This window comes from Choristoneura fumiferana, chromosome 7 (assembly GCF_025370935.1).
Source record: "Choristoneura fumiferana chromosome 7, NRCan_CFum_1, whole genome shotgun sequence".
NCBI classification, from domain to species: domain Eukaryota; kingdom Metazoa; phylum Arthropoda; class Insecta; order Lepidoptera; family Tortricidae; genus Choristoneura; species Choristoneura fumiferana.
In genome coordinates, this window is record NC_133478.1 from 9,909,301 (window position 1) to 9,981,389 (window position 72,089).

At 38.1% G+C, this 72,089-nt stretch overlaps 5 protein-coding genes across 11 annotated transcripts in view; 2 read left to right on the forward strand and 3 right to left on the reverse strand.

The window, feature by feature from the left end:
- Positions 1 to 6,940: 6,940 nt before the first annotated feature.
- LOC141429671 (uncharacterized) lies at positions 6,941 to 21,956 on the forward strand. Its single transcript, XM_074090101.1, has 3 exons — positions 6,941 to 8,181; positions 14,093 to 14,224; positions 19,875 to 21,956. The coding sequence occupies exons 1-3, from the start codon at positions 7,135 to 7,137 to the stop codon at positions 19,947 to 19,949; spliced, it is 1,254 nt and encodes a 417-aa protein (XP_073946202.1). The 5' UTR covers positions 6,941 to 7,134; the 3' UTR covers positions 19,950 to 21,956.
- A 141-nt stretch (positions 21,957 to 22,097) lies between these two features.
- Positions 22,098 to 39,229, reverse strand: LOC141429679 (uncharacterized). The gene is given in 26 exon segments (XM_074090109.1): positions 22,098 to 23,270; positions 24,102 to 24,152; positions 24,654 to 24,709; positions 24,895 to 24,973; positions 25,499 to 25,570; positions 25,573 to 25,623; positions 25,626 to 25,676; positions 25,789 to 26,505; positions 26,507 to 26,581; positions 27,079 to 27,146; positions 27,225 to 27,324; positions 28,003 to 28,092; positions 28,308 to 28,403; positions 29,001 to 29,684; positions 29,904 to 30,033; positions 31,473 to 31,619; positions 32,641 to 32,811; positions 33,220 to 33,336; positions 33,585 to 33,700; positions 34,195 to 34,307; positions 35,345 to 35,581; positions 36,059 to 36,189; positions 36,283 to 36,659; positions 37,865 to 37,981; positions 38,069 to 38,362; positions 38,456 to 39,229. Coding segments are annotated over 26 exon segments (4,731 nt in total). The 5' UTR covers positions 38,906 to 39,229; the 3' UTR covers positions 22,098 to 23,129.
- Positions 39,230 to 39,396: 167 nt separating this feature from the next.
- On the forward strand, positions 39,397 to 46,104 carry LOC141429672 (serine/threonine-protein phosphatase PP1-beta catalytic subunit). 3 transcript variants are annotated; one of them, XM_074090103.1, is made up of 8 exons: positions 39,397 to 39,661; positions 40,077 to 40,142; positions 42,061 to 42,192; positions 43,777 to 43,992; positions 44,130 to 44,321; positions 44,401 to 44,552; positions 44,629 to 44,763; positions 44,846 to 44,944. In XM_074090103.1, exons 1-8 carry the CDS (start codon positions 39,613 to 39,615, stop codon positions 44,888 to 44,890), a joined length of 987 nt encoding a protein of 328 aa, XP_073946204.1. In that variant the 5' UTR covers positions 39,397 to 39,612; the 3' UTR covers positions 44,891 to 44,944. The 3 variants fall into 3 exon arrangements, with proteins under 3 accessions (XP_073946204.1, XP_073946203.1, XP_073946205.1); XM_074090102.1 differs by lacking the exon at positions 44,846 to 44,944 and adding an exon at positions 44,951 to 46,104 and having other exon boundaries at positions 39,402 to 39,661; XM_074090104.1 differs by lacking the exons at positions 40,077 to 40,142; positions 44,846 to 44,944 and adding an exon at positions 44,951 to 46,104 and having other exon boundaries at positions 39,409 to 39,661.
- On the reverse strand, positions 46,087 to 49,322 carry LOC141429674 (uncharacterized). Its single transcript, XM_074090106.1, has 3 exons — positions 48,986 to 49,322; positions 48,702 to 48,911; positions 46,087 to 46,890 (listed from the first exon to the last, which is right to left on the reverse strand). The coding sequence occupies exons 1-3, from the start codon at positions 49,093 to 49,095 to the stop codon at positions 46,557 to 46,559; spliced, it is 654 nt and encodes a 217-aa protein (XP_073946207.1). The 5' UTR covers positions 49,096 to 49,322; the 3' UTR covers positions 46,087 to 46,556.
- A 9,364-nt stretch (positions 49,323 to 58,686) lies between these two features.
- The window catches only part of Mf (myofilin), a 14,214-nt gene continuing 811 nt past the window's right edge, over positions 58,687 to 72,089 (reverse strand). Inside the window, exons 2-7 of one of the 5 annotated variants that reach the window (XM_074090111.1) lie at positions 70,307 to 70,424; positions 68,753 to 68,983; positions 66,272 to 66,526; positions 64,788 to 64,952; positions 64,020 to 64,250; positions 58,687 to 59,042 (exon numbers count right to left, since the gene is read on the reverse strand). In XM_074090111.1, coding sequence (XP_073946212.1) covers positions 59,029 to 59,042; positions 64,020 to 64,250; positions 64,788 to 64,952; positions 66,272 to 66,526; positions 68,753 to 68,983; positions 70,307 to 70,397 — 987 coding nt within the window. In that variant the 5' untranslated portion in view covers positions 70,398 to 70,424 and the 3' untranslated portion in view covers positions 58,687 to 59,028. Of the gene's footprint in view, positions 59,043 to 59,333; positions 63,846 to 64,019; positions 64,251 to 64,787; positions 64,953 to 66,271; positions 66,527 to 67,491; positions 67,768 to 68,752; positions 68,984 to 70,306; positions 70,425 to 72,089 lie in introns of those variants that run through there. The other 4 variants (XM_074090110.1, XM_074090112.1, XM_074090113.1 and 1 more) reach the window with 4 other exon arrangements.

Consider the following 72,089-nt stretch of genomic DNA (forward strand, 5'->3'; position numbering starts at 1 on the left):
GTATGTTTAAATTTGTAAAAGTAAATATTTTCCACGAAAGATCAAAATATTACATCTGGCAACGACTCAGTCAAATACGTAACTCCTGTCAAAATTATAAAAAATATGGCACTAACAGAAATAGAATAGCCCTACAGCACTTGGCGTACATTAAATTTGCTTCAGTAGGTATGAACACAATATGTAAAAAAAGATGTGTTTTCGTTAGAACAAATTCGTAGCACGTGTTTAAACAAATGAGGACATGGTAAAGAGGAATGTTCGAGGATAGTGCTAAAATGTGTAGGCACCTCAAGTCAGATAATGTTACAACAACATAATAAATGACAGGGACCCCATACAACATACATACATCTCTGTAATTTTTGATACGTAATTTTTATTTTTATTAAGCCGTGGTGGTCTAGTGGTTTGACCTATCGCCTCTCAAGCAGAGGGTCGTGGGTTCGAACCCCGGCTCGCACCTCTGAGTTTTTCGAAATTCATGTGCGGAATTACATTTGAAATTTACCACGAGCTTTGCGGTGAAGGAAAACATCGTGAGGAAACCTGCACAAACCTGCGAAGCGATTCAATGGTGCGTGCGAAGTTCCCAATCCGCACAGGGCCCGCGTGGGAACTATGGCCCAAGCCCTCTTGTTCTGAGAGGAGACCTGTGCCCAGCAGTGGGACGTGTATAGGCTGGGATGATGAATTTTTATTTTTAGCTGTTAGCTTCCATTGTCAAGATATTTTATTTTAAAAAAAAACGACTTCTGCTAAGTTTCTTACGGCACTTATTCTTGACAATAATGGTCTTTCTGAAAGTGCTGGTGGTATAAATATGACATGTTGAAGAGCCCTTTGCAGCCTAACAGACCTTTTGATTTTGATTTGATTCAAATGCTTGCCTTGATTGCCTTGTGTCGTCAACACCTCCGAACCATCAGTCCAAGCATGTTTTCCTCAACGGTTCACGGCGATGATTGGTTCGCGACGCGGAAGGGTGCTGCGCTGGCGCCGTGCCCGCGCAGACGCAGCGTGGCATTGGGCCAGCCAGGGTCAGGAGCGGCCGATGCACCCGCTACCGTCACTAATGATCAGCTCTATGCGGGAATTATTTACATTGCCCTGAAGACGTGCTAAATTTGAACGGAGCGTTTGCGTGAGCTGGGCCATTCAATCCAAGCGAAATCAATGAATCTAAATAAAAGATTAATTCGAATAAGCTACAATCTTTTTACCTTGATCCTTCGCACACATGCGCGACAGCTATTTCTGTATGACGGGTCTATATTGGAATCCATACATATAAGAAGTTCCCAATATACATTATGCATTGGGCCCGCGTGGGAACTACATTCCAAGCTCTTTTATTCTGATAGGAGGCCTGTGCCCTGCAGTGGGACGTATATAGGCCGAAATGGTGATGATGACATATTAAAAGTCCTGATGTAATATTAGCCATAATGATAATTTGCCTTGACCTCTTTTTCTTCTTCTGTGATTGTTTATAATAAACCTAACATTTCAAAGTTCTTTAAGTATATTAGGTACGTTAAGTTTCTTTTTACCGCGATATTCCTACGTGCCTATCTTTGCAAGGTGGCTGGCAAGAACTGGATGAGAGTGGCCGAGGATCGTGCTCAGTGGCGTGCAATTGTAGAGGCCTATGTCCAGCAGTGGACTAACATAGGCCGATGATGACGATGATGATGATTTCTACGGGATCGGAATACAATCCCAAAATTTAGAAATTCTGAAGGGAATTTAGTAAAGTCTCGGGTTTTTAATTAAACTGCTGGATAAATGGTTTGCTAGGTAGATAAAGCTCTACCAAAGTCAAATCGAAGTCATACAACATTAGGGCGTATTCTACAAAGCACAAGGCAGCCAAAATTGAGACTGGACTATCACTTATGCAGATAAGATAACCAAAGGGGGCTTATCTAAAGTCCCCAAGGTTCGGGGAAATGATAAGACATTATATTTAGAAAGCGCTGACTTAAAAAAATGGATATAAAAACTCGGACCGTTCTTTAGCGCGGCGGGGTATGGACCTTCTGCTTTGTTTACGCTTCGTTTTGACGCACAACAATATTCGCTGAGAAATAAATAGTAATTTTGTTCGCTCGGTCGACAAAGACATGTCTGTCGGAGGCAGGCGCGGGCAAGACACGTTTAGCACCCAAACACGTGTCTGACAAAATATTTATTTAGGCTAACTCGTTAAACTCGCTGACAGGATGTGCTTTGAACCCTCAAGGTTGTAAAGGATATTTCAAATACGCAGTGTCGAATACTAAGTGTTACCACAGAATAACAAAGTATACTAACAAAGTCGTAACGTACCCTCAGTTCCACTAATTATGTTATGTACTCGTATCTAATCAAGAAACCAGTTTCCTCTCAAAATTAAGTGGGCACCTTAGTTTTTTGCCACTTGAATACATTAAGCGGCAAGAGCACAGTTGGGAGCAATCTGAACGAGCGTTCTGCCAAAATTAATCCGAAATATATCCGTAAGCTGGTTGTGTCAGGTTTCTTTTAATAATACATAAACGGACTTTATGTGCTAAGGTTTAAGGTTGAAAACATGACGTCAGTATCCTACAACTAAAAAATTCCTTGAATGTTGCCTACATGTTCCGGCCCAGTGTAGCTGCAAGTTGACAATTAACCAACCTTACCATAGAATGTATGTACTTGACGTGCAATTTATCGTGACAAGTTAAGCGATACTCGTATCTCGCTGAGCAAGCTAGAGTAACTGTTAAAGTAACCTTATCTATGTTCAAACAGCTTTTGCAAATCGGTTTTCAGTAGCACACTAGCACACGACGAAAACCACGATAACTTACTCTTGTGTCGTACATAAAATTGCGTAGAGTTAGAAGTCATGCATGATTCACGTTTAGATCGATTTTCTTCTGGCTATTTGTAGGTTTTGTAAGGACTTAGGGTCCTTAATATCTGAAAGAGTCCTAAATATTATACTATTTAAAGGAAACACTTTCACTAACACTTTCATTTCATTCTTTTAAACCTTCACGAGAACATCGATCTGGATCGTCGTCGGAGTCGTCGTTTGATCTAAGGTATCATTCGATCGACTGCCCAAATTCTGTTTTGTGATTTCTGATTTGAACATCAAAATATGACCATACATCATGTAGGCAGCTAGTCATATCTTACAGTGCTCTGTTGTCCCTCTCAGACCAGTGGTTACCGCAGGGCAGTACTAAATTTGTCGAAATCGGTCCGAAGCGAGCTCAGCGTGCGTTTGTCGTGTGCGTTTATTTACGCGATGCCCTGCGGCGCTGGCGGGGTTCCAGAAACCCACGGAAATAGCAGCTCTCGATGTCATTGTACTAGAGCCACAGCCCTATAGCGCTTGCTACTGTCCACCCTTTATCCTGGGGCCAAAATTGTAACGCTATTAATTAAAACAACAGCGTTTTGTATGTAGGTATGTACCACGACACACACACAATTCTCTTCTTCCATATGCATAAATAGGAGTAGGTAGTCAGTACTTATATTGATGTCGAAATGTTGCATTAGTTCCTAGAGAAGTATAAGTAATTAATGTATGTATTACTTATTAAAACTTAACTCCAGTCGAGTTGCGCAAATTGTTGATAAAATGCAATCTTAATAATAATTCTATGAGTGCGATCAAAATGGCAGGATTATCATCTTTAAACAGGCCAGAGTACGCCGCTTACAAGCCCTCAAGACAAAAACGAAAACAGCAAAAGGTGAACCTATTACGACGCCCCTCTAAATTAGAACGTAGATCACAAAAAACCGAAGACGATTCGCTCCGCGCTCGCCCAACCCTTTTATTTTGCTTGGCCACTTTTTACTTATTTTTTCTAAAAATATCGCATTCACGAATGAATTTCGAAAGGAAACGTGATTCCGTCCAAGGTCAAGTAAATTAGTATTCGTGTGGTGTGTTCGCTGTTTGACCGGACGCAAAAACTCGTTGCGGGCTCTGCTGGACGGGTCCCAGCGACTTTTTCTAATCTCGATTAGTATGTGCTGCGGCCGGCGGCCTGAGTTAACACCTCGCTATTACACAACTTACGCAATTTAATTGGCACACACACCTCCGTAATTACGTGAGAAGGATCATTAATTTTATGATAAGTGTCTCGGGGTATAACCCACATTTAAATCAGTAACAATGCCAAACGTGAAAAAAGCCGGCTAAGAGCGTGTCGGACACGCCCAAGATAGGGTTCCGTAGCCATTACAAAAAATCAAGTAATATTTTTCTAAGGATTTCGTATTGTATACGGAATCTTCTAAGTTTAGGTAGTTCAGGTATATTTTATACCTTAGGCTGCTATTTACTCTTAAACTACTACTAATTCTCAAGCTGTCTTAGCCGTTATAATTTTCCTTGTAAATTTGATATATTTACTACCATCCTGATTTTTTTATAAATTTTCCACCCAACAGTTTAGATTTTGGAGGGGGGGGACGCTCGACTTTAATGAAAATTTGCACTTTAAAGTTGAATATTGCGCAAACACTGAATCGAAAAATAGTTAAGGCAACCCCCAATGGTTTTAAAATACCTATCTAACGATACCCCACACCATAGGGTTAGTCAAGAAAAATAACCACCCCCACTTTACGTCTATGGGAGGTAACCTAAAAATTTATTTATTGTTTTTTATTTTACCACTGTCGGCGTGACTGGTATGTATATTCATACCAAATTACAGCTTTCTAGTACTAACAGTCCCTGAGCATAGCCGCGGACAGACAGACAGACAGACGGACAGACATGGCGAAACTATAAGGGTTCCTAGTAGACTGCGGAACCCTAAAAACGTGTATTGTTCAGCTCTGTTCGTACATTTGCAAGATTAAAAATACTTATGCAGAAAAATAAACAGCTGTTTGCGTTTGCTTAAGCATCAACAACATATTTAGAGCTACATGGAGCTACTAACTATAGTTTGTTTCCAGTAAAGAATAATGAAAGAAAGAAGACATTTATTCACATTCGCAAAGACACAAATACTTACAAAAAAAAAAAGAATAGACAACAAAAATAAAAGAAAACAAAAAAACAAATCCATTCCGGCAATCCATAAATCTTGTTCATTTTTGAAAAGTCTGTAAAATCATTATTAAGGTAGGTACCTATCACTCGCAAATTAGAGATGAGAGACTATTTTATTCCAGTCATTGGAGTATCCCGTCTGGTGATAGGAAACTCAAAATAATGGGAGATTCGATTATTATTAATAAGCCTCAGTCGTTAGAAAAGGACTTTTTAAATAAAACTTAAGAACTTTACTTAATTTGAAAAGCCTCGGGCCTGAGTTGTGCAACATAATATTCATTTATCTTACTTACCAGTGTGTACTAGTGTTTAAGTCGTGAATAATCTCAATCGTTAATGTAGGATGACCGATATACCTACCTATCCAATGGTTGTTTGTTTTAACGACATCATTAGTTGTAATTAATTAAACTGTGACCTAATTGCGTGAGGATCTGTTGCCCGCCCATTGCTACGTCAACTTGCATATTTTTACAGATTTTTACAGATACAGTATAAACTCCATTTTAGCTGGTGATTAATATTTTTCAACTCCTGATCACCGATTAAAAATCATCGTGTTTTATGTAGGTGCTAAGTAAGTCGGGAAATATTTCGAGAAACATGAGTCATATACTTGTTAGTGTAAACCACAGTGGAGTTCTTGCTCGAAGCACAGATATAGTGAATGAATTCGTAAAAAGTTATTTTACCTACTATAGTAAAGTCTAGACAGGCACAATGAGCAACGCAAATAACGAGTAAGTAAATAGGTAGGTACACACTAGACTTGTCAGAAACACCCTTACAAAACTAAATCTTATTGTAAAGCAAGACCACTGGCCCTCGTGTAGTCACGTATTCCTCGTATAATGAGGTATATTCTTAAGTTTCTTAGTAGGAAACAACTTTTAGACTTGTACAGGTAATTATAAAATACCAATTTTTATTGTTAAGACTTACAAACTACGAGTAACTGACACTTAGGTACAAAAGTCTACAGTCATTTAAGTAAGTAGATGTGTTGTGTTCCTAAATATAAATAAATAGATAAGTATTCCTTTTAAATTCAACTTTTTTGTGTCTAGTTCATTGCATGTTATTGTGGCTCTTTGGATACGTGCATCATATTTGAAGTCAATTAAACCATTTGTAAAAAGATGTTCATCAAGTTATTTTCAAGTTTTTTGTAGGTACATCTCACAACGATTCCATTATGCCCAAACACGGTTAGTTACATTGTTTTACGAGTATAACGGAGTTCCCCTTTTTTAAAGTCGGTTAAAAATCGATAAGTGTACAGCAAAAGTGACTGAATCTCGTTTGAAGCGCGTTAACTGTGCGTCGTCTGCTACGCTTTAAAACACCCCATGTGCATCGGCCTTAAAACAGTTTAATATGTATAATTTTTATAAGTATTTTGTGCGTTAATTTATAAGTTATCTTATACTTACATAAGATTAAATTTTACTACAATATCAACTGTTTCTTAAAAGGTAAAATAAGCTTCTAAAATAGAGCCTAAAAATCATAAAATCCGGAGCAGTACCGAAATTATTTGACCCATTTCGTTCGCATCCCATAACGTCATTATTGTAAACCCAAACTAAATTTTCCATCTCATTTGACGCCCGGGCACACTATAAAACTTTTCCCTTGTAAGTTACGGATGGTTAATCCTTAGGTATATACGGCAAGAAGTTGTACGGTTGCAAGTAGGTACGGAGCAATTTAGTGTTGGTAAAGGTAAGATAGTTAACGAGTATTACGAGTACGGTATTGTTATTGTTATGGTCGGAGGTGTACCGTGCGATGTGCCAGCCGGCTTCCCGTCATAACCTCAAAGCGGGGTGCGCGGCGCGAAGGGCGCGCCGCTCAATGTTGTGGCGCCTGCGCCCGCCCACGCGCGGCTCCTCGGCGACGCACAAAGCACACGGCACCGCGATGCCTGGCGTCAAACCCTCTCCACGTTGACACGCGCCCGACCGCCACTCACTGCCATCGACAGCCGAGACAAAATATGTGATAGAAGTGCATGTGACATAACATAACCGTAGTGTTTCTTTTCACATTACTTAACTTCCGCTAACATGTACAAGACGGTGCGACATGGCGAGAACAGCCTGCAATACACCATCCTTCCGCAAACGGAAGAGGTGCTCAACAACAGCGGCCTCAAAGGCAAAGGCCGGGACTACAGCCCTTCGATCCATGTTCGCCATTCTCGGAAAAGGTCTTCGGTGAAATACATTTTACTCGTGGTATTTGGTATAATAGTAGCTCTGGCGCTCGCGTCCGTTCCGCTTTATGTTATGAACGGGTCCCTGTACACTCGGAGGAGTCAGAAGGAACACAATGACGTGATCGCGTCCTCTCCACTCACGCCAGCTGGGAGGGATGTAGTAAAATCGCGCAAAAAGGATCTTAAGACGTCACCGGAAATAGTTTCAACATTAATAGCAAAACTTGAAATGTCGACATCAACAACGTCACCCTCAACTGCATCTACAACAGTTCCGACGACTGTGACTAGTGAAAGGGCGACTACGCCTCCTTGGACTATTCCTGCTTTGAGATCGTGGAAGGGCTCATCGTCTTCCACGACTATTCCTCCTATGCCAACAGAAGATAATGATAAGATTCCTCTTATAGGCACTCCGTCTGGCAGCATTCGCCTTCTCGATCAGTACATGTCAATGAAACCATGGGAAAAAGATAATTTATCGAAAGCAACAGTAACTCCGAAATCAGTTACGCTTCAGAATATCTATAGATATTACTCGCGTTCATTCGTTCCGTCAGTGAAAGCTGCAACAGATACCGTGAAGGTGTCTGAGAATCTGCTCGTAACAACAAAAGCTACGACGCCACATCCCTTAGTGACGACAGAGTTCGCGACGACCAGTGAAAACTCGAGAATGAGTGACTTAAAAGACACACTGCTGTACGTGGACGATGATGAGGAGTTTAAGGATGCGCTGAAGGTGGATGAGGTGTTCTCCCTACCGCCGCTGAAGCCAGATCCGGTAGTACCAGGAGGTAACACCGACGAAGTGACAGTGGCTAAAGCTAGCGACAGTTCTTGGTACGGAGCGCGGTGGCCGTTCGTTGATACGTCATCCTACTTCCAATGGACGGTGAGTACGATTGCAATATTTCCTTTCTTACATAATCTGCTCGTTCTGATATCTGATCGAAACGAGCACCAAGCTTGACAATACGTTCCGACCTAAAACCCGATACCGATTTGCGTTAATAGCTAGATCTGGCTAGATAGTAAAATAAATTATGAAAGCGGATATGCAAATATCACGGTTACCATACCAGTTAATAGAGTACTTACACTACCGTAAATTGCGGTTGCGTCGTAATTTTCGTGTCTACAACAAAGCAAAACAAAACAAAGAAAAAGTAAACTCCTGAGTCTACTCCTCTTGTTTTCTGTTAAAAAAGGTTTATTTTATTAAGTAATTATAAAACGGTTCTTACAATAGATGCACGAATAATGCCTGAGTATTGAATGATATTGAGGACACTCGAAGTCGTTAGTATGCGACTGTAGAGGAGGAGATATACTATTGCATAACACGTTTACTTTTAGTAATTTTTAACACCCATTTTCTTTTAACCGGCTCAAAACAGCACGTAATTCATCTTCCTTTATCTAACAATGCCTTACACAGTTACGGGCTGGATTAAAATTTAAAACGTGCTATAAACCTTTTACTACGTGCACACCTATAGCGTGTCTGGAATGAGCCTCCGCTCATTTTCCCTGAAGCAGGTCATAAATTAGGCACCCTATGTAGAGACGGGCATATTGCTCTACGCTGCGAGCTCCGGGAGTTAATTTGAGAGTTTAAAACCTCAGAGCACACTTAGCCGCGTCATTACAATGGCGTGAGTGCGAAATGTTGCTTGACACGTATAATATCTGTTCGTTTAGGTATTATTATCTCCGAGCGTGTTGCAAATATGGAAACCCGTACGCTGAGCTGAAATGTCATGAAGCTCGCACAATAGCCCCCTTTGAGTATTGTTTCGTAAGAGCTAGGTTCCCTCAGGCGTTTCTCTTGTGGCTAGTGCAGCCTTGGTATTTTGTGTCTCACTTTATAACGGTACTAACACAAGTAAAATACCTACACAATAGAACTACTTGCTTATTTCTTCCCGGTAAGTGTAGTTTGAAGGATGATACCTTACAGCAGAATTTGATTTTCATTTTATTTGTTTCGCTAGCCATTACTCGTAATAAAATATGTAGGTTACCATCAGCCATATTTGTCTACCACCCTAAAGTTGATAATCGTGTGCGTTTCATTTTTATTGGCATTATTGTTTTCAATAATGCCAATAGATGTGTCTGTCAACTTGAAAGTTCGACTTTAGCAACATATTCATTTGATTGGAACATGTTCAAAAATTGATGGACCATTTATTTTGCTGACCGTACCTAGGCCCAAAACTTAGTCCAAGTTACCACCGGTTTTTACATTAAAGCGTAAGATGAGGTTACTTCTAAAACTTTTAGGTATCGCCTAGCAACTTTTTAACGCGGTAAAATTCAAAAAGTATGTACCTACCGTCTGATATCTTACCCCGTAGGTACCTTGCTTATTTATTCACGACACGACCGTATAGATTAAAGTGGTAAGGGTAGTCAAGTCAACAAAGTATCTTGAACTTCGTAGAGCATGTGTTAAAATAGAACAGTACCTAACAGTACACAGAACATTCTTCGTTAAATACGAGTACTAAGTAGATAGATACATATTGAATAAAAATATCACAGCGTATGAAGTGTACACCGTAATGCAAGTAATCTTAAAACTCAAATAGGTTACTTTCTTACAATTAGTTAAAGAAAAGGCAAACAGACTGCCCTAAAGCGGTAGCACCCACCGGTTGGGTATAGTATATCGAACTAATTGCTTATTGATTGGACTGCCAATGCAATGAGGGTCTTTGTCTGCAATACTTTTTAAGGAATTAATTCCAGACGATAGAGAAATATAACTCAAATATACTGAGCGGCAAAAAATCTACCCTCAAATGTATGCACAATAGGTAATTTTGTATGAAGAGTGGGCCAAATTTTGTGCCCTGTGTATTAATTAGAGACCTACGTTAGAGCACTGTTTATGATTGTTGTTGTGTTGACAGCAAACAGTCTTTTACAAACCTTTGCTTAAGCTACCTGATTTATTTTTAACAGTACAGGGAGTTACCTCTAGCTTATTATTTCTATATGAGTTAGGAAAATAAACTATTTTATTTAAACGAATAAATATTTCTCGTAAATTTACAAAACCATAGGACACTTGAATCTTCCTAAAGCCCAGCCTTAAATTATCAAAACCATGGCATCAACCTTTCAACAAGGAGATTTTTGAAGCAGTGACGATTATTATTTTATAATTAAGGTTCTTACTTATTATAGTAAGTATGTGAATGTATTTTTCACTTTATCTATATTCGTTATTTTACACAAATATCTATTAAGCCAACGCTAGTTAATCCAGTCACAAATACAATAAGAAATTACGATAAAAACGCGACCCGAGTTAAAGGGAACGCAGTGAAGCGAGGCGTCGTGACCGAATCGTTACATGACCCAATTAAAATAATCTCCGGATCAAACCTACTTCCCGAAGAACTCCCTATCTAAGAAAAATCATCCACCCACTTAGTATAGTGTGGGGCCTAATTAAAACATATTATATCGTACTCGAAACTAAACGCCATTAGTTCAGTCACTTCTAAAAATAATTAGTTATTTTTTTATTTGTATTAAACCTAATGTAAAGTTTTATTCAAAGAAGCAATGAAAAGCAATATTCCTTCTAATATTATAAATGTGATTTGTGAAGATGTTTGGACGTTTGTTACTCAATCGCGTCTAAACCGCTGAACCGATTTAGATGAAATTCGGTATACAGATAGTTTGAGTCCCGGGGAAGGACATGAGATAGTTTCATCCCGGAAAATTGCATAGTTCCCGCGGGATAGCGATAAACGAATACTACGCGGACGGAGTCGCGGGCAACAGCTAATTTTTGATATTTGTAGCGTGACAGGCGACGTCTTGGCGACGTCAACTGGGCTCTAGGATGGTATAAGTACATTGATAATACTATTTAATTTGTATGAAAAAGGGAAATCTAGACTCAATTATTTTTAAAAGTCGCTGAACGAATGTCGTTCAGTTTAACGAGTAAGATCTATGTTTTAATTATATGCTCCTATGTTAAAGGGCCTACCCGGTATAGATACCTACCTACCTACGTAAACATAAATTTATTTCACCCTTATTTCACCGCAACAGTTTTAATCAGGATTTTAAACTACCTCAGAAAAATATTAAAATGTGATTAATACCTACCCAACACTGCCGACATGAGTTGGTTGAGACAGTTTTATTTAAATCTGTCCGTTTTATTCACTCCCTAAATTTTGAAATCTCTTAAGAAGACGAAAATCTGAATACTCGTATTTAAGCCTCCTTGTGATCAGATTACGAAGATGAGTTTCATTCCAATTGTGTCGAACAGCAATAAAGATGGCTTTATTCAAGCAGATTGATAAATAGACTGTTCGAAACGTTTGGCTGTATTTTTATTTTACCCAGGTTGTTTAGGTACCTATGCAGCCTCTAATGACAATTTGCGTACCTACCTATAAGTAGGAAAGTACATACTTACTAGCCGTACCCGCGACTCCGGCCACGTAGAATTCGTTTCTTCCCGCGGAAAGTATGCAAATTTCCGGGATAAAAACTATCCTATGTCCTTCCCAAAGACTCAAACTATCTGAACACCGAATTTCATCTAGATCAGTTCAACAGTTAAGACGTGATGCAGTAACAAACAAACAGACTTACAAACTTTCGCATTTATAGGTAATATTAATTGGATATCTATTATGAAGAAATAACAATTTTGTAATCGTAACGGTGTATACTATACCTTAGTGCCATCCATGAAGACGCGTGATTTTTTTAAAATTAGATATTAATAACATTGTAATAAGAACCAAGGCACGCGTCATCGTGAATGATTCTACCTATAGGAACAGAATGGAACTGTTTTTGTTGTAACAATTTTGTAATAAATCGTGGTGGCCCAGTGGTTTGACCTATGGCCTGTCAAGCAGAGGATATTGGGCTCAAATCCAGGCTCGCACATCTGAGTTTTCCGGAATTCACATTTAAAAATATACCACGAGGTATACGATGAAGGAAATATCGTGAGGAATCCAGCAAAAACTTGTGAAGTAATTCAACGATATGTGTGAGTGAAGTTCCCAATCCGCATTTGGCCCGCGTGGGCCCAGTCTGAGCGGAGCCCTGTATCTAGCATGAGATGGGACGTTACATAGACAGAGATGATGGTGAACAATTTTGTATATACCCGTCAACAAATCACTCGAATATCCTACCATCCATCCATTATACTAATATTATAAATGTAAACGTGTCACACTCACGCCGTAACGGAGCGACGGATCGACGTGATTTTCGGCATAGAGATAGTTTATGGGCCAGAGAGTGTCATAGGCTACTTTTTATCCCAGAAAAATGCACAGTTCCCGAGGGTAGGTACAGCGCGCGATAACCGAATCCCACGCGGGCGAAGCCGCGGGCTAAAGCTAGTAGTAATTAATTGAGTGTTGCTCTGGCATAATGCGTATTGAAAGTCAGAATATTTAACCAAAATATTTTGCACAGCCCTAGCGGTGTTATTAATATCATTCAATTAGCCTTTATTGGATTAACCAATAAAGCCTTTACTTAAGCTTTATTTGCCAGTGACTGAACTCTAGGGTTCATTTCGTTATAGGTAGGTACTTATCTAAATTGAAGAAGCTTGCTTTGTAAGAAAAGTATTGTATGACTAGCCGTTACCCGCGACTCCCTCGAATTCGCCAAATTCGTTTATCGCTATCCCGCGGGAACAATTTTCATTTTTCCGGGATAAAAAGTTTCCTATGTCCTTCTCCGGGATTCAAAGTATCCGTATACCGAATTTCATTTAAATTGGTCCAGACGTGATGAAGTAACAAACCAACAAACAGACTAACACATTTCGCATTTATAATATTAGTAGGAAGTAGGATTAGGTAGTTAATATACAAGCTTTTAGTTTAAAAAATCTTACAGTTCTTGGCTATTTTTATTTATTTTAAAAATCAAATCTTGATCATGCGTATTATCGAATGAAAAAACTATTTTTACCCGACGGCCCGAAGGAGGGTTATGTTTTTCGAGCGTATGTATGTATGTATGTCCATTTCTTTGGTCCTCGCTGCAGCCTAAACGGATTTTAACATATGCGGTATCATTTCGTCATAACTATCGGAGTGACATAGCCTATATAATACTTCAATATGCCCACTGCGAAAAAAAAATATGGCGGAGGAATGAAAAAATATATTTTGTATTGTAACAATATGGGTATCAAATGAAAGCTAATAATTAGCCCATTCTAAATATATGGGTTATAATACTTTTAATCTACCGTTTTCACATGACTGTTGAACTTTAAATTAGCTACTTAACAGAGTTCTACTTATTTTCTTCCTTTTAGTTTTGGCAGTCGGGTTTTTTGATTTTTTTAATTTAATGTTTGTTAAGCTAGTGTAATAAAGGTTTGGATTTCAGAATTAGACAAATAAATAAATACTAGCATGTGACGCCACAAGCAAGTAACGCAGGTACCTACTGTACCTATAGAAAAAAAAGCATTTTAGAATACGACAGATATTTAGATTTTTTGTCTAAACATAGATGTTTATGGGCGGTGGTGATCTCTTACCATCAGGAGACCCACTTGCTAGTTTGCCATCCAGCCGAATAAAAAAAAAATAGGTACGAGTACTGAACTGAGCAGCAAGAAATCTGACCCTCAAATGTATACAGTACAGGTAATTTTGTATGTCGAGTGGGCCATGTGCCGCTGAGTAGGTACTTATACGTATTATTTTCTTAATAATTTAATTATATATATGTATTGTATTGTATAATATACGGATTATATGTTGTTGTGGCAGGGCTACTCCCCCGGCGACAACTTGCTGCTGCCGCTGCTGGTGGCAGCACTGTCGTCCATCGCGCTCGTGCTGCTGCTCGCGCTCGCCGTGCGCAAGCGCAAACGGACGCACACCGCCGCCGCGCATATCGGGGTAAGTTCACCCGCAGAGTCCGCGGCATCGAAGTGTAGGGTGGTTTTACAGTGACGCTTGCGAGCTTTGCGTCTCTTGGATCGTTATACATAGTTTAGCGTTCGGTCCGCTCGATCGTTTACATAGTTTTACGGGCCGCGCGTACACACCGCGCTGGCGTAAGCGTCACTGTAAAACCACCTATAGCGGTGACCATTAAGCGTTTATAGATACATGCTGAGCTGGCAACGTTGCATTTTTGTTAGTTTTTCTCGATTATTCCATAAAAATTAATGAAAATTAAAAATGTGGTCTGTTAGAACTGTTCTTAATATATAAGCTAATTTGTAATGAAATTTTATACACGGGGTAGCGGGTCGCTGCAGGTGAAGAATTAAACCAAAGTTTGGGTGCAACAAGATGTGTATTTCTAAGGATACTCACAATTATCCCGCTCCCATCAGCCATACATACACTGTGTATAATCAAAATCCTACTTCCTTATGAAAACTAAGGGTCGTGAATGCAATTGGCCAGTGATTTGTGATTACTTAACTATCTGTATAATCTAAATAAAGGGTAACTCCTATACCTCGGCTCCGAAACTGCCAAACCACGAACTGCTCTATATAAATCAATGAAAACACAACGAGTGCACTCTTCGCGTGATGGATTGCTACGAAGTCAAAAAGACAATTGTAATTTTCTACTAACGAATTCTTCCGATTTCCCCCGAAACCCGAAGGTTTTTCTAAAGAGCTCACGGATTGTATGTAATGAGTTGATTGGTTTGGCGTAGGTATACTTAATGTCCTAACCGTTAAAGAGTCCTTTCACATCAGCTAACTTGAATTACCAGAAAGAATACCTACAACTAAAGGTCTATACGTACCTATAATATTTAAAAAAATATTCGCAACTCCTACCAAACCGTTAAGGAGTTTTACCTTCCATCATCAGCTCATCAACATGAGATGATGTCTACCAGACGCAAATACTTAAATAGCTTGAGAATCGTAAAAACGTAATGTGTGCCTACAAAATTTGAGGGTTGCCCTCGATTTCCCTGAGATCCCGTCATCAGTCCTGATATGGTGACAATTGGACCACCTCGGGAGCATACTCTTTCGAATAAAAAAATAATTTTTAAAATCGGTTCACAAATTGACCGAGAAATCGCTGAAAAAACATAAATAAATACATACAGTGGAATACATAACCTCCTCCTTTTTTTTGAAGTCGGTTAAAGAGCCCTTTGTGGCCTAATACTTACTGTATAAACTTATGAATTTTGAAATTTTAGCTTTCTACAGTTAAAACGCAAAATCCTGTTCTTTCCCGTTCGTGTAAGAATTTTCGGGAAATGCTCTCTTAATGCTCCCCTACACTCCCAAAGGAACCCACTTGCCAAATTTCAGCTTTCTACGACCAGTAAAACGAAAAATCCTGTTTTTTTTCCGTTCCCGTAGGAATTTTTAAAGTCCTCTTTCTCAATGCTCCTCTAAACTTTTCAAGCAACCTACATGGCGAATTTCAGCTTTCTACGACCAGTAAACCGAAAAAACATGTTTTTTCCCGTTCCCGTACGAATTTTGGAAAGTCCTTTCTCAATGCTCCTCTACACCTTCCAAGCAACCTACATACCAAATTTCAGCTTTCTACGACCAGTAAAACGAAAAATCCTGTTTTTTCCCGTTCCCGTCAGAATAGGAATTTCGGGAACATCCTATTTGTTTAAGAGACTTCCCCGTTGAACTGAATGTAAATCCCGTTTTTTCCTTATCCCGTGGGAATTTCCGAAAATCCTTTGAACAGTTTTTTACTATTATAACCACCTACTCTATGCCAAATTTGAAGAGTAGTCATTTTAGTTCATAGGATAGGATTCCGTTGTAATATATAAATCCCGTTTTTTCCGTATCCCGTGGGAATTTCCAAAAATCCTGAAATTAATGTTTTAATTAATGTAATACCTACTTGTGTAACAAATTTGAAGAGTCTAGTTATTATAGTTACTGAGATAGGGTCACTTGGAATTGAATATATAAATCCTGACTTTTCCCGTTCCCGTGGGAATTTCCAAAAATTCTTCCTTAGTGGATGCTTACATTGTATAAGGTATATGGGTGCCAAATTTCAAGCCTTTAGATTCAGCGGTTTGCGCTGTGCGTTGATATATCAGTCAGTCAGCCAGTCAGTCAGTCAGGACTTTGAATTTTATATATATGTATATAAGAATGTGTCTACTGCAATAAGAATTATCGAGAAAAACTAACAAAAATGCAACGTTGCCAGCTCAGCAGGTATAAACGCTCTTAACGTTCAAAAGTAGAAAATAAAGTATCAGTACCTATTAGGTGCCAGCAGAGTTGAGGTCACGTACACAAGAACACGTCATGTACCTAATGGCAGCGGAATTTCGATATTCACTCATTTTCATTCATTCTCCTTTTATGCAATCAGTTTTTAGGGTTCCGGAGCCAAAATGGCAAAAACGGAACCCTTATAGTTTCTGTCTGTCTGTCTGTCCGTCCGCAGCTTTCCTCAGGGACTATCAATGCTAGAAAGCTACACATTTTTCTTAATAATTTTCGTAACAAAACGGACACATCCATACAAACCATCCAAACTGGAGACCCTGTTTTTCCAGCTCGGAACCATGGACTGAGTCTACCTACCAAATTTTGTTGAAAACGGAGAGATAAACTCAGGGTACAACGGTAGATAGAAATGCCCAAATCCTATTCATGTTTTTACTGTATTTTTGTTGTGATGTAGTGCGAATTTTACTCGTAGGTACGAACGCGCGATCAAACATATTGAACTCGAATAGGTGTCCTAACTGACAATCGCACGACGCATTGAGAATTAGTAGTAGTTTAAGAGTAGTTAAATAGCAGCTTAAGGTATAAAATATACCTAAACTTAGAAGAAATCCTTAGAAAAATATTACTTGATTTTTTCGTAATGGCTACGGAACCCTATCTTAGGCGTGTCCGACATGCTCTTGGCCAGTTTTTTTTTTAGTTCAAGTCTCGAGCTATGCAACACGCACTGTTGCGAGCTTGCTAGCAATGAATAAGTTCCCAAAAATCGACAATGTCACAACTCTCCTCGGTCTCCCCTACCTGCAGAAAAGATCATAAAGCAAAGGTAAACGACCACATCGAGACTTTAGCGTCTTCTTGTCATTTAAAAAGGCATGTACTAAACAGCGTTATGAAAATGTTGCCATAGGTCAAGCTGTTGCACTGTGACCTCCATTGTTAAAGTCGGAACCACCCACATGGTGTTAAGTCATCCTCGAACATAAATACTCATGTTTTTAGTTTTCATAAGATCCCACACTCTAATGCCTTTATGTATACATGTAGCTGTATATATGTTGCTTGTGACTTCGTCTACAGTGTTTATCGCACGGGAAACCTTTTTATCCTTCTATAGGTTTATTAAGCTTATTAACTCTATGCCTAATTTCATCGAAATCCGTCTATCCGTTATGGCGTGATTGAGTACCTATCAAACAAGATTTTTTCTTTACAGACTTTCTCATTTATAATATACTGAGCGGCAAAAAATCTGGCCCTCAAAATGTATGCAAGGGCTACTACGAAACTCGAAGTTCGTGTCCTGCGGTCCCTGTGACACTTATAATATTTAATACGAGAGCGAGAGGAACAGTACGATACGAACTTCGATTTTCGAATTTCGGAGTAGGCCCTCAGGTAATTTTGTATGTAGAGCGGGCCAAATTTTGTGCCGCTTAGTATATTAGTCTCATTTATAGCTATGTTAGCCTTTTTGGTTTGACCTATGGGTCCTATGGCCTCTCAAGCAGAGGACCGCGGTTTCAAACTCGGACTCGCATCTGAGTTTTTTCGAAAGTCATGTGAGAAATTACATTCGATATTTACTACGTGCTTTGAGGTGAAGGAAAACATCGCGAGGACACCTGCATAGGTAGCTATTCAATTGTGTATGTAAAGCTCCCAATCCACACTGGGCCCGCGTGGGAACTAAGAGGCCGTGCTCAGACGTGGGACATTGTATAGGCCAGGATCAATATTAGCAGGAATAGGATAGCAATGACGAAATGCTTTATAAGTACCATTTTTTATGAGAGTTCCGATACCTATCAGAAAGAACATTATGGCCGCTGTTACATCGTTAGCAACCCGGTGGGAATCGAGTTGTTACAGTGCCACGCCACTGATAAGTAGGCACTGAGCTAATTATTATCCGTAGTCTAATCTCTAGCTGCTTAGTTTTAGTAGGTACCTACGCATAATTAAGTTTGTCCTTTAAGTACCTAAATAATGTATAGTTGGTAAACAAAAACCTTTACTAGGTACCCAAAAGTTTTCTTAAAACGTCAACTTTGAAAAATCCCGTACCTATCTCATATCAATACGTCAACAACTTTGAACCTTGAAATCCGTGCTTGAAGTTCACTCAAAAAATTATCGATTTTACGGCATGAGCTTTTTAAAACAACTTATTTATTTCCAGTCTATAGATGTGACAATCACACATTAGGTATTGTAAATTGTTTTATTATGTTGTAAGAACTGTCATAAAAACGGTAAAGCACTTTAGTCGAAGTACTTAGGTACGTATGTTTTCCACAAAGAATAAAGCTGGCGTATCGTGTTGATCCGTAGTGCGTGGAAAGAATATCAAATTCAATCAACATGAATTCACACAACGTACGTACTTACAACGTTTTATGTAAAACTGATTTACAATATGGCCCCGAATACATTCAATTCGATTTCGAGTTTTTTTTGTTGGCACAATCATGTGAATGGCGAAACGGAAAGAATTTCTTTAACACTTTAGCGAAGGATTTACTTGGGTGTTGTGTTGTTAGGTAATTTCATTTACTTTGCAAATAAAATTGGTAATCTGTTTAGGATACAAAGTTTCTTAAGCATTTGTAGTGGTCCCAGCGGCACCTAGTAGGTAGTCATAAAATTAAATATTATTACAATTTACCTGCCTGCTAACAATGCCCTCATAAATCGTAGTTAAAATTGCAAATGTTACTGGTTTAGGTACAGGCAATTCGGTAGAGCTTATAGTTCCTTTACGAAATCCTTAAAAATATACTACTTAATTTTCCACCCACCCACCGGTTTAGATTTTAGAGGGGGGAGGGGAGGCGCTCGATTTTAATGAAAATTTGCACTTTAAAGTTGAATATTTTGCAAACAAATCACTGAATCGAAAAATCGTTTTAGCAACCCCCTAATGATTTTAAAAGAACTATCCAACGATACCCCACACTACAAGGTTGGATGAGAAAAAAAAATCACCCCGCCTTTACGTCTATGGAAGGTACACAAAAAAAAATTTCTTTGAAATATTTATTGTTCCATTTTGGTGGCATAGTTTACATACATATTTGTGCAAAATTACAGCTTTCTAGCATTGATAGTCCCTGAGCAAAGCCGCGGGCGGACGGACAGACAGACAGACAGACATGGCGAAACTATAAGGGTTCCGTTTTTGCCATTTTGGCTCCGGAACCCTAAAAATGAAGTCCCAAAAACTCACCTTTACTATGTAGATAGCTAACGATGGCGGTTCGCTTCGCGCCACGGCAGACACAAGCGACCGAGACAAGAGACGACCGCAACCGTCACTTGACGTTAGGCGTTTTTGTTTGCAGCTGACCGCAGACCTTCAGGCTGACGACAATACCAACCTGTTGACAGCCGAGAACCCAGAGGACGCCGAGGAGTGAGCGGCCAAGTCACCACGCTTCAAGCTTGTTCAACTCCATCTAAGAATGCCTTCTGTACATATCGCGGGTAGGCACGACCACGCACGACGCAGCGACAAGCGAACAAGCGATGTTTCGGAGGTGGAAATAAGACGTGTAGAAGTCCTTTGAACGCTTCGGTTGGACGATGGGATTCGTAAAATGGTAACAGAAAGTCTGAAACATTGTCACACCCGCCTCCTAGGCCCACAAAATATAGCAAATCTATTAAGCAGCGATAAAATGGAATAGGGACGTAGACCGTCCTCGGATGTACACGAGGCATTCGTTACGCACTTTGTAATGATTTAGCTGCCATAGTGTATTCTCAGACGCAGATTTAGTCGTGGACCTCGCTATTTCGTCCTCAGACACAACCACCGATCATATATCAAACTTTCAGTGCCTATTGTTTGTATATATAATGTGCGTTTTAGAGGTCTCCGTACCGACCGGCCGAGAGGACTTCATATTCAGAGATACGATATAATATGTAAGTATATTTTTATTCACATTAGATATTAGTCTGTAAATTAGGTATGCGTCAAATGCCAAAGTCGCTAACTTATTTTTGTTACGAAATGTAATCTATAACTATTTAATGAAAGTAATTTGCCGTCGTACTAAGAATTATTAAGTACCTATTACTAGATACGATATTATTGACATTAATGTAGAATACTCATGAGCTTGCTAGAATCTTAATTATTTGGAGCTTTTCTCAATTTAACTTCTTTCCGGATATCGTGGTACCTATGTGTAAAGTTATTGAACATTATTGTAGTGAAATAGGTAGGTGCATACTTTTTAATTAGCCTTCAGATTTTGGGTGTAAACTAATAAAAAGGTGTTTTGTTTTTGCTTGGTTCAAAATGCCTATATAGTAAATCGTGGACAATGCTAATATTAAATGATACCCTACCGTACTCATAAATCATGAAATTCATGAAACACAAGAACCATAACATTATCATAAAGACGAAGGTAGCAATAGTACTATGTAAGTATATCATATCTCTGAAAATTCGATTGTACGACTCGTCAGTATTAATAAAACCCTGTGGTATTAAGTCTACACTATAAGCATACATACGTACCTATTTAGTTTTTGTGTAGTCTGACGGTAGAATAAGATGAAACTATCAATCTTGGTGTACCTAATAATAAATATACCAATTAAACGTCACCTTCTTAATTATATAAATTAATCTTTAACCGAGTCCGGTGGTGTGATTGAAACAGTCTTTCAGACGAAATAGAAAAGGGTCATAAATCCGTTCTACCGTTGATTTCACAGCAGAAGACTAGCGGAGCCTGGTTAAGGATTAATTTTTCTTCTATTAATTGATTTTTAATTCTTTTTAATAATAGGCATAAGACTGATATAGGATTGCGTTCGTATGATTTTAGTGTTAATACGTATATAAACGTAGCGATTCGTTGATAAATATTTTTTATAACGGCACTATTTGTTTGTTGTTTTTACGCCAGCAATGCGTTTTTCGTGTGCTAATGTACCTAAATCTATTTTTATGTATGTAATTCAATGTTAGAATACGAATGTAAGATCGGGCGAACTACAAATGGGGATAAGCTAGTTAGAAATTCAAATGTGATACCTCTATAGTATCGTCGAATGTGATTCCCCTGTAGAAGGAAAGAAAAGTAAGGTAGGAAGGAAAGGGAGGGTTGTAAGTCTGCTTCGATGCGAGGCAATCCAGCTGCCTCGCGCCTGAGTAGCCTTAAGTTACACGTAACCGTTTGGTATATGAATCGCCATGGAAATCATTGTCTCAATCATGCTAGCAAGCATTTCATATCTTGCATAATGATTCGCACACTAATGTATCAATAGGAGTTAAGTTTTATTAGCTTATGTGAGAAAGTTGTTCTTCTGTGATGCAGTGAGCGCGATTTTATATTATACGCTGTTGTTTTACACCCACCATGTACATACGTAATGAAATAAACTGTGTTTTCCCACCTCAACTTCTTTGTTTAATTACTTACTTACATTTGGGCAAAAAGTCTTGTGCAGGCCACTTAATGTGACTTAATTAATGTAAGTGAGTTCTAAATGGCACAACACCGATATGCATGCTGTGTGTTGGTGGCAAATAAAACCAATAATTATTGAAATTGACTTAATTATATTGCATTCGTAATTGAATTTTATGTCGAAACAGGTAATAATATGAGAACAACAAAATAAATAATGATTCTGTTGTGACGTATTGCATCTGGCGCACAGATCTTTCGGACGGCACCCCGTCGTAAATAAATAACATAAATATTCCATAATGCTATTATATACACAAAACACTATAGTAGACGTGTGATACGGGATATTATAAACTTAAAAAAACTTTACAACTAATTAACACTTCTCATAAGCGTTTATACAAAAATTTGCGGCTACGCTGGCATTTACAATGCAAATACTGGCTTTGTACATTAAAAATGTTTCATTTTAACAATTATGAACTACCTAAAGATGATAAGAGTAATTTTTAATTAGATTTAGAGACGGAAAAATAATGACAATTTACAAATTGTTAATGTTCGTATCAATAATTCAGTATCTATTTATTATTTAAAGTTACCTATTATATACGTCTTTAACGTAAAAATTTACGTTGCGACTGGTACAGGTCAACGTAGACAGCACTATTCTGATACAGATCTTTGCCTCTAGACCACAAAGTAAAAACCAAAATTTAAAAGGTACTTTTAACAACATTAAGTAAAAACGAATCGAACTTAGGACCAATCATTTTTAACTCCTTAAAAGTTATCATTTAAAACAGTATCACTGTTTCACTATACAAGTCTTATTCATTGCATGAGTACCCCAAAAAGGTACGCTAACGAATAAAAGCCAAGGCTTACCTAAGAGTAAACGTAACTAAGAAATGTTAACACGTTAATATCTGTTAGCTCAGAACTCCATTATATAAAAACAAACTTAAATTGGAGATTCTCTCTCGTATCTCTATCGGTCGTATCTTAACGGAATTTAAATAAGACCACCTCGAAAGCGCCTCTTGTCATGAAGACTGATTTATGACCTTTTCCCGGTCGGAGAAGAGACAGAGATCAAACAGGTGTGAAAAAGACCAACGCTATAACTATGGCAGTAACACTGGTATGAACTTGGTAGTTTCACTGTGGGGGGTGTGCGGGTCTCAGAAGCCGCGCGAGTACGTGGCGTCCTCCTACCAATTTGAGCTGTTGACCGTCCATTAGGACGCTTCGTACCGTATTAACGGCACTAGGTGTCGCCACTGACGTCACCGTGCCTGCCTGTGAAAAAAAGCAATATGTAGAAAAAAAAATAGTTATATTTGAATCTTTAAATGAATCCGGAATATTTCAGCGTATATAGTTTGACTGCACTGCCCTTTCGGTACTTAGGCAAAGGTTTCCTAGATTATTTGAATCGTAGGTGACGTCGACGAACTCAATGTTTAAAATGCACGGAATCAAATGGGTGACTTTCATGTTGTATCAAAAATTCCGACGACAAACCTTTACAAATAATCCATATTATCTTTAAGACACCTTGCATTATTATTATTAATACTGCATGTTTAATATTTAAAAGACAATATTCAGAAACACCCTTACAAACGTGGGTGTTAAAATTTGTTCATAGGCTAGCAACAAATTTGTTATAAGAAATTTAGATGCTGTATATCCTGATGATTATACATTGCAATCTTGGGAATAATTAAAAAACTTTCATGATGATTCGCCATAAACCTGCTAACTACAAAACTGCTAAAACAAAAAAGAAATCGGTAAGCTAAAAAAGTGTGAAATTAGCAATATTTTATTTATTACTTAATACAATACGATTATAACCGATCTATGTACATACATATGTAATACTATCACCTAACAAATTACTATTATAGGTATTAGTGTATAAATGAAAAGGAAATGTTATGTATGAGATATAAGTTATAATTATAAATAGTAACATTCTAATCATAAAATGTGTTAAGTAATTAACTTATCAAACATGCAATAATTTTATGTTTATTTAAATTTCATGCGATTTAAGTTCAATTCAATTGGCGCTTCAACCCAGAAAACCGTAGAAACAAAACATGCAAATCGCCGGTAATTCACCTGTTGTATTTTGATTCCTTGAGGAAGTTTAACTTGTTGTATCGGATTGACCTAAAATATAATTTTATTAACTATTATAATGTCTTACATTTTGTGATTTGTTAGATCAGTTTCCCAATATCGTTATTTTCTAGTGGCAAAATTTCCGTTCGCATTTCTTCCCGAAAGCTTTTTTCTCACTATATTTTTACTTAAGCTTATTTTCACAGTAGCGTGTTTTTCCAATCAGAATCGACACAGACACAGTTTTGGCCCTCAGGGCCGATGTAAACTTAACATAACCTAAACCTACACTATGTTTCTGTGTCGACTCTGATTTGGAAAAAACGCTACTGTGAAAATAAGCTTCAGTAAAAAAGCATATTGGGAAAAAATGCGAACGGAAATTTTGCTACTAGGAAATAACGATTTTGGGAAATTGGTCTAACAAACCCATTGAACTTTATGTCATTTATGAGAGTTCGATGTTACATTACAATATGTCCTATATATAGGACACTCGGCCGTAGGAGGAAAACATATAAATGTAAAAACAAAAATTAAAATACCCACCTGTTGTAATTTCAACACGGGTGCAGAAGCAGTTGGCGTTGTAACGGTCTGCGAACCTGAAATAAAATATAAATAAAATAAAACAGTGCAATTAACGCATTCACTGCCGCCGATGCATATATGCGTTTTCGGAACTTCACCCAGTGCCGCTGTCATAATTACCTATTCACACATTTTGTCAGTCAGGTGGCAGTGAATGCATTAACATATTTTCAAAAGCTCTAGTTAAAATTATACGAACCAATGTTGCTTAGTACTATAGTTTGCGACGAACTAACCGCGCCGCTCGACGTCACCCGAATAGCACTACCGTCGCTTTGCTGAAAATAGAAATAATACTAAATTATAATCTTGTTTGAATTGTTGAGAAGACATCATTTTAACCTATGGATACCTAATACTTTCATTAGGAGAAATGCAAAAAATCATAGTCCAGTCGTTTTTCGTAAGATCGTAATTCAATGCAGTTTTTTTGATTACTCTTAGTTCTTTTAGTTCCTTTCTTTACATACGAATTATTTTTTTTTGTACTGCCAAAGAAACTACTGTGAATAATGTCGATAATGTCGGGTGTGTTTTTCAACTCTTCTAAGTTGTTTTATTATGATCAGTATTTCGTCGCCTTTCCACTTCCTCCTGTTTTTGACGGCGGGGTCGGCGGGTCCGTGCAGTATCGAGGAGCGTCATGGTTGAATGTCCTCGATTCCAGGGCGCTCCCATAACGGCAGAGTGGACAAACGCCAATTTGTTTTTAGAGGGTATGCTCCTTAAAGTAAGAAGGCCCCACATAACTTTCCACAGAAAGCACGCATAAAGCATTTTCACATCGCAAAAAAAAAGGGTACCTGCAGTATGATGTTATGCAGCGGCTTGGCGGCGGCCAGTAGAAGCGGGCGCGCGGGCGCGAGCACCCGCACGGCGCCGCGCGCGCGCACCGCGCCGCCCCGCGCCCCCCGCGCCCCCCACGCCCGCCGCGCTCACCACGCGCCCGCCCATCATGCTCTCCAGGGATATCATCTGACCCTGCACACACGAAGAAGTTGTAGTATTTTTGTAAGGGATATCATCTGACCCTGGCAAAAATGCTGTAGATTACAAATACAAACAAAAATTATAGGTCGTTATTTTTAATTACCTGTGCATTAGTGAGAAGTTTGGCCACGATCGGTTGAGCGGGCTTGTCCGCCACGCCTTGCGTCCGCACGACTTGCGCCATCGACTTGGGCGTCTGGTTGGCGAGCTGCACGGTCTGCCCGCTGGCTAACTGCAGCGTCTGACCGCTCGACAGCTGCACGGTTTGACCGCTAGGCAACTGCAAAGTTTGCCCGCCAGAGAGTTGCACCGTCTGCCCGCCGGCCAGTTGAACGGTCTGCCCGGTCAGCTGGACCGTCTGCGATCCTAACTGAAGACCGGCCGGCATCTGGACGCTCTGTCCGGAAAGATGCACGTTCTGTCCGCCTAATTGCACGGTCTGTAAATTTCTGCCGGCCAGTTGCACGGTTTGGCCGCTCGGGAGTTGGACCGTTTGAGGGAGAACGTTCTGTCCGGAGACTTGGACGCTCTGTCCGCCGGGCAGTTTGACGGTGTGCTGGGCGAGCTGGACGCTCTGCCCGGCGAGGTGGACGCCGGAGGTGGCGAGCTGGACGGTCTGGCCGGTGAGTTGGACGGTGGAGACGGGGATGTGGACGGAGGGGGCGGGCTTGGCGGCGCGGGCGGGGAGGAGAGAGGAGAGCTGCAGCGCGCGCGCGGCGAGCTGCACGGCCTGTCCGCCCGGCAGGTGCACGGTCTGGTTGGCGGCTAGCTGCACGGTGCGCCCGCCCGCCAGCTGCACGGTGCGCGTGCCCGCGCCCGCCCCCGCCGCCGCCCCGCGCCGCGCCCGCGCCCGCCACCGTTGCCGCGCTCACCATCGTCGCCACGCTGCCCGGACCCTAAACACAAACACGAATATACCTACAAAGCTTGAAGTAATTGGTTCCATCCCCAGTCAGAGCATATACATACTTCATACATCAATTAATGAACATGTCAGTTCCAATAGGCCCTTATAGGCCTGATAGAAAAACAATATAACAACCACGCACAGTAAATGAACAATAACAACTCCAGCTAAGAGAGACGACGTGCCCACCAAACCATCCCGCCGGAGCCGCACCACAGAGCGCCTACCCAGAGTAGATGTTTGGATAAACAAGTTTTTTCTCAGGTCTTGGGTATTTAATATTACTTATTATGTACTTATATTATATTATACTTATTATATATACATATTATATTATATTATATTATATATCATTAAGTTTAGTATACGTATCTATCTATTAAAATATGGTTTTTATCTGTAGCCTACTACCCATAGCACAAACTTTGCTTAGGTACTTTAGAACCAGATCAATGGTGTTAATTGTCTGAACTTAGCCATGCGTACCTGAGCAAGCGTCGTGATCGAGCTGCTATTCGGAACTGAGGCTCGCTTTTTCGCCGTCGTCGTAGAAGCTGTAAGTAAAATAATGGCGTAAAAATACATTGTTGTGCATTAAATATAGATTTCGTATACTTTATACTGTAATTTACCTTGCTGCATGAGCGCCCGCGGCGAGATTAGAGATTTGCCGGAGGCTGGCGTCGCGGGACTCAGAACTCGAACCACGCCTCTTCTCGAGTTTGCAGGACCCTGAACAAGCATCAGTATTAAATATAACCATAATATTCTCTTGTCTAACCCCATTTTATATTTGGAAATGTGATTGATACATCTCATCATCATCTCAGCCTATATACGTCCCACTGCGGGCACAGGCCTCCTCTCAGAATGAGAGACCTTAGGATGTAATAGGGATGTTGACACCACCAATCAACTGACGTACTTTTTATGAGCTGTCAAAACACAATTCTCCCATAGAGTTTCAATGGCAATAGCGACTTATGACGTCATAAGTCGCTATTTGTTCGCCAACTCAATCAACTAACAATTTATTTGTTTTAAAGCAACAAAAAATCTAACTTTACAGTAAATCGAAAATTAATCTGGTTTTCAGGGCTAAAATAAAGCGTTTTTTTACTGGAGTCGTGCCTTCGAATTATTTTTTAATGGCGTCAACATCCCTATTGCCACGTGGACACAGTGTGAATTGGGAACTTCACACACTTCGATGGTGTTCATCTTCGCAAGTGTGTTTTTTTTTCACAATATTTTCCTTCACCGCAAAACTGGCAATTCTGGCACCAAAATTCCGAGAATCCACGACCCTCTGCTTCAGAGGGCACAGGGCCAACCTATAGGCAATAACAACTTAAACATGTAACTTAGTAAGTAAAGAACTAGATATCAAATGCAAAAAGTAGCAAGTACCTGCGAAATGGGTGTAGAAACAACCGCCGTTACTGTAGTTTGAACTGCTGGCGGCCTTATAAGCAACGACCTCGTGCCTTGGTTTACCTGCTAGTGATAAAACAGTACCCACGTTATAGGTTAAACTATAAGACATATAAGCGAAATGTAAAACAGTACACACGTAAGTAAGTTATATGACGTATAAGTAAAATGTATATAGGTAGAGTTATTCACGATGGCGCGTGTCGTGGTTCTTATTACAATGTCATTAATGTCTAATTTTTAGAAAATCACACTAAGTATAAATAGGGCTGTATAAATACCTTAGTTTGACCAGGATGTAGCGTTATGGACGTCACTGGCTGTACGACCGAAACCGCGGGTACCGTTGGTTGGCTTACGACTATTGAAACAGGTATCTAGAAGGAAAAGGCACCTTTCAGAAATTGTTTTATAGTGAAGTATCGGAGTAATTACAGTTGCTTCTAAATTTTTCATCGTTTTTTCATTGATATCTCTGGACCGAAGAAGTCTATTACATTTATAAAATAGCCCGTATAAAATATAAAAAAATATTGAAGCGAAAATTATCGTCAAACTTAATAAGCTGTAATACCTATTTAAACAATCTTTGTCGTTCCACAAATATTAGGTAAAAATGTACATAAACATTCTGTCTTATATTTTACTGAAACAAGGGTTGAAATAGGTATCAAATGAAAAAAATATTGTTTTTTTGTGTAAATCCCACAGTGATACCAATACCATGGTTTTCAAATGTTGTAAATGGACTCTTTATGAAGGACCATTTCACCCCGTTTCCGCTATACGGGTATTTTTGTAACATTGGGTATGAAGTTAACATACTTTTGTTTTCGTTTTTCTTCGTTTTGATAATTTGCATGTTTATCACGAGCAGAATTTGTATCTAGTCGAGTCCCAAAATATTTTTGTAAGTGAGCAAAATTTCTCTAGATTTCTAGTATCAAGTTTCTTAACACTAAAACAATACTTACTGGAGCCTGAGGCACTTCAACTTTCTGCAAAGGCCGCTGCCTTATCAACGGCGAGCTCTGAGGCGGTGGCACCACACACGGAGAAGACTTTGGCAACTGGACAACTTGAGCCACCTGCTTTACCACTGGATTCGGCTTCGGCGACGGAGGCAGCACATTCTGCTTCACAGGCACTTTGACTGGTTGATTCACCGATGACGCATTAGTTTTCTGCACTTGTTTAACGACATTAACGGTTTTTGGCGTCGCTTTTACTACTTGCTTAGCGGGTTGCGTGGTAACGTTAGCTTGTTTGGCTGCCTGCGCTATGAGGTTGCTTTTGACCGCCTGCGCGACTAAGCTCGCTTGTTTAGCCGACTGCGCCATTAACGCTGGTTTCACTTGAGGCATCGCTTTTTGAGTCGCCGGTTTCGTTTGCGCAGTATTCGTTTTAGGTTGAGTTGGAGCGGTTTTCGGTTGCGTCACGTTTATTTTCGGAGTTTTTGGTTTGGTTGGTTTGGGTTTGGGGGTGGGTTTGGGTTTGGGCGGGGGTTGTGGTTGGGGTTGCGTCAGCGTGGCCTGCATGAGCAGCTGGGCGGAGGAGAGGGTGGGGGCCGCAGGGGACGCCCCGCTGTCGTCAACGTCCACGTCGCTGTCTGAGACGTTGTCGATCACTTCTTCTACCGTGCCCACTTCTAGCTCCATCTGCGTTAAAGAAACAATTTTATATTGCTGTAAATATCACGAAATTTTAAATTACCTACATCGTATCTTATGGGCGGTAGTTAAGGAATTAGGAACAAGAGTCTACCGAAACATTTGTGAGTTAAAAAAACGCTGTCATGGTGTAACGGACATAGAAGAAGAGACTCATATGTGACGTCGGTGACTACTAACGGGAGTATAATATGTGTCGCAACTTACGGCAGGGGGTGGCGTGAGCGGGCGCGGGTCGCGGCCATGGGCGGGCGGCGCGGCGGGTGGGGCGGGTGCGGCGTGAGCAGTGGGCTTGCTCCGCCCGCGCGCCGTGGACTTGATCCAGTCCTCCTCGCTCCTGCACACGATTGTACCGGTTAATACAATACAATGATTCTATATTGAATACCAGCACATACAGATGTAGTCTATGGCGAGCATTGGCAGGCAATAGGCAGCAGGGTAGCCGCTAGTGCTGGTGGCGTAATGCTGCGGCGCAAGCTATCAACTGCCTACCCTGAAATCGGGTGTGTTCAGAACTCTATTTTAGTACTGTCAATGGTACTAGTGGAAACACACCTGAAATCGACCCAATGCACGCTGAAGTGTAGTGAATAATGTTTTATCTACACCCATATAGTAAATCTTTCATTATGCGTCCAAAAACCATAGCCATGATAAGCCGTAAGAGCTGCTTCTGGTGAAACCGTTTGTCTCAGCCTTTTCAAGGCAAATTGTCATTTTGTTCTTTTTTTTGCTTTGTTGTTGTTTCAAGTTAAAGTTAAAAATAATTCCTTTGTCTGTTTTATTTATTTAAGTACTTACATTAACACCTATGGATAAGTTACTGGTAGAACAGGTCAGTAATGCAATGCAGGTCATTTATCATCGGTTTCGGAACCCATCTTAGAGTACTTATAATATGTGTGTAGATAAAATATTGTATGCAACTGTACGCAATCAGGCCTTAAAACACTCATGTGAAAACGACACTCGTGTTTTAAGGACCCCTATTACGTAACAGTTGCATAAACTACTATTTCAATCGTATTTTATCGATTAAGTTCGTATTTATCTTGTTTTCTCAATTAGCTTCAGTAAACTTCAGTACAGTATCATTACTTGGAGTTAACGATTGACAGATGCGCGTGCCTTCTGTCAATTTTCAACTTTGACGTCATACAAATAAAATAGTTTTTACATAATCTGTAAACGTGGGTAGCGGTATACTAAAAATGGCTTTATTTGTATGACGTCAAAGTTGAAAATTGACTGAAGGCACGCCCATCTGTCAAGTGTTAACTCGAATTAATCAAACTGTAAGCTAGTTGAGAAAGCAACATTAATACGAACATTTCCGACAAAATACGATGTATAATTATCTTTATAGGTATGTTTATCCAATGGCCATTGTACAAGCTTTGTTTAGTTTGGGACTAAGTTAATTGCTGCATAATATTTTTATTTATTTACGTTACATACACATACAGTCAACAGCAAATATATCGACATGGCCAAATTTCCAGAATATGTATAAGCATACCTCCTTAATGTTAAGTGCATTAAGTCGTGTACTTATACATATTTTTGTAATTTTGGCCGTGTCGATATCTTTGCTCTTGACTGTACCTGCGAATGAAACAGTTTACTAAAAGTAAATTGGCTGTAAAACCCTAAATAACAACCTCGGACGTTTCCCGTGATTTATTTATTAGTAAAATAGAGGAGTACGCATGAATGGAATTACAAGTATTGGCGAAGAAGCTAGCCTGATGGGCTTATTTTGTCTCGGGTTACCTGTTCCGATGCAGATAGGTCCAGATGGCAGTTCTCTGGTCGTACTTCACGACAGGATCACGCTTGGCCGATAGCAGGCGATCCAGTGCCGTCGACAATGCGCTAAGCAATGCCTGGTCGCTGCATGCCGCTATCCATTGTGACATTCTGTAGGGGCGACAGACAAGGGTAACTTTAGTAGGGAGGGATGTTTACAATTTCGTAAACATTTGATTGATTTTTTCAACGTCAAAGAATACGACGCTGAAATAGTACTCCCTGTTATAAAATTAGACAGCAGAAGAATGGCCTAGTTTTCTAAAAAAAATCTAGTCAGTTAGTCAGTTAAATTATCAGAAAATCATCATCATCATCATCATCAGCCTACAGCAGTCCACTGCTGGGCCTATGCCTCTTCCATGGCGCGCCTCAACATTGTCTTCAGCGCCTCACGTCCATCCACCGCCAGCGACTCTCTTTAACGTCGTCCGTTACCGTGCCTCTGGACGCCCTAAACTACGTTTTCCCGTCCGAAATAAAAAAATAAGAAAAATAAAATATTGGACACGTATTTTTATTTACTTTCGTAAATTTTTATGATTCATATAATTTATTTATTGCATCTTTAAAGGTTTTACAATAATTTAACAGTACATTGTGTCTTAAGGGCGGTAAATAAGGAATTACGAACGAGATTCTATTAGAAGCCCGAAGTTGAAGACTGAGAGCTTTAATGGGTCGATGTTCGTAATTTTAGTACCACCCGTGCGACATACAATGTTTTTCATCACATTTGCGAGTATTTTTTTTATTTTTTTTTATTCTACTGGATGGCAAACGAACAAAGGGGTCTCCTGATGTTAAGAGATCACAACCGCCCATACACACCTGCAACACCAGGGGCATTGCAGATGTGTTGTCAATCTAGAGGCCTAAGATGGGATACCTCAAGCGCCAGTAATATAAAAAAAAAAGCAGAAAAAAAACAAATATTTTTTCAAAAATTGCCCATACCGCTGACTGCGCTCCTCTATATTTTATGCTATTATAAAGGTATGTGGTTAATTGTGGGTATATACTGTTTTCATCACACTTGCTCGTTAATGATATTATTCCATGCCTGTATACTAAAGGACAATGGCGTTCGGCGTCAGTCTCTCGTTAGTCGTTAGTAACGTGTCGGACTCACTTGAGCAGCGTGAGCACGTCGTGGCGCGTGCCCTCTCCGTTGGGCAGCCGCGCGACGGCGTCCCGCACCAGCGCCAGCAGGCTGGCGTGCCGCGGCCGCTGCGCCGCCAGCAGCGCGCCGCCCGCGCCGCCCAGCCCCGCGCGCGCGCACGGACCCACCACCGACCGGTACCTGCACGAGAGAAAACGCACTTCAAACCACGTGATGATGGCTCCTTCATTTACTTATTAAGTAAGCTAAGCGTCCAGTCCACTGCATCGGAATCGAGCCGTACGGAGCGGACGAATTTGTGCACTGGATCGGCATTTCTGCTACCATAAGAATAAGAAATCTCTACCAAGCAACAAATCCGTCCGCTCCATAAGGCTCGTTTCCAATGCAGTGGACGCTTAGCTTTACTGTTTACCCGAGGCTTCGCGCGCGTAAACATACAGCAGTTGAATCAAAATTCCGGAATTTTAACAAGGACCTCGGTGCGGTGCACAAGTGCACAGTTTAGCGCGGGCGCTACGTGCTTAAATTTAATGTCATCTAATAGAGCAGCGCCGCGCAGCCACTTTCAAATGACAGTAAACTTACCCATGCTGAATGTAAGTGAATGGTTTTGCGGCAGCGGCGTAACGTTTCCGCTCTTGAGCACGAAAATCTGCGATTTCCGCACTTGTCAGTGGCCGTACTACCCACGACGTTGGATACCTGAGAACACACAAACGAATGTTACAATAACGCTCGGAACTCGCGTCCTAACAGCTTTGCAGTTGGAAGAGGTTAGACCAGCCCCCTGTACCACAAAAGTTACAAGTGCTACAATGCTACAAAATTGTTAAGTTTCTCTTAGTAAAACGTAACAATTTTGTAGAATTGTAGCACTTGTAACTTCTGTGGTACAGGGGGCAGGTGGTACAATCAAAAATTCTTGCACGTTACGTTACGATTAGTTGTACCTCGGGGGTGGAGGTTCATCCGTTGGTGGAGTAGGAGAGACAGCACGAAACCATCGCTCGCACAGTCGACCTAGGATAGCATCGCAATCCCTCCCTGCGCCAATCCACTGGTACATCTATAAACCAGTGACGGAGCATTATTCGAAGTGATCATTTCAACCATCTCATTTTTCTGGACACTTTTCTGTAAAACTCACTTCACTTTTCCGAAGATTCTGATATATTTTTTTAGTAATCTGGTAACATACAGGAACCAGGAACTCGAACAAATAATCGACAACAACATCAAAATCTACAGCCAATTCGTAAAAAAGGGGGCCAGAAAATGAGGCGGTTAAAACGGTCGAATAATAAATAACCCTGACTCCATTGTGAAGCTTCTAAAAGAATTTAGCAGTTGAGCTTGGGGAAGCACAGATAGCGTCAAGTACTATGATCCGAATTGAAGAATGAGAGAGAGAGAGAGAAACGTTTATTTACACATATTCAATACACATAAAAACCACGGATGACTTACATCCGTCTTCCACTAACAGTGCGAATTTTGTTTTTATAATTGTCTAACAGAATTTCTTGTACCTAAATAGAATTTTTGAATTAGTAAAATTACCTGCGTTTCAGGTATATATTGTAAATATGGCACAAAATCGTCAGGATGGGGTCCCCTTTCGCCAGCAAGAAAGTCCAGGGCTGAATCTAGTTCAGCGCACCAGTCATCTGACACTGAAAAAAAAAATACACCAATATTAAAAAGAGGCGGTCTCTTGGGAATCCAAATAAATTCTCGTCGGTGATGGGAGGTTGACTAATCTTCGCTTTGCCGACGACATTGTCCTATTCTCTTCATCAGCTCAAGAACTTGAGGAAATGCTACAACAACTTAGCACAGTCAGCGGTCAGCAGTCGCTTCAGTTTGGATTGATGATGAACATGTCAAAGACCCAAATCATGACCAATGACACGAAACATAGGATACAAATACATGGGCAAACAATACAGTATATCGACGAGTATAATCTACTTGTAGTCTCTTTCAACAACGGGCAGGCCATGGAAATAGAAAATGCTTGGAAAAGCTACTGGTCCCTGAAAGAGAACATGAAGGGGTTCCTGACACTGAAGCGTAAACTCGTGGACATGTGTCAATTGCCCGTCCTGACCTATGGTTTGACTGAGAACCAGAAATTAAAACTGAAGGTTTGCCAACGAGCTATGGAGCGCAGCATACTGGGGGTTCAAAGAATTGATTGAATCCGAAATACCACATTGCGCTCTAAAACTCGAATCGCTGATGTTGGGAAAGTGACCACCAAGCTTAAATAAGATTGGGCCGGGCATATCTGCCGGATGCACCCTAAAAGATGGACGCACACAGCCACATGGTGGGTGCCGCTCGACGGCCACCGACGGCAAGGCAGGCCGAGGCGTAGATGGCGAGACGACCTGGACGCAGAACTGAGTGAGTGGCCGGATGTAGCTCTGGCTGGATAGGGAGATGTGGAGGTCAAGAAAGTAGGCCTTTGCCCAGCAGTGGGACACACATATAGGCTAATATAATAAAAAAAGAGGCTAAAAAATGTATTTGCAAATAAATAATAATTGAATTCAGGTATGCAGCATGAGTATTTATTTGTAGTCATACATTTTTTTTTTAGACATTCACATCTGATTCATTCTTGGTTTGTTCACTTTAAAATGCAAACAAATTACTTTCAAAATTATATAATAGTGCAACCCATATAATTTTTCTTTCAACTTACAGCTGTACCACGTATTAAGGGGCGCAATCGGTGACCTCATGACTGCCGTACATCTCGCATGTAGCTGTTGTTTTGAAGCCCTGTGCGCAGTCCGAGCCGGGAACAGCGCCCTGACGAGAGACAGGAAGTTGGCATGTGTTGTCTCTGTTAGGGCTTCGTCAGTGTCTGGCTCATCTGTTTCCTCTGGAGGCATGTCGCCTGTATCATCTGCTAGTTCCACAGGTAGTGCCATCATATCTGTTAAATATTATAGTTTTATCTGCAGGCTAAAATAGCTACTTGAGCACTTCTGGATTCATAACAATGAATGGTAAACAACCACTTTAAAAGATGGCACGTCCCAGTAAGGGCTAAATTAGTAGTTATACTAGACTTGAATATGTTGTTTAAGTATATGACACTAAAGAATGGTTTTCAATGCAAATGGACCAGACTCATTAATGACTTAGTTTAACTTACATCTACCAACTTAATAGATGTTCGGTGTAAGTACTTTCATGCAGCTGAGCATCAAAAGTAGCTGCATACTTTTCTACTTTGTTGTTTTAGAGCAACATACTTTACTTACACCATACAAAAACAACAAAGTAAAAAGTAATCTGCTACTTTTGATGCTGACTATACATTCACCTGAGTCTATAATCCACTCAGCTTGCTGTTTAAATTGGGCTTACTGGGACTATTTAGAATACAATTAATATGTTTCTTGCTTACCAATTCCATCCAGATCTTCAATTTTGATGGGCACCGGTTGAACAAGTCGTGCAGCATTTTGCAATGCCAAGGATGGATCCATTGGCTCTTGCTTTATGACACTTTCCAGCTTAGGATCGTTGTAGTTTACACTGCAAATAAACCAGATTAATTGTATTAATAAGCAAGCACATTATAATTTTCAACTGGTTTATTTTTTAAGTGATTAATGGTATATAACTCACTTGGTTGTATCTGAATACTTAGGGTCTACAATTTCTTGCTTGATTTCAACACTATCAACTAATTTTTTGGGATGTTTGGCACCCACTGACTCCACAAAGGAGCTTTCAGAATCTGACTCTTCTTGTTCACATTTAATCTTAATATTTGGTAACAGGGGTTTAGTTTCAACACTCTCTTCCTCCTTTCTTTTAACTGCTTTGGCATCAGATTTCATGTGTTTCTGGTTTGAATCTTTCTTTGGTCCCCTCTTTAGTTTTTGTGGAGGCATCTCAGATTTCTGTCCTCCAAACATTAGTTTCTTTGCGCCATTGACAAGAGCTACTCTTTGTTTTATATCCTCTAGAGTTAAGCCTGTTGTGTTCAGTTCTGGATGGTTCTGCAATTAATTAAGAATTAAGAGCTAGCTATACTTGTTGTGGAAATACCTATATTTAATAGAGATGCACCGGGTACCCAGGTAGGATCCGGTACCCGGCGGTTTCGGCACTTTTTCAGGATTCGGCCGGATCCCGGATAATGATGCCGGATAACGGGTATGTAATAAAAAAAGAAACTAACTGTTTTCATAGGTAAATATTTATTAAACTTTGTATTGAAAACAACTTATAATTTTAACAAATTTTAGTATTAAATCAAGTCTTTATTTCTCATTTATTAATCATTATTATAGTAACTAGTCATTGAAATCCATTTATTAAAGTATTAATTTGTTAAATTTTTAATTTCAAGTGAATAATCAAACTTCAAATTCGGCAGATTGTGATGTAAAACACAAGTCACACTCTTTGCCTCACCCTGCACCGCTTAGCCCTTCAGAGCAGTGGATTTTAAAGATATTTTAATCCCGGGTACCTATTACCCATTACCCGGCAAACCCAGGATCCGGCCCATCTCTAGTATTTAACTAAATGTAAATAAACTTCAGCTGCCAGATTCGGTAAATTCAAGGATTTTAAACATTTTACTTATCTATCATTGTAATAAAAACTAGACTAGTGTATTTCAATACAGAAATGTAAATGTTTAGATAGTATATTGGGGGAATTTTAATATTTAAGACACTGATTGATGTTGTTTTGTTTACATTTAGTTAAATACCTATCCAAACCAAGTATAGGCGTGCATTGGGTGAAATCCAGGGTATGGGTATTGGGCCTACTTACCCTGGTGTGGGGGTGGCTGCATGGTGCTGCACATTAGCACTGCCCACCCCATTGACTCAATGCACACCTATATCTAGCATACATCTCGAGTCAACCATACATCTTTTACTTAACCATTGTTAGGCACTAACAGAATTAGAAAAGAAGCGTGTTACAACTATAAACTGACAGTGCAGTGGTCAAGCTTGCTGCATACATATCTTCAAGATCTAATGATAACTGGTTTTGTTGTTATTGAAACCAAATGTAGAATTGTTATTAACATAAAGATGTTAAGATGATGCATGTCAGGTTGGCAAAGGCCAAGTAAATAAAAACAAAATACACATATAGCTTAAAATTAAAACCTGTATGGGCTTAGCCAACTTGAATGTAATTAAAATTATCTTATTTGGAACTATTCAAAACAAGTTGTTACCTCTCTATACTGTCTCCTTGCCCTGTGAGCTGCAAGAACGTTCTTAAGACAATCCAAAGAGGTTGGATGTGAAGATTCTATCCCTCCAAGAGTGCCAGATACATTGGTGTCTATATTCTGCAAATGTACAATATTTTATACAATCATTTTTGATCCAATTGGCACCATAGAAGTATCCAGTGATATTAAAGGAAAATTCTGTACCTGACCAGTGTGCATTTGTTTTCGTTTTTTATTAGATGGTTCCGGAGGCCCCTCAGGATAGTTTTCATCCTCAGATTCATCACCGCCTACCTCACTTCTGATTGCAGCCAACTCCTCAAAATACCTCTGTCTAGCTCTTAAATATAGTGGTTTGTAGTTGTTTTTGCTTGAAGATTTTTGCGGTAATGGAGACAAGCGAGGTGTTGGGCCTGGAGGGGCTGCCTTTGTTGCAGCTAGCAAGCGCTCGCGAGATATCAAAACTTCAGGCATTAGTTTAGCATAGTATGATTTTATCTGAAAGTAATCAAGACAAATGAAGATACAGTCAAATTTGTTGTGTATGTTTTGTAAACAAAACATTTTTTGTTTATTTAAATAATTCATTACCTTATGCTTCTGTTGTTTAGCTCTAGCTTTGAGCAAGAACTTTCTCATCTTAGCAATATCTGGTCTGTAATTACCCTGTTTTAAGTTATTGTAAAATACTTCTAGAGGTGAAGTAAAATGAAAGGGCTCATGATCAAAGAGCATCTTGATAGTCTTCTCCTTTTCCTCTTCCTCGTTTTGTGTAAACTGAGGCAGATACTTCATGAGATGCTCCTTGTGTTTGTCTTCTAAAGCTTCCCAAGTTTTACAGGAGAAGAACTCTTTGAAGAGTGTGTGGTTCTCGCATAGGTCCTGCGGCAACTCGAGACTCTGTCCGAGCACGCGCACGGGCTCTGTCGGCTCGTCGTCGGGCTCCGAGCTGCCGCTGCCGCTCCCGCTCGCACTGCAACTGTCGGACGAGCTGCTGCTCTCGCCGCTGTAGCTCTGCTCACTCTCCATCTTCTCCTCCATCAAGAAACCGCTTCGGTGACGCCCAACCACTTCCGTAATGCACAAATTACCTTGCTCACTCGCGATAACGACGATTCTCCGCACACTTCATTGAATAATCGCGTTGTTTTGCCAATGTTTACGAAATACCGAAAACAACGGTGCGCAGAAAAATCGTATAGACAGCCATGAAGTTATTTTGAACGGTCGTCGAATCTCTTTTAAAATAAAATAGAACGCGCACGCCAAATCGTAATGTTTCATACATACTATGCGCCAGAACGGCACATTACGATGAGAAAATAGCTTGACAGCCAAGTACAGCGACATTTTGCTCGTGTTCGAGTGGAAATTTAAAAGCTAATACGTTTTGTCTATGTAGTTTGTTTGTGGATTTTAGTCAATATTTGCGCATGGCAGCACTGGCTGTCATAAACAAAAATGTCTTTCCTACCACAGATAAACAATACATACACATTATTTAACTAAAATTGTTTTTTGCGTTGCATATTTTTATTTTGGAAATTAGAAATTAAATTACAAGTATTGTTTACTTGCAAGTAATGCGCTAATTTTCAAAGTATTCAATTATGTTTTAAAATTATACTCGTAGGAAATAGTCACAAGGCTCGGAAGTGCTATACCTTAGTCCATTCTTATTGGAGGAGGAGGACCATCGCGGCGGTGGTTGTCGAAAGATTTTGACGTAAATTATTCGTGTAGTAAATATGGCTGACGAACTCAATGTTGACAGTCTAATTCACAGGCTTTTAGAAGGTAATGATTCACCTATTTACTCGTTACTGTGTAAATTTTTGTGGCGAAACGTAAACTTTAAAAAACAAAATAATATATCCAAGTTCTCGTGCTGTTAGTTGCGTAATTATCACAAGTATGTAGGTATAGAAACGTCAAACTCATAAATAAATCGATTATCCTCAATTCTTATCTGATTCTACTTTTGATGATCATCCGTCAGAGATGCTGACGACTACTTTCGTTGTCACGACAGATTTACACATTAATAATGTTTCGACAGCCCAACAACTCATACTCTTGATCATTGATGTCAAATTATATGGAACACTTCCTTAGGCTTATTGTTATGCTTTGTTCGCATTGTATGTTACTTTACTTGATTTAAACATGTTTATTTCACTTTATTACGCTGCTTTTTGATGGGTTACAACAGTATACAGAGTGCAACAGGAAACTGCAAGGCGGAAAGGGAAATTGAAAGACATCTTTTCATCTGAATGTATGGTTATCTGCTTAGTTCTTGGCCACAGTATTGCGCTAGATTCTTTTGATTGTTGATTTGATTATCCTGTTTGAATTAACCTGACAAGTGGTTTGTTCCTATACCAAAATATTTTTTAATTGAGTGCTTTCCTTTTGCAATATGATCTAGATTCCAATCATGCTAAAAATAACCTATTCTATGATCTAAATAATAAGTGTCGTATATTTCTGGTTGGCTGCACACTCTGTACTCCCTCAAACTTGAGAATATTATTAATAATATTGTTATATATACTTAAAGTAACATGTGACTCATGTTGCTCATGTTATCAACATGGAATACATAATACATCTATATTGAAAGATCTTTATAATCCATATCCATACTTATACTTTTAATACTATAAATGCGAAAGTGTGTGTTTGTATGTATGTTTGTCCATCTTTCACATCGAAACGGAGCAACAGATTGATGTGATTTTTGGCATAGAAATTGTATATGGTCCAGAGTGCCAAAAAATGCACAGTTCCTGACGGAACAGTGTGAGATAACCAAATTCTATGCGGGCGAAGCCACGGTCAAAGCTAGTGTTAACATATATCTACAATTTTTATAATTATGTCAGTAAAGTAGAAAACCTTTTATTTCATTTACAACTGCATGTGCTTAAGTTAATTAAATATTAATATGTAACAGTTACTTAAACCTGTATGTAAATTAAGTACTCATTTTTCCAAGATTTGGTCAATTGTACTTAGAATGCTCAAATTATAGCATGCATTGTGACTATGAATTTTAAGTATAAGTGTATGAATAGTTGAAGATCTTGCCTGAAAATGCCTATTGTTGTAAAATGTCTTATCTTGCATATGGTAATTCTCTGCCCATGGTATTGTTATGTATTTTTCATGTTGTGGAATCTGAGATTTATGTGTTTTATATAGTTATATCCACCTGATGCTTTTAAGAGGAAATGTGGTCTCAAAGGCATAGGCTTACATGGGGTATATTCCAGGGTAGGCAGCGTCATTTGCACTATAGCACCATGCTGCCACCCCCCTGTAGGGACTGCCTGGCTAGGATTGCTGTCTACTCAATACACTCCATAGCCAAAGGAATCAGTAAATTTATGATAAAGCACTTACGGTGAACTACTAGGACAATATTTAGCCTGCCTGCTTATGGTGAACTACTAGGATAATATTTTGCCTGCCTGCTTAAGAAATTTCACTTTTACTCATACTACAACCAACAACTTATTAGGTCATTTTGTTTAAAGTACCAAGCTAGAAGGTGAATGAACCTAGTAGGTACTAAAAAATGTTCAATTCACAAACAATTATATATGTGCGTGGGACATTCCAAGAGTAAAAAACTTAAATCTTTCTGAAGCCAATATCTATAAAAGCATCAGGTGAGATATTTATCTACAGTCATTATTGATGGTGTATCTCTTCAAATCATTACGAGTAGCATAAATAGCAGTGTTAATTTTCGCAAATTAGTTGTTAATTAGTCGCAAAATATCTAACCACAACTGGAATAAAAATTGTGGTTACATGTTTTTAAGAGTAATTTTTTATAGTCAATGAAAAAGAAAGATAAATAACTTTCTCCTTGACTAGTAGTCAAGAGCTAATGAACAAACAATAATGCTTACATTACAACACAGTCATTTTCACATGTATTTGATTGTGACAACTTAGATCTCTATAAGTATCTGACAATGACTAATATGATGCAAGGGGTTAATAAGTATAAATCAATTCCTTGAGCCTACAATGAATCATTCTAAATGCATTGTAACATTGTTTGTGATTAAAAGATTACACAAGCTGTATGTATATTGTTACTTAGCCAATTAAATGTCAGCCTTATTTCAGGCAGGCTTCTCTGTAATCCACTTAACACAAGTTGTATAATGTTGGCACAGTTCGAGGATGCAGACCCGGCAAGACAGTGCAGATGTCAGAGTCGGAGGTGCGCGGACTCTGCACCAAATCAAGGGAAATATTCCTGCAGCAGCCAATATTACTGGAACTGGAGGCACCGCTCAAGATTTGTGGTAAAGTACTCTATTTACTGTAACTGTTCCACATAGCCTCTTAATGTTTAGTAAACAAATACATGACAAAGGATCAAGTATTGCTGAGGCACCATGGGAGATGAAGGGGGGGGAGTCTGGATGGAAAAATACTTAGTCTATAAATTCATTATTTTTTGGACCTGTGAACTGCTTTTCTATAATATCGAAATCTGAATTGAAACCTGAGCTTACAGAAGCATAGGGCGGAGGGGGGTGATATAACTCTGCTTACTTTTACTGATAAGGGGAAAGTGAGCATCGAAAACTATTACAATTTTATTTAATACCATATCACCCCCAAGTCATACATAATATGATGATGAATCTCCAGATTTACACAGGAAAGAAGAATCTACATGATTGTTCTTAATGTGTAGTCTGTTGGATAATTGTCAATTAGTGTGACAAAATATCAGTAGTAGGCCACTAAGCCACTACTTTAGTGTTCACTTTATGCTGATGTTGACCTTTACATTAAACAATTTTATATTCTTGATATAATGTACTATTGACGATCCTCACCTAGGTAAATATTTTGTTAAGTGGTGTTGCCCCTGCAAAAATTTACTACTGAACTATTAGACAGAAATATATATTATCCAGGATGGAAAGTTGAGATGGGGCAGCAATACTGGGTTGACACTAACTTTAGTTAAAATGTTCAGGTTTTAGTTGTCTACATACTGTTTAATTTTCTTTAAGCATAAAGGATTCATATTCGTAAAAAAAACAACATGCAAATGTTTCACTTTGCAAATTAGTAGGTACCCTATGAACTGCATGGAAAGTTTTCTTTGATTTGTGGGTGTTCTAGTACTCTAACCTTAGTTGGTCTCAAAGAGTGTTTTAATCCTTGATAGAAATGGGACCGAATGGCATTAAAAAAAAGTCAAATCTGACGATTTTCTCGCTGATTGTACATTTTATCAAAAATCTGTGAATGTTGATTGTCATCACTCAAAAAGTTAGTAAAGGTCTCCTAAGAGCATTTTCGCGTAGCAGCAAGGGATCTCATAGCTGCCCTTGCTGCCCCATCTCAACTTTCCACCTGTAGATTCCCTATACATGGAGTTGTGTGATTATATTTTTTCCTATTATTAGAATCAATGCCTGGTGATGCTTGAATAAAAATTTGCCCTTTTATTGTATGAAACATACATTCTTACTTACCTATCTGCGAAATCCACTTTTATATACAACCAACAGATTCTCATTTCAAGTCTGCCAGATGCTTTAGTGCTTACAAAAATAGATTCTACACATACTGATACCTACAGTAAATTAGTTGAGATCTGGAGCTTGCATCCATACTTAATAAAAGTACTTAAACAGGGTCTTAAATAATGTAATGTATGGAACATAAAATATGTTTATGAATAGCTGCTAATTTTAAATTCTTGAAAGTAGCAAGATAAACACGTTCCAGTGGATATTTTGTTAAAACTAATTGGATAATTAAAAGTTTTAAAGCATAAGATTTGTGGAAATGTTTATTATTGTGAAGGCAGAAGATTGGCAATGATGAAGCTTGGTGTGTACCACTAAAACATCCAAATTTTTTAGGTGACATACATGGCCAGTACACAGATTTGTTACGTCTCTTTGAGTATGGGGGTTTCCCACCCGAGGCCAACTATCTCTTCCTCGGCGACTACGTGGACCGCGGCAAACAGTCCTTGGAAACCATATGTCTCCTTCTGGCTTACAAAATCAAATATCCCGAGAACTTCTTCCTTCTACGAGGCAATCACGAGTGCGCGAGTATAAACCGCATCTATGGTAATTATCCTTTTACATTATCATTAAATTGTGATAAAGTAATATAATCTACATATTATTAGAACTTTTGTCGTGATTACATCTGACCAATTTCATTTAAGTCTATAAAACTCATTTTAAGGCTTCTGTTGCAACAGGTTTCTATGACGAGTGCAAACGCCGATACAACATTAAACTATGGAAGACTTTTACGGATTGCTTCAACTGCCTGCCAATCGCTGCTATCATCGATGAGAAGATATTCTGCTGCCACGGTGGCCTCTCGCCAGATTTACAAGGCATGGAGCAGATCAGGAGGATAATGAGACCCACTGATGTGCCTGATACAGGTATACCAGAACACCAATTTATTTGAGATACCTATTGCTGCTTAATATCAGATGGTTCAGTATCGCTATTTATCAACAGGTCTGCTATGCGACCTGCTGTGGTCAGATCCAGACAAGGATGTGCAAGGATGGGGTGAGAATGACCGTGGAGTTTCGTTTACGTTCGGCCCCGATGTTGTCAGCAAATTTCTCAATAGACATGACTTGGATCTCATTTGTCGAGCTCACCAGGTACCTACCTAACTTACTATTGCAGTATTTGTTTGCTTAGTCTGATCTTGTTCTAGAATAATAATTATAATTTCAGGTGGTCGAGGATGGCTATGAATTCTTTGCGAAAAGACAACTTGTGACCCTATTCTCGGCCCCTAACTACTGTGGAGAATTTGACAATGCCGGAGGAATGATGTCTGTTGACGAAACACTTATGTGCTCTTTCCAGGTATATAGACCTTACATTTAATTTTTATTTAATTTAATGCTTTTTTTTGACTAATCAACTAATATCGCCAATCCCTTCATAGATATTGAAACCCTCTGAGAAGAAGTTGGTTAAAAAGGATCGCTAATTTACCACTGATGTTTTTTTTTTCAACCAAGAGACTAATATCGACAATCCCTTCATATAGATATTGAAACCATCTGAGAAAAAGGCGAAATACCAATACAATGGTATCAACAGTGGGAGGCCAGCCACGCCACAACGGTCACCACCTAAAAAGAAATAACTGACATTTGGGATCCAGTGTGCTGCACAGTGAGAGGAATGCTACAAATAATTGATTATATCATGTATTATAATTACTACTTTAGTGCGGTCGCTGGACAGAGCCGAGTATGTCATGGATTGTTAAAATTATTTATCAATTTGCTTGTGCCTTCTTATTTTTAATTTTTATTATTAATGTGAGTGATATTAATTTATGAATTTAGTTCTACAGAGATTTTGTGGAGATTGAGCAAACATGATCTATTCGGCGATGCCTCGTGACTTTTTGCTTTTTCGATCCCTCATATAACACAATGTCTTAGATCGGATTGTCCCTTTTGTGTTGTTGACGTTGGTGTACTAGTTAAATTAATTGTTGATATTAAAGAGTTTTGAAATGGAAAGCTATCTTAAAGATGCGGGCATTGGACAGAAAATCGTAGTTACATTTTCACATTACAAGTTTATTGAGTTGTAGTGGATCGAAAGCACATTCGCTTTGTTTATTCTGTAACTAATGTGCCTATAAATGTAAAGTATATTATTATAGGTCTCGTATAAGTGACGATAATAGTTGATTGAAAGATTTTTATTTAAATTTAATTTGTTTTGATTGGAAAAAATCGTCCCTTAGATTTCTATTTACTAAACTACTTCTGATGTAACTTATAAAGTACTAAAGTCTGTTGATTGGAGCTGGCTCTGATAAACCCGGCTCAGGAAGAAAGCAATTAAAGCACAGCAGTGCCAGTGAAATTAATGTTATTTTGCACTCCAGTATTACTCTTACAAAATAAGTAGATATTCTTAAATTTGTTTGTTACAAATTGGCACCTTGATCTCCTTATTGAGGCTTTTCCGTCGCAGCTTACAGTAATATAAAATCTAGTTAAATCATTATCATTTGAGATGATAGGCGCAGTGTAGTCCTCGCAACAATAGTGCAATTGCTATTATATATTATAACATAAAATTATATGCAAATTTTGCATTGTACAATTTTATTTTTTAGCTATGTTAACAATGTCAAATAATTTTCATGAATAAATATTACTATTAAAATAATAAGGAGTTTATTTTTGTTTTATTTTCAGTTAGTTTTGCATTTAAGAAAAGTTTTTTTTATAACATGTAATGTAATGGATGGTTTGTGAACATTTTTTAATCTATTACATAATTATAATTTTCTCTTTTAAGGCTTATCATTATCATTCACTGGAAAGCTTTTTCTTTATCAATTGATATTATTATCAAATTCGAGTTAGCTTTGTCCTTATTTTGTGTACCTTGATCTAAGTAATTAGCTGTTGTACATTCACTGCAAAATTAAGCTTCTGTTAACTTAGTGTGATGTCAAAAACATTCAAAATTTTACTCTCTATTTTCATCTACATCTTAGTAGAAGTATATAATCACATAGTTTCTGAAGGTCATTGAGTTAAAATACATTTATTATTAAAATTCACTGTACTTTTTCTCAGGTGTGTACAATTTTCTGAAATATAAATTTTATTCCAATAATCTTGTCATGCATTTTCAATTTTCATGTCAACTTCCAAATCATTTATTGTCCAATCTATTTCAATATCTGGCTTTGTGACAATGATTTGAGCAAGATGGTGATGGTTCTCTAGCTTCTCACTGATTTTAGACACATTGTTATCATTTTTCTTTTGATATTTTTGTACATCCATCTGTAAAGCTTTGATGTAACCCCTTTTGGCTGAGAGAATCTTCTTCAACCTGCTGACTCGAGTCTCATATTCTTTTGCAAGACTCTCTAGTACCTTTTTCTGTTTTTGCAAGTTAGCAGCATCATGAGCTTTTAATTGACTCTTCACATTGCCTAGTTGAGGTCTCCTATAAAAAAAAATTACATATTAGTAATAATTCTGCTAGTTATTTAAAAGTAGAGTGATATCTGCATCAGGCTAGCAGGATTTATTAATGTCAAGATAAAATTTAAAATGGACCTTGAGAATGCTTAGTTGTAATCTAACTTGTTAGGTACCTCACATTAGGCTCACAATCCTTTACATATAGTCACATTAAATACATGTTAGTGCACTACACATGATATTACATCATGTAATCAGGGCAAGCTGACACATTACTAGGTGTCCTCTGCAATTTTGCTTGTGTAGAATTCATTAATCACTCTCCCACAGGAAGTAATACAGTATTTCTCCTCACAAGAACCTTCCCTGAGCATCAACAAATAATTGCAAAATAAATGAGCCAAATTAGTCTAGTCATTCTCAAGTTTTGTGCTGACTAACACATTTATTCATTAATTTAGTTTTATACAGGTAGCTACTACTAGCGACTGCAACTACCTGTTGCCTGTGACTTCATCTGCCAAGAATTTGTTTGGTGCTATCCGATGGGATAGTGGAGTTAAAAATTATCCTATGTCCTCCATGTTAAGCTATATATATATCTCCACACCACTATCATCAGAATCATCACATCATGATCAGTTGAGCACTTTAAGCATGAAAGTGTTAAACAATCATAATTGGATTCACATTTTAAATATTAGGATAGATTGCTATAATCATTATTTTACATATTACTAGCTGTTGCCTGCAACAACTGTTCGCATAGATGTATAAAAAGAGTTTACATCCTATTCTCAGACAGACACACGCAAAAAATTTAATAAAAATCGGTCAAGCCGTTTCGGAGGACTCTGGTCACAAACATTGTGACCCGAGAATTTTATATATTAGAATTAGTACTACATGTACCTATACTGATATGGAATGAAGATTGCTAAGCATGCATTGAATTAATTATGAATATAGATAGTTTGGCACAGAATATTATCATAACATTGGATTAATCAACACTGAAAACTTTCAAAGTTTGTGTGTACTGTTTGTGTGCTGCCATAATTCTTCAGTGAACAGTTTTAAAAATAGACTAACAAATCACACAGTTACTGCACAAGTACACACACACACACACAAGGTTATCCTTAAATTACATCACACATTTTTGGGGGGGGAGGGGTCAGGCAGTTTGTGGCATAGGAATAAAATAATTATAATTTTCATAGCAATATGTGTGAGGGTGAGGGGGCAGGGCTGGCTAAAGAAGGGCAAAATTGGTGTGACGTGACATACTATATCATCATCATCATCATCCCAGCTTAAATACGTCCCACTGCGGGACACAGGCCTCCTCTCAGAATGAAAGGGCCATACTATACGGATGATGCTCAGGTGCTCAGGTCTTCATTAATGGAATAAATAGCTAGTTTATTCTTTGAATAATATGAATATTTCAAGGAATAATACAGAATCTATTGTGAAGTATACAGGCTGAACTTACAAAGCATTTGCCTATTGTAAGACATAGTTTCCTTTATTAATGAATTCTACAATCCACTGCATCCAATGACACCCCATGGACGACAACAACTATTGTATTAAGATTTTTCCAATTACATATAAGAAAAGAATTCCATGAGGAAAATTAGGAAGCAATGTATGGTGTAGTCATTTTTTATATAAAATACCATAGGACAAGTAAGAAATCAAGAGCTTTGGCAAAGAAAAGTAAAAAGTTGTTTCTGTGATAGTGTAAATAAGTAACACATTTCTCAATAACTAGATTCTATAATTTCTTAATGATCTTCATTTCAATCATTCAGGACAACAACTTACCATAAAACTGTGCCTATTTCCAAGTGGCTATATTTCCTCGATTGTTTTTGTAAGATCTCCAGCTTTTGATGCAAGTTTTCTGAGGTCCACATTGAATTCATTTCCTGAATCATCTCATCAAGAATGCCTTGTTTCAGGCAGTTGAACATTGGGATCCATTTAACTCTTTTCATTTTTGATTTAGGCACTGTCTGGAGAAACTCTTCGTCGCTAAAATGTATATTAGAAATAAAATAAATAATTGACAATAAACTCATAGTACAAAAACAACACTTTCAACACACCTTACGTGATTTACAATGTTACTGAACTCTTTCAAGACAACTAGATTATCGAACGTCATTTCTGAGTTGTTAATTGCTTCACTTATGTTTTCTTCATCCCTTTTTTCCATTTTTTTAGACGAATAAATGAATTGTCACCAGCAAATGTACTTAATTATTTTTGTTTTGAAACGATTGATTGAGATTTCAAACATCAACGATCAAATCAAAACGAGCATTTGCATTGCACTTAAGTTATGTTGTGCAGCAACAGTCGAATTTCATTTTAGAAGTTAGAACCTTGTAGTTTCTGCATTAAAGTTGGTTTTTCTACTCCAAGAGTGTCAAAACTAACAATTTTTTTGCTAAAATGGCAGCGCAACAAACAATCGCGATAGATGTCAATGATAGCTCAAGAATGGCAACACTGTTTGTCTTCTGTCATATGACGTCGCGCTAAGAGCGCAAAGCTACAATAAAAAAAATATATATAAAGCGTTTGCCACACGTCATCGTCCATTGTGATGAAGATAGTTTGCGTGGCAGACTCCTAATGTACTGTGCTACGAAAGTGACCTCTATTGAAATGTCGTAGCTATCACGTTAAGTAACGCCCGCATTATTGGTTACTTTTAATTTTACCCGAGGGCAGCACAAACATCAAACTGACAGTTTTCATAGAATAAAATAAGATGGCGCTTTCGGTTAGCTTTTTGACAACTTTTTGTGATGTATAATTATGTGCGGTAGGCAGTGTCTATGAATTTTATGGTTTCCTTTGTATGCTACGAACAAATAATATCAGGAAGAAGAAGAAGAAACTCAGAACAAATTCCACACAAAAAGTGGCCATACCTAAAACCAAAACGACTTATGATTCAAAATACGAATCAATTTCGAGGTTGCAAATAGACGTGCTTGTTGATTGGTTAAAATTCAGAAAGAATGCAGGGATTGGTTGGCTCGCGTGATGCAATGTCAGATGACAACCTGACTGAAGTTCAAACGGATCACTTCTTACAATCTTACATCTAACGTTTCAATGACGTGCCATATATTGATAATGAATGACAGCTTCTTTTTTTAAGCGATTTAAAGGAAAAGTAGGTTATCAATTCGGTTGTATTTTTTTTGTTGTTACCTCAGAAATCCGTCATTTACTTATGAATCTATTTGAAAAAATATCGTTTGAGTATTCACTCCAATTCCCATAAGCATGAAATCAGGATCGGATGATTGGATCCTAAGGAAATCGAGGGAACTCTTCAAATATTGTAGGACACCTATGGTATTTTCGATATATCAAGTAGTAACTCGTGCATTTGCTCTTGAACATCATCATTTGGTGAAATGGAACTAATGATAAAGACAAGTTAAAACCATAGTTGACCACCGGAGTTAGGTACAGTCACCGGCATTAATATCTGCCTCAGCAAAGCGTGCAAAATTATCTGACACGTCCTTCCGGCCCCAGAAATAGAGTCGTATCAGATATTTATGCACGCTTGTTGTGTCAGATATTGGTGCTGGTGACTCAATAACAAGTATTTCACGGGTTTAATTGCAATTATTTTAACACAGTTACATAGCAATTTATGCTCCTCGTAATGCATATGGTGAAATGGAACGGGTGGTGACACCAGGACTCTTCAATAATGAACGTCTCTGCATCGGAAAAAGCAATCTTTTGTAAAAGGTGACGAGAAGTTGACATTAACTATTGCATCTTATATTATTCACACTGTCATGAAAAAAAAAATTATAACAAAAATCAACGAAAACCTTAATGGTGGTTTATTTAAGTTTTGCTGTCAGAAAAATAAAGACTGTGTACCTATTGTTTGGGCTATACAAGAAAGAAGAAAGTATGAAGAGAGGTGAGCAAACTGTCATTTACATTATGTGAGCCATAGACCACAGACTTGATTTTGCATAATACTTACCATCTCCAACTAATAATGTATTTGAACATTTTGGAATATAATTACTAGTGGAAAGAGATCCCTGCACATTTTAATTTTGCATTGTTCATAACAGACGTTGGCATAATAATTTAGAGCTGTTTACAATCCAAAATATTAAAATTTGACGTGAGCTCACTATTTTGGGGTGACACTCTTTCCCGGCCCGGATAATACTGGGATGGAAATACCGACCTTGTTTTTCGTGTACACGCCCATAGAAGCTTCTGTCAGTTTCTATGGGCGGGTACACAAAAAACAGAACCGGTATTTCCATGTCGGTGTTATCCGGGCCGGGAAAGAGTGTCACCCCTATTTTGCAAAACAAATGTCAGTCAAAATTAAATGACGCGCATGCGCGAAGGACACAGTTTAGGACACAGTTTCTATCTTTATAACGCAGCGCAGTTACGCTTCCTGATATTATTTGTTCGTAGTTCGTATGGCAATACGATGTCAATGTATGTAACGTTTTATGTTAAAAGGTTCCACATTGGATCACCTCTTAAAAACGCCCTTGGGATCATCATTATTATGATCAAGTTAAGAAAGAGGATAAAACAAAAATAATAAGTAATAATCTGTCTTAAGGGCGGTAAATAAGGAATTACGAACTTCGACTTCGAGCTTTAATTATTGAGTATCCGATGTTCGTAATTCCAGGGCCCAGTTTCTCGAAGCATATTAGTCTAATAACATTGGTGTTTTGTCTTATTAACCGACTTCAAAGAAAAGGAGGAGGTTATCAATGAGGGCTATCGCGTATGAATTCGCCGCTAGAGGCGCTCGTGTAGCGTGAGCCGAAATGTCAAATCTCATAGTTTTTGGGTGAGCTACGCGGGTTTATTTATAATTAGAATATTTTTGTGAATATTTTGCATTACCTGATATTAATTATGGCAATTATGCGTTACGGGGCAATGAATGTCTGTGTTTGGAGACAGTTTTGTCTTTCGAAAACATTTGTCCTCCCTTTTTTCCAAACAAAACGGGACTACGCGACACTGTGGTTGCTCGATATTTTTATGGTCCGGGTTTAAGGTGTATTAAATATGATTTTAATCTAAACTTTGTTTTCACGCCCGTAATAACAGACTTTGAAAGCCACACTTAAACCCTCACGCAACAGTGGCGCCATCTAGAAAGACAAAAAACGATAGCCCTTATTCGGTTGTATTTTTTTTCTCATACAATTCATGAGACAAAACACTAATATTAAAGTTGTTCATTCATTGGTTCCATTTTTTTAATGTTTTTTTTTATTCCATTTGTTCATTTACTACAATTTTGCGTTGATTCACTGGTGACTTTCCCTTTTTTTTTTCTTTTTTTTATTCGACTGGATGGCAAACGAGCAAGTAGGTCTCCTGATGGTAAGAGATCACCACCGCCCATAGACACCCCCCTCCCTTAAATAGTGCTATATTTTCAAATTGTGCAGTTAACTATTGAATAATGTTAGCCAACTAAAGTAGTTAATAAAAAGTACCTAATAATTTAAAGAAACTGTGACCAACTGTCTAAAATTAATTTTCAAAGTCGAAAATTTCCTTAAGTGTTCATTCACTGGTACCATCAGCCAAATAAGTGGTCTATGAAATTAAAAATTAAATGAAATGATATATTTATTCCAGACGTTAGTCCATAAAAACAATTAAAAACAATTAATCATATGTCTATAATAGTACATTGTGTCTTAAGGGCGGTAAATAAGGAATTACGAACTAGAGTCTATTAGAAGCCCGAAGTCGAAGACTGAGGGCTTTAATGATTCGATGTTCGTAATTCTAGTACCGCCCGTGCGACACACAATATTTTTCATCACATTTGCGAGTAAAAATTTATATTTCTAAAAGAAAAAATATAATTGTTCCAAATACTGGCGATACCTTAGGCTGCGCGCTTTCAACGTGTTTGTGCATGTGGTTCTGCAGCAGCGCGCGCAGCGCAGCAGTATCAGTACGGGCGCTCTGACTCATTTACCGACCTTGGGCTTCAGACAACAAAATTAGTATGGGCAATGACTCATTTACCGACCACGGGTTTCATGACAAGCACATTAAGGTCGAGGGTTTTATTTGGGGGGTTGCAACCAAGGTAGCCTGCATGTTACGACACTGTTTACGAGCAAGTGTGATGAAAATTTTTAAACAAGTTCCTATCAAATGAAGAATGAATATGGCGCTAAAATCGAACTTTCAAGTTGACAGACACGTCTATTGGCATTATTGTTTTATGACGTGCAAACGATTATCAACTTTAGGGTGGTAGACCACATATTTGGCTGATGGTACCTACGTACGTATGCCTAGCTAGAGCCTGCGCGCCAGCAGCTGCAGCAGTAGGTACGCGCAACCACTGAGGCGCTTACGAGCAAGTGTGATGAAAAACATTCGAAGCAATTTTAGCGGTGGAAGACAGACACACGAGCAATCCAATAAGTTTATTTTTTAGGGTTCCGTAGTATTACAAGGAATCTTTTTAATTTCGCCATGTTCATCCGTAGGTACGTCCCTGCGGTTTAGCTTAGAAATTGCTAGTGCTAGAAAGCTGTAATTTTGCATGACTAAGTAGGTAATATATATATAAAGTTTATGATTGAAACCTCGTCATTACCTACATTGTAGCACAGAATAACTAATTAAAAATTCCGCATTAAATAAAAAGGTTACATATTTGAATATCGAAAATTAAAATATCTACAGGTAAAATTTCGATGTTCAAAATATCAAAAATTAAAATTTCGGCTGTTTATAAATATCGAAAATTAAAATACTTAACGAAAGTTTATATTCTCGAATCTCGAAGAGTAAGATAAAAGATAACCTACGTCCAATATAATATCGAAAATCTAATTATCTACAAAAGTGACATCGAAAGTTATAGTATCGAATTACCTATGTGCGAACTATCACGTGACAGGGTAGACGGAGCTCTGCTTCGCGGAGCTCCTATTCCGCCCAGTTGAGGCGCCTCACGCCTTGACGCAATACTAACCTAACCTAATCTATTGAACATATTATAGACATTTCGGTAAAATGGTGAATTACCAAAAATAGTTGATTCGGTTAGGTTTTGAACTGTGACCACAACAACGCACGAGCCGAGCGAGCGAAGCGAGCGTGCCGCGTTAGCGGCTGGCGAGTGCTAAAAATGACTAGATGATTATGTAAAATAAATGTTATTAAGAGAAAGGAGTAATAAATAAAGCAGATTTGTAAGTATGTACGATATTTTAATTTTCGACATTCAAATATGTTGACATTTATAACTTAAATATAACGGTTATCGTCATTTTTACTCATTCGATATTTTAATCAATCGACATTCCAAAATTAGACATTTTAACCATAGGTATAACAACTTTCGATATTGTGATACAATCGCTATTTTAATTTTCGATATTTTGATCATCGACATTTTAACCGTAGGTATTTTAATTTTCGATTATCAAATATGTAACCAATAAAAATACAAAAAGATAGTCTTGGATGATGGGCCTCGTGTGGCACATTGCCAATTTAATAAGTAAGCCTGTTTGCTTGTTTCTTTGTTACATCATCAAGTCTAAACCGCTGAACCGATTTAGATGAAATTCAGTTTACCAAGGACATAGGATAGTTTTTATCCCGGAAAATTGCATATTTTACGCGGGATAGCGATAAACGAATTCCGCGCTAACGGAGTGGCGAGCGCGGGTAACGGCTAGGCCAGGCGTTTTCAACCTTTTGGCTTTAGCGGCACACTTTTCGTTCATCAAAGTTTCACGGCACACCACAAAAAAATAGCCAAGTGCGAGTCGGACTGGCGCGTAGAGTACCTAAAGGGTTCCGTAGAGTATATCCATAATATGTATAACATAACGGACAGTACTTTGTTTTTAGGGTTCCGTAGTCAAAATGGAAAAACGGAATCATTATAATAATAAATCCATTTATTTCGGACAACTTGGCCCATGCAATATAAATACTTACCAGACTTCACGACGTCAGAGTTTTAGTGCTAGAAAGTTGTAATTTGGCATGGGTGCTACATAATAATCATGCCCATAAAAAAATGTGTAGAATAACATAACAAATTATTTTTAGGGCACCTTCTTGAGCTCTGCTGCTTTTGCAGTTTGGAAAATACGGCAGCTAACCGATGTGGCGACGGCACGGTTGGTGTATTTTGCTTACTTTAATAACATTATTTCGTACGGCCTTATTTTATGGGGATCTGCTGCAGACATTGAGTCAATTTTTATCTTACAAAAGAGAGCAATTAGAGCAATTTATAATTTGAAGACGCGTGAATCTTTAAGATCTTTTTTTAAGGAAACAGATATCCTAACCCTGCCGTCGCTTTATGTTTTTGAAATAATCATGTATGTTAGGAAGATCATATGTGATTTTCCCACTAACGTCGATAAGCCAAAGGCTACTAGAAACACAGGGAAGCTTAAAGTTCCATCTTACAGACTAGCTAAAGCCAAAAAGTCTTTTCTGGGAAATTGCATACGTTTTTATAATAAAAAATATTATAAATGAAACGGATACAAAATTCAGATCTATTGTCAAGAAGAAATTAATATCAAAGGCGTATTATAAAGTTAATGATTATATCATGGACAGGGATATTTGGAAATAATTCCGATCCGCATTAGCAATCCCTTCAAATAGCGAACCTACTGTGTTAAAAATAAAGTTGTGTTAAATACTTGTGATGTATACATATCATTTAATAATATTGTAAATCCGTTTTAAAAAAAAATATATACCTCTTTGAGTTTCTTGCCGGATTCTTCTCAGCAGAGGTTTTTCCGAACCGGTGGTAGATTTTTTTTGACATTCATAAGTGCTTGTTATAGCCTAAATTGAATAAAGATATTTTGACTATGACTTTGACTTTGACTTTGACATATGGAATAATTTTTAGGTTTCTGTTCATCCCACTGACAAAACTGGACCACTTATATGTTTGTCTGTCTGTCACAGCAAATTGTCTTCGAATCTACTGAGCCGTTTAAATTCGACTTTGGCTTACTTACAGATTAGATTATGTACCTACTCGTATAAGTCAATAAATGAATTTAGAATTTGGTGAGCACTTTCGCACTACACTGAGAATAAAATAAAAAGTTTTGTCAAAACTTGAAATAAAATAGCATTTTTCAGATAAAAAAAAAAAAAAGTTTTGCATGCCTACTATATACTAGGCAACGTTAAACATACTTAACTAGATAAATACATATGAAACATCCAAGACCCGAGAGCAAACATTCGTATTATTCACACAAAAATCTGGCCTGGCGCGTCTGGCTTATGTAGGTAAATAGGTTTGTACTCCGTTAAGCAGTTTTTAAGTAGGTAAGTACTTACCTAATTTAATCAAATAGAAGAAAATTTACCCCTTATTTCCTATACCATTTACCTACTCAATTGTTTTTTAGATAAAATATCATGGGACACACTTGACACCAATTGATCTAGTCCCAAACTAAGCAAAGCTTGTACCATGGATACTAGGCAACGGATAAACATACTTATATAGATAAATACATGTTTAAATACATATTGAACACCAAAGACCCGAGAACAAGCATTCGTATTATTCATACAAATATCTGCCCCGACCGGGAATCGTATACCCGGGACCTCAAGCTTTGTAGTCAGGTTCTCTAACCACTTGGCCATCCGGTCGTCAAATACCTACTTTAAACAGTTTTCACTTGTACTTAAGGTACGGTAGGTACCTACAGGAAAATATTAAAGAAATGTTGGTTAAAATATTATGGGGCAATTTAGATTATTAAAATATTTCTTTCATATGGGTCCTTTTCCACACGAGTTCAACTCGCACTTGTCCGGTTTTTTTCGTATATGTACTTATCTGTGCGGAATTACAGTGGGAATTACATTTGAAATTTACCACGAGCTTTGCGGCGAAGAAAAACATCGTGAGGAAACCTGCATAAACCTGCGAAGCGATTCAATGGTGCATGCGAAGTTCCCGATCCGCACTGGGCCCGCGTGGGAACTATGGCCCAAGCTCTCTTGTTCTGAGAGGAGGCCTGTGCCCAGCAGTGAGACGTATATAGGCTGGGATGACTTATCTGTCGTGTGTTAATCAAAATACCACAACAGGACTTATCACGCTAAACACAAGAGTAATATTTACCTCGACGTTTCGACCACATTACACGTGTGATGGCTATTTTACGCATCATGAAAACATACATAGGTACCTACAACATACTAACAAGGATTGCTGCTGAGCCGGAAATCTTGAAACAGGATTCTTAATAATACCTACGTTAGTCTTCTATTATCCCTAGAATATAATTGATTGATTCAAGTGTACTGTGTACCATCAGCCAAATAAGTGGTCTATCAATTTTTAAACAAGTTCCTATCAATTGAATATGCCGCTAAATTCGAACTTTCAAATTGACAGACACGTCTTTTGGCAATATTGTTTTGTGACATGCAAACGAAACGATTATCAACTTCAGGGGGGGGACAGTCGCTTATACCGTACTAATTCATGTCGATAGCGCCGCCATCTCCTTTATCTAACCTAAAATAAAACAGATTGTTGTCGTTTGTTTCAGATAGATGTCACTGAAAGCTTGAGATCACAAAATTTTATTTATTAATAAATATTTTGTCGTTGATAATTACCGCAAAAATGAACTTTATTTTTGAAATTGACAATCGTATTGTAATTTCTAATATAAAAGTCACATAATTGTATCCGCTCAGTCGTTACAAATATTTTTTGTGTAGCAACCCTCTATGTCAGGCCAGGCGTCTATTCGCGCTCAACAAGGAACAAGATGGCTACGTTACAATCGAAACTCAAGTGCTCAGACCACATAAAAAGTAAAGACAGTGCTGCAAACGGAAAATTGAGGCTGGTTTAAACTTAAGAAGACTGAATTCAAGCGGTCTCACTTCTCTTTGCAGCCCTGTTTTTAGTTTTTATGTGGTTTGAGCTGGGAAGCAAATCCAGTAAAGTAAAAGAATACCTGTGACTATTAATAGCTATACGTATGGATGGATATATACATCAATGGTACTAGTTACGAAATGCAGACGGCGCTTCAAAACGGTCTGCATGAATGAGACGAGAGAGGGCTCTCTTTTCCCCGTATATTATACTACTCTTTGATCAACTTTTTAGGGTGGTAGACCACATATTTGGCTTATGGTACTTTGCGGAGGTCCATATCAGTCATTATGATAATGATGACCTGCATCTCCGCTAAAACGTAGGTAACGTAAGTAAGTTTGTACCTAAGTGTTTTAGCGGAGAAAGTAAAGGTTTATTGCAGCTATTTATTTATATTCCTAGAATTCCTAGATTGATCTCATACTACAATAACAAAGCTCTTAGTTCTTACTAGCCAGCAGGCTCCACTGAAGCAAGAATACCTATTTACAGAGGCAGGCGGCGCTAGGCGTGGGTGACGTGGGCTACTGCCTACAGCCTCGTGGTCTGAGGGGCCTCGCGCCTTGAACGTTTTGCGTTTTTTGCTTATTTAAACATTTCTTTAATTGCGCACCATTCATTGTTATCTAATGTATGGTGTACCATCATAGGGTATCGCAAAACTTATCTTGCTCATCCCACATTTAAGTCCTGCGCCCTGCCTATTTGTAGATTTACTAAGTTTTAATACAGAATAGTATCTAGGTACAAATAGGTGAAGAATTAAGGTCTACTTATCTAAGACATAATTACCTACCTGCCTGCTGATTTTTAAGGTAAAAAAACGCATTGTTTTTTCAGTGTTTATTTAGTTTTTTTTAGTTTTGAAATACATAAAAATATAATTTATAATAAAAACAAGATTTGAGTAACAAATGTTTCAATTTCCGCGGCAGTGACTATGTTATTGCAGTCTTTGAGATCTTTAATTAAGTACTTAAGTATTTATTTTCCAACACTAGAAAACAAACATTTTAGTAATGTGATCATGAATATTACTTAATTATGTCGTCATATTTTGATAACATAGTCATCGCTATGATTCATCGAATATGTAGATATAGGTATTATAAAAATTGTATAGTGTACTCATAGGTATATTCTTAAAGTAGAAGGTTCGATGCCCGCCCCTTAAAAAGCAGCAGCTGAAAAAATAAATCATAATTAATAGAGATATTCTGTTATCTGGGCCAATCAACTATTTTACCGACACTTTGGCCGTCTCCTGCGTTACCAAAATTGTCTCTGGCGTTACCAAAAAATCGTACTTCCAACAAGATATTTCACGGTTTAATAGGTTGAACTAACGTAGGATGGCATGTATTCATGTACACCATCTATTAAATTACAGAAAAAACATGATAACTTACAAAAATCTGCAATTGTTTGAAAAATGTCGCGGACAGATTAGTGTCGGTAAAAAAGTTGATTGACCCATCTTATAGAACACTAGAATTTATCGCGGTCATAAGCCCCTTTTATACAGGCATCCACGGTGAAAGGGATTTGATATAATTATGCCCGCAATAAAACCTAGCATGTTAGGCTAAGTCCGTGATCATGATCGATCAGACAGGAGCACGACAGGAGTCATAATTATTTATTAGAATTAGCAAACTGTCTGAAAATAATTAAAATTAAAACATTAAAATGGTTGTATTTTAAAAGTTAGCCCTTTTGTTCTGAGAGGAGGCCTGTGCCCAGTTGTGGGACATATATAGGCTGGGATGATGGATGATGATTTTAAAAGTAGCGTCAAAATTTATTTAGTTTGATTAATTCGAGTTAACACTTGACATATGGGCGTGCCTTCAGTCAATTTTCAACTTTGCCGTCATACAAATAAAGCCATTTTTAGTATACCGCTACCCACGTTTACAGGTTATGTAAAAACTATTTTATTTGTATGATCTCAAAGTTGAAAATTGACTGAAGGCACGCCCATCTGTCAAGTGTTAACTCATAGTAATCGTACTGTAACCTTTTAACCGCCAATATATTTTCATTCGTACGTGCCCGTATCGCCACCTACACCGAAACTATATGACATTTTGTTTTAATTATAAGACTGCGGCGAAATGAGCTGGATATTTTTTTTCTTATAATTCAGACAATGGCGGTTAAAGGGTTAAAGATTAGATTAAACTGCGTCGTGATCAGTTTTTTTGTAGTTAATTATTGTGTGTTGTACACAAAATAATTCGATTTTCAATACGTTGGTTGGTTTTTCAGCCTCCGTAATTTTACACGAACTCTATGAATACGAATGTGCTAAGTGTATCGGAAATTACAACAGAATCAATTTATTCGTGTAAACAAACATAACATATTGAAGGGAGTTCGGATTCGGATTAGATTTACTTAGATGTTCTCTAGAACAATCACTTAAAATTAAAATGCATTTGAAAATACGATCAGAGATAGGGGAGACTGGGGACAAAAGTAACAGCGGGTCGAAAGTTACAACGCCTTTGTAGAGTTATGCAGTGTAGCAAATACCACATGTGGCCATCCAGAGCTAGCAATTATCATTTCTCTGCTTTTAACCAGGTATCACCCCTATATCTCAACCTCAAGTAAAATTACAGGCCCTAACATGATTTTGCATCCCTGAAGTAAAATTTTAAGATTGATCTATTTGGAGCTTATTTGTTATAAGGGCGATGATATCAACATCAGTAGCAGTAGTCATGTTGATATCATCGCCCTAACTTAAAAGACTTTTTTAAGTTATTTTTATGCAAAACATTTAGTTTTTTGGTAAGGAGAAAAATGGGGTTGGGTATAAAAGTAACATAACGCCCCCGGGCTGGACCAAAAAACCTGATAAATTGCATTGAGGTCATAAGGTACGCCAAAAATTATAAACTTTCATTGGGGTACGTATTATAATGTATAAATTTAAAACACATATACATTTGAAATACCGAAAATTATAAAATGTAAATAAATAATAATCAAAATTCATAAAGCACGTTTTTCATATTGTTCGAAATACATACAATTAAAACGACTAAGTTCACAATGTATATGTTCAGAATTAATAGGTACAATCAGAATATATAATAGTTGAAAGAAATAACAATTAAAAATCCTATAGTATCTTTTTCATAATGGTCAAAATACATACCCATATTCATAAAATGCCCATATTCATCATCATATTCAGTTTATTTACGTTGTATTTGCATGTTAAGTTCTGAAAAATTAAAGACTATAAGACAATGTCGACGCAGCTCCGCTTAACAAAACTCTAACCTAACCTAACCTAATAACACACCGACTGATCGGAGGCCGTACCTATTGTCTAACAAGCGGGCGCTTGCCATATTGTTTTCACCATTTTATACTACTCGACAGTAAGAAATACTTAGTGAATGTGATTGCAAGCGTCCGCACGTTGAACAATAAGGCCTCTGGTGCTGAATTTTTGTTTAGACTACTTAGTAAGTACCTTGCATTTTAAAATTAAGTCTGATCATTAATTACATAAAAACTTTAGGTGCGACGACGAGCGTAGCGAGGAGGAGCGTGTTAGGTTCAACTATGACCAAAACGGCGAGTGCCAGAATTGTATTCTATGCATTTTTCTTTGTGAGATTTCAGTGTCGTTTATATATTTCAACCATTATAGATAACATACTGAATAGATGTTGATTGATATTTCATTTATTTTTTATAATTTTATGTATTCTGAACGTATACATTATCAACATATGCATTTTGTGCCATATGACTAAGAACCATTATGCATTGTATTATATATTTTGACCACTATGCATTTCAAGCTTATGCGTTTAGAACTTATGTCAAATAACTTTACATATTTTGATGCATTATATTTTATAATTTTCGGTATTTCAACTGTATGTATTTCAACAGATATTTATTTTTAATTTATATATTATAATACGTACCCGTTTCATGGGTTTTACTTTCGATTCTAACCATTTTACTTTTGTTCTACCCCAAGAGGACAAAAATAACGATCGTCAATTATTTTTCAAAGCCTTGGAACTTAAAAAAAATCGAACTCTATTAAATAAAATTGAACGCATAGATATAGATTACAAACAAAAGTTGTATATGCCACTAATATAATAAATGCGAAAGTTTGTAAGTATGTTGTTTGTTTATTTATTTGTTTGTTTGTTACTTCATCACGTCTAAGCCGCTGAACCGATTTAAATGAAATTCGGTATACAGATGGTTTGAGTCACGGGGAAGGGTATATCCTATAGGATAGTTTTTATCCCGGAATATTCCATAGTTCCAGCGGGATAGGGAAAACCGAATTCTACGCGGACGGTGTCGCGGGTAACGGCTAGTAGCTATATACATTTGAGCAAATACATAATAGATAGCGAGTAAATGGAGTACAACTGCAAAATTTTAGTTTGTCCCCGGTCTCCCCTATTAAAAATTAACAACATGAATCATTAGGAGTGACGTGAATTCGTTGTCTATTTGTGAATTATGATTATCCAAAAACATGGGAAACGACCGATTTTCCAAGGCACATCGCTTAAATATGCCATTTAAAAGTGACTAAAATCTGTATATTGGCACAAAACTAAGTACAGCTCAAATTAAATAATATTCAACTAAGTAGTTGACAAAATTAACTCTAGAGCTGCAATTTTCTACTAGGTACTAGGCATAATTGACGTAAGTATTTCAAATTCAACAATTTTATAACAATTTGAGTCATATTTTCGCGGGTGTGTGTTTAAAAAATCGGCCCTACCTGAATAAGCTTTGTACAATAAGGCGAAACATGAAGGAACTATATGTGAAGTGATGGTGATATGGTCGATTCTCTCTATGTTTCCGTCTAGGGGATATCATAGGCACTGGCGACTAGTTATAGATATAGACTATAATTATGGATGAAACTGTTGTCTAAACAATCTAGGTAAGTAGGTAGGTATCTAATGCAGTGGAAATAGGCACTAACTTGTGAAATAGTCATTTAATGTAAAACAACCTTAAAGTCCGTCATGATTTAAAAGAGTGCAGGAATAAGGGGGTAGACAATAGTTTTATTTAAAACACCAGGCAAGAGCATGTCGTGTACGCTCAAAATAGGGTTCCGTAGCCATTACGAAAAAATTAAGTAATATTTTTCCAAGGATTTCGTATTTTATACGGAATCTTCCAAGTTTAGATATATTTTATACCTTAGGCTGCTATTTCCTCTTAAACTACTAATAATTCTCAAGCAAACTTAGCCGTTATAGCTTTCCTTGTAAGTTTGATATACTTACTACCATCCTGATTTTTTTCAAATTTTTCCACCCACCGGTTTAGATTTTAGAGAGGGGGTCGATTTTAATAAAAATTTGCACTTTAAAGTTGAATATTTCGCAAACATATCTCTGACTCGAAAAATCGTCTTAGCAAACCCCTAATGGTTTTAAAAGACCTATCCAACGATACCCCACACTATAGGGTTGGATGAGAAAAAAAACACCCCCACTTACGTCTATTACCTATACCTACCCTGAGTTTTTTTTTTTGTTTTTTTTTTATTGTATCATTTTGTCGGCATAGTTTACATATATCCGTGCAAAATTACAGCTTTTTAGCATTGATAGTCCCTGAGAAAAGCCGCGGATGGACAGACAGACAGACAGACATGGCGAAACTATGAATGAAAGAAAAAGTATTTATTTCACAGTATTTTTTACATAGTTTTTATGTTAATAAGGGTAAGGGCCTTCATAGTTTATAAGGGTTCCATTTTTGCCAATTTGGCTCCGGAACCCTAAAAAGGATAGCTACATTTTATTATATTTAATTACTACAATCTAGCTAGAAGAATAGGACTATAAAAGATTATTCTTTGTTTCATCGCCAGATACCTGATTTTTGTACTTATAGACTACGCATGAAGGGCATAGTGCAGCTTAGGTCACCCACGGTGAGTGCGTCGTCGATCATTAAATCTGTTACGATACAAGAGGACCATCTATAACACACCGAACATTCCAAAGAAACCTAGAATAATAAGTAACTTGATGTCAATTAATATGATTATTTCAAAGGCAATTAGAGGCCATATTTTACAGCTCGCAAGCAAGCTGTGCGAATCGTCGGCATATTTACAGCGATCCACTAACCTAGTGGCCTGACGGGGTGCTTGTCCCAGAGGAAGGTGCGTTTGACGGGCGACAGGTAGGAGTCACGGATGTAGGAGGGGCTGCGGTCCCACCGCGCCACGGGCTTCAGCTCGGGCCAGTCGTACCAGAAGGGGTCCCGCGTGATCGCCGAGATCGGTAGAGAAGGGCTCGGGTTGAAAATATCAGCCCACGGCCTGCGGCGCAGCCCGCTGGCAGACCACAGCGGCGCACCTACACGCCACACACGTCAGTATCCGGGGAGCAGACACGCTGTACTTCGTCATCGCCCACAACATGTTACAAGCCTCATACACATTGACTTACATTGCATGCCAACGATAAAAGCTTAAATTATTCAGTATGGCTGAAGTGATAGTGAAACATTCATAAATGCTGTACAGTCATGCCTATGACCCTTGATACTCTGCATGCGGTGCTCTTACACCTATAGTAATTGCATGCAGCATGCTTGCAGTTACTTGCTGATTGAAGACATTTTTTTCTTTGCCAAAGAACACATACACTCGAAGGATATCATGACGGTACAGAAGAATTAAAGATGTGAATAAAGCTGTCTTGATGTCTCATTCACTAAGAATACTCGAGGTAACCAAGAGCCTCAATCTACTGAAATGGAAGCGATACTGGTATAGTCTGCGAAATCGTCTATCTACACAACATGTTCTTCGCTTGTTTTTTTTTGTTCCAGCTGGGGGTATCGAGCTAAGGGAGCTGACGAGGTACAGTTGGGGTGCCTGCTGCCCTTACCGTCGGCATCGTAAGCGACCTCGCAGTCCCGCGGGGGGCTGATCCGGGGCTTGACGGGCGTGGGCGACATCCCTCGAAGCGAACGATCGAAACCCGCCCATTTTTCGGCTTCAGCGAAAAAGGGATCCGTTTTGATCGCATCCGATAACCGCTCCGGCAATGCTCCTTCATACCAAGTCTTACAATCAGTACCAATCAGAATATCACTGGCTCAGAAACAAGATATTTTGTGAGATTTGCTCATAATACTTCCCCCAAATTGATTAAACAGGGAAGCAACGCTTCTTTAAAACTGAAACGGACAATTGCCAAAAGCTTGTGCCAAAAGATCTATTTTATTGATTGATTAGACAGTTCGAATATTTCAGAGTGTAGCTGTTCTTATAATTTAGAATGTCAATTGCTTTGCATATTTACAAATGCGGCTTCATGCATGTGCTGAGTAAAATTTATACCTATTACTGAAATCAATCTATTTTTATATCTTAAAAGATATAAAAAACCACCATGTGGATAACAAGTTCTATGTTGAAGCTAACTTATGTGTATATAAGAAGGTTACTAAACTACTAAATCAAAAACACTAGATGGTCTTTTATGTTTTAATACAAATTCGTATCGGGTTAGTGTAATATTTTTTGTACTAGGCATAGAGTAAACTTATGACGTGTAGGTATATGTATATAAACAATGACTAAATTTCTGATATCAAAAGATTTAATATGCTTTTTTATTATACAGCCTATTTAAATTTATAAAATGAACTAATATACAATGCTAAATACAAAATAATTTAGAATTTGGTCTACAACTTTAGGTTTTACATTTCAAATGAAACAATATCTTTATTGACAGGTGGTTTGGTGGTAAAAATAAATATATATAGATCAGTAGATTACTTCAGGTACTTTACTAATCAAATTATTGAATTGTTGTAATTATTTATAACTCTAAAAAGTTAAGACGGACATCAACATTCAACTCAAATCAGGTTCAATGACGATCGAATCTGACAGGTGAACAGAGCCGTCATAAGCTTTAATGATACAGTGATTCCACATGACGCACTGCAGCCGACACATCCAACATGTAATTCGTTACGTCTTTAAATAGATATAAATAACAAGTACGTTGGACACATTCGAATCACAGTTTATAATGTCGATCAAATGCTGAACAGCAGTTAGCCGGTTTGTGATTACTAAAATAATCAGTCTTTCCGAGACACTAAGAAAGATTTTGCAGGTTTTTCTCGTAAGTAACAAACTGACTAACTGCAGTGGCACTTACACTAATGATAGCTGCGCGTATCATCCGCGACGCAGATGCTCACCGTGGGACGGAGGTGTCATAAAAGTCGTTTCTAAATGAAACATTAGTTAAGACCATAATTTGCCTTCAGGTAGAGCGTCACCGTCGAGGATGACACAAGGAGCTCGTGACTTATCCTAAGGGCGTATCGTGCAGGTTTTAATAGTATTTACCTGTTCCCCAGTGAGGTTTGTTGTCGGGTTCATATTCGATTCCTTTCAAGCTGTCCAAGGGTTTCAGCAGAGGCTTGAAGGGGGCGGTGGGCGCGCTCAGGTCGGTGATGGGGTATGCCCGGTCCTTGAGGTAGAGACCGTAGCGAGAGGGGTACAGACGGTCGATGGCGGCCAAGCGGTCCAAATGGTCCTGCCACGCCTTGTGCGCATCGAAGGGGTCGACGCCGCGGTGTAGACGCCTCGGGACGTGGTACACTGCGCGAACATAAGATTTAGTGAAGACCAGGAACAACCGGCACGGAAAAACAAAACAGAAGTTTGATTCAAACACACTCTGAAGAGTCCTTTCAATAGGACTTTGAAGATAGATATTGTGAGTGTTAGGTGCTGAGGGCTTTAAAAGATCACTCGTTTTTTGTCTAATTGATTTTTTTAAACCTCATTTTTCATCCATTTTTGTATGGATTTTTAGATTTTTATAATATGTAACAACAAAATATTAAAGGGGCGTTCGTTAGTAAGGTTTTATCAGGTTAAGCGTTAAGATAAATGATAATGAATATCTTTACATACATAATGAAATATATGCAGTTTGCTAGAACTCACCTCTTGATTACATCCATGGTAAGACAATGTGTAAATAATGTGGGGAATATTAATTTACATATTTACAATAATAAATAATAGAGGGTATATATACACAGCGATAAACAAAATGCGTCACCTGACAAACGCTGGAAGATCAGTAAAATATAAACAGTGAAGTCGATATAACATACATGGATAAAAATGTGTGGAGTGATGTTAAGTATAAGAGGTGATTTCTAATATATTTATGACACATGCGATTATTAGCCATGATAGCATAAGTATATGTAAGTTGCAACCCGCAAGCAAATATCTAATGCCAACGTAAGTAGTATCACGGGAGTGCTGCAGAAGCGATGGCATCACGCAATGATTGTGACAATAAACACTATGCAACAGACAGTTCATCAATGGTATCGGAAATATACAAATCATATCATTGCATTGGACTATGTAATTACGAACACGAAAATGTAAAAAAATTCGGACACAAAAATTGTTGTAAACATGTCGCATCAATTTGATAAATTATAATGGTGTGTTTGTGTTGCTCCATGTGGTGTTTAATCGAACTTTCGAATTATCATTGTCATGTTATCTTCAAGCCTCCGACAGGGTTCACGTCAACATAATGAATTTCCAACTATTTATTTATAAAACATTATTACAAATTAAATGTGATAACAGCAGGTTTAACCGCAACGTTAAAGAGGACTTCCTCATATTATAATGATCTTACGTATTGACAGCCACTTGGTTAAAACGATGAAACAAATGAATGCTGATTTTATTTCTGATAACAAGTTGAATCCGACTCAAGATGAAGTCACAGAATGACAACAACTAGTGGCGCAGCGACCGTGAAAGATGTTCCAAATTATAATATATCTGGCCGTGGTTGTTTTATGCTGAAACAATTAAAGTTAAATGCCAATGTGAACTAACGTTACACGTTAATGGTGTTGTACCTACGTCCGCCAGTTAATATCACAGTTAATGCACGATTTCCATAGGTTCACGATAAAGCTCTTTGTACAAGTTAAATGTGTGCACTCTATCTACAAGTAAAAGTTTGAATCAATATGTGTGTGGGGTCTTAACATTAGGTACTAGTGTTAGATTTGTGTCGATTGCCAAACACCGAATTGTTATTGTTGTTAAGATGCACTTGCCAATCAATTACCGATTTCCTGTCTCATAAATGGGTCATCGTTCAACACTTAAACAATGTTCTATTTTCGTGTTGGATCTGTTTACAACACGGCCTGACCTTTTGTACAAAGCAACAAGTCATTTATGTCGCAATAGTATGACTAATTTTATGCGGAAATTTTCAGTCATGAAATTTTCAAGTAGGTATCATTTGATTTTACTAGCAGAAAGTTTGTTTGTTACCTACGTTAGTGATTCCAATTATAAAATAGATTCAATTACACTGATAGTCAAGAACTTGTACATAATTATATTTAATCGAATATATATAGGTACTTTTCGCTACATTCGTGCATCAGCTAACGTTTATACTTCGGATATCGAGGTAGGTAACAAACTGTCATACAGGCCAATAAACCATTTATTTGGTTAGCACCAACCACAACGTGTTATTTTTGATTTGTGTTAACTTCAACAGAACCATCTGTCAAAGATATTTATAACAGTTTTAAAACACGGTTTATATTATTAAAGAGTTAATCTACCTTAATTTAATTGTTTTGAATTAATAAACAGTCTTGGACACATAAAGATTGGCCAGCATCGTGTGATGTTAATGTATCTAAGCGATGTAGGTACATGTTATTGGCAGGTTCTAAAGGTTCCAAGCCAAGGTGGCTTTCTAGGTGGAAGCTTTTGAACCTCCCATGTTGTGTAGTTTTACCTTGCAATTGTACTAACCTGGCCTGTATCGGTCGAGGGAGCGAGGATAGTTGTGGGCGTAGATGGGGCGTGGGGAGTACCCGTACACGTCACGGTGGACCGGCAGGTAGCGGTAGCCGGGGACGGAGATGCGTTCGGCGGCGCCCACGGGGTCGTCGTAGATAGACTTGGTGTAGGGGTAGCTCAGCTCGGGAAACACGCTGCGGCGTGTGGGCTTGTACCTCTCCTCGGCTCTGATGTCTTCCGATCCTGGAGTTGAGTTGTATTAATGTTATGTTCATGATTACTAAGATAGGATAGTGGCATTAAAGCCAAGGATATAGAAAGTTGTGACATAACATGATGGAGATCTACGTTCAGTAGATGGACCAGAGCTGTTTTTTTTTATTCGACTGGATGGCAAAAGAGCAAGTGGGCCTACTGATGGTAAGAGATCACCACCGCCCATAAACATCTGCAACACCAGGGGTATTGCAGATGCGTTGCCAACCTAGAGGTCTAAGATGGGATACCTCAAGTGCCAGTAATTTCACCGGCTGTCTTACTCTCCACGCCGAAATACAACAGTGCAAGCACTGCTGCTTCACGGCAGACCTTTGCATAGGGTTCTGCTGCTTGGTTGCTGCTGCCGTTGTTTGATTAATAAGACAGATAAGATGAGGATATTTGATTCTGTAATAGCGACTAAAAAAATGTCATATAAGGTGAACCTGTGTTGTGTAATATATGAATACGTAGCGTCGGAATCTTCTAGATTTTCGGCAATCGACTTCTGACGGCTCAGGCCTGAAATGTCTGTTTTCCTAAAATGTACAATTCTCAAAACGTCTGCCTTTTCACAATGTTAGCACTTCTATTTTGTCAACTTTCTCAAAATGACTGCTATTTCAAATGTTTACAATCTCAGGAAGTCGTCTATTCATAATGTTTACATTCCTATAATATTAGCATTACCATAATTTCTGCTTTCCCGTTATGTTCACTTTTTTAAATAAGCTATAATATAGTCTTGTTATGTTTGTTTTCCCATAATGTCGGCTTTATTTTCAAATCAGTGTTCTAAATGTAAAGGTTTAATTTTATTGTTTGCATAGTTACTCTTTGATAACATAAATATCTATAACTAATATAAAATTACTGGCATTCAAGACCACTTTAATGAATAATGACGTTTAGATGAAATTTGAAGACCATGATTGGAGACATTTTGGGAATAAGACTTTTCTGAAAAGCGAACATTATACAAAAAGTGTCATTCTTGAAGACAGGCAATTTTAAATAGCTGACATTTTGAGAAGCTGACATTATGCAAAAGACGTGTTGACATTCTGAAAAGCAGACATTTTGCGAAAAATACATTTTACGAAAACGGATATTTCAGGTCTGAGCCCTTCTGACTTCTAGATTTTATCAGACGCTTTAAAGTTGGCATCATGATTATGCTGATTTTCCGGTACATACCATTATTTGTTTTGTTTATGTTTGGGTTATTTTTATTAACCTACTTGACCCGAGTAAGGTAGAACAGACGAATGGTAAGAAGAATGTGAGAATAGATCAATGCATTCTTACCTTTGAGAGATCGGACGAAGGATTGCCAAAATCTGGCTTTCTTCGATGCCGTCTCATTTCTGCCAATCATTTCTAAATGACTTTTAAACATTTTGATGGTTTATGTCGAGCTCGTATTCTGTAACGAAATAGAAAACATTTTCAGACAGCGTTAAGTTTCGTCAAAGAGCATATTCATCTGTTTATGTTTGGTTAGTTTTGTGTTAGATTTCCAGTCATTAACCTTGTGCGGAGCGTTATATACGTCAAAGAGCTGTGTTCAGGTGACATAATTGAGTACAATAGCGTGCCCGTTCCTCGTAAATAGAGCAATGACGTGTAGAGAGGTGTCGTGGAGCCGCAAATAGCCGCTCGGAGCCGCGGCAGCGTCTTCTTGGGCCGCGGCCAACTCGCCTCGACGGGGAAACTTGAAAACGCCAGTTTTTACGAATGTCTGCTCCACGCTCAGCTATTTTCGAGATTGTCGCGACCTTGTTGCGAGTTTCACCGCGGACAAGTCAGCGGCCTGCCGCAATTTCGATTACGCAAGCTTTACTTTTGGAGCGATGACAAATGCATAGGGTTTGCTAATAGGTTCTCATCTTATTTCGGGCATTCGAGTACCTTGAAATAATCTCAATACTCTCAAATTTCATTACTAAATATTGAATCCGAAAATACAATTATAAGACCGCCTATTGCTACCTTGTAAATTTTTCTCTTTGTTTATTAATTTTATACATACCTAAGTATCTATTTATTTAAAATAAAATCTTAGTAATAGTGAAATCAACACCAATTTCTATTCAAATTCTAGAATTTGTGTCACCTAGAAAATAGAGCTTGCATCATTTCCCTCGCAGGTAAATATGTAGCAGGTAAGTACTTGATGTTTAGTTATGCGGCGTTTGTAAACATAATGAATCCACTTGTTTATAATTCACGTCACGCGCGTGCACCAATCGTATCCATTGAGCCATAAAGTTGTTTAACATTACGGAAATATCCGTAAGCTATCGCTAAATGGGCAGTAATTCTCGCCCACTCGATACCATGGATTCTGCATCGTTCCATGGCTGACGTCATTCGTTCGGATATAGAACAGCTACCATTCATCAGCCTTTCAAGTCAAGAACGACAGTTCGATAGATACGGGTGGGCCTGGCATGCATCCACTGATGCTCTTGAAGACATAGGTAGCTATCTATATGTAGATAAAGCATTATCTGAACAACCGTTTACCGAATGTAAAATGTGGATAGGTACATAACATAATATCTGTAACTATGCCTACCAGTGCAAGGATTGATTAATCACGTATTTACCGTTATAATAATTTATAGGGATCCTCTCCAAAATTACGTTTTTTCTTTTTTTTTCAAGTAATGTGAATTGTTATAGCTAGATTGTAGCACAACGCTGTAGTTGGTCTACGAAAGTTCTACGCCGTGCTACGATCTGCGGGTTCTACGCTACGATGAAAAGGCTTTAAGTAACTAGTGTTTGTAATATTTTTGTATCATTTTTGAAATAGGTCGTTTACTAAGTATACTTAGTAATATTATTCTTGTCCAAAAGTATTATAATTTCAGATTTTAATTAAAAATATTTTTAAGATGAGTAGGGATGGCCGGCAAACGTTAAGAAAAGCTTATCTTCACCGGAAACAACAAAAATAGACGACTATTGGCTATTTCCTCTTCCTTTTTTAAGTGACCATAAGAAACCTTGTGCCTCATCAGATTTTTCATCGAGTACGAAGGCCAATGTCAAATATGTTTTGCCTTTTGTAGCCACGTCAGTA

Bases quoted from the DNA above. Each gene is read 5' to 3' on its own strand.
- LOC141429674 (XM_074090106.1), bottom strand. From the start codon at position 49,095: ATGGAAAAAAGGGATGAAGAAAACATAAGTGAAGCAATTAACAACTCA. The intron at 48,912-48,985 runs GTGTGTTGAAAG...TATACATTTTAG, and splicing joins AACATTGTAAATCACGTAAG to CGACGAAGAGTTTCTCCAGA. The intron at 46,891-48,701 runs GTAAGTTGTTGT...TTTTTTTTATAG, and splicing joins GAAATAGGCACAGTTTTATG to GAGACCTCAACTAGGCAATG.
- LOC141429672 (XM_074090102.1), top strand. From the start codon at position 39,613: ATGGCTGACGAACTCAATGTTGACAGTCTAATTCACAGGCTTTTAGAA. The intron at 42,193-43,776 runs GTAAAGTACTCT...CAAATTTTTTAG, and splicing joins GGCACCGCTCAAGATTTGTG to GTGACATACATGGCCAGTAC. The intron at 44,322-44,400 runs GTATACCAGAAC...ATTTATCAACAG, and splicing joins CACTGATGTGCCTGATACAG to GTCTGCTATGCGACCTGCTG.
- LOC141429671 (XM_074090101.1), top strand. From the start codon at position 7,135: ATGTACAAGACGGTGCGACATGGCGAGAACAGCCTGCAATACACCATC. The intron at 8,182-14,092 runs GTGAGTACGATT...TTGTTGTGGCAG, and splicing joins CATCCTACTTCCAATGGACG to GGCTACTCCCCCGGCGACAA. The intron at 14,225-19,874 runs GTAAGTTCACCC...TTTTGTTTGCAG, and splicing joins CCGCCGCCGCGCATATCGGG to CTGACCGCAGACCTTCAGGC.